General features: G+C 45.0%; 6 protein-coding genes across 6 annotated transcripts; 4 read left to right on the forward strand and 2 right to left on the reverse strand.

The window, feature by feature from the left end:
- Positions 1-15,745: 15,745 nt before the first annotated feature.
- On the reverse strand, positions 15,746-16,683 carry PtA15_8A631 (uncharacterized protein; the record flags this gene model as incomplete). Its single annotated transcript, XM_053172081.1, has 3 exons — positions 15,746-15,842; positions 15,908-16,179; positions 16,297-16,683. 3 exons carry the CDS (start codon positions 16,681-16,683, stop codon positions 15,746-15,748), a joined length of 756 nt encoding a protein of 251 aa, XP_053023280.1.
- A 3,346-nt stretch (positions 16,684-20,029) lies between these two features.
- Positions 20,030-25,152, forward strand: PtA15_8A632 (uncharacterized protein; the record flags this gene model as incomplete). Its single annotated transcript, XM_053172082.1, has 7 exons — positions 20,030-20,367; positions 20,466-21,108; positions 21,206-21,499; positions 21,582-24,260; positions 24,365-24,544; positions 24,658-24,833; positions 24,939-25,152. The coding sequence occupies 7 exons, from the start codon at positions 20,030-20,032 to the stop codon at positions 25,150-25,152; spliced, it is 4,524 nt and encodes a 1,507-aa protein (XP_053023281.1).
- A 3,759-nt stretch (positions 25,153-28,911) lies between these two features.
- PtA15_8A633 (uncharacterized protein) lies at positions 28,912-29,647 on the reverse strand (the record flags this gene model as incomplete). The annotated part of the gene is made up of 2 exons (XM_053172083.1): positions 28,912-29,126; positions 29,644-29,647. 2 exons carry the CDS (start codon positions 29,645-29,647, stop codon positions 28,912-28,914), a joined length of 219 nt encoding a protein of 72 aa, XP_053023282.1.
- Positions 29,648-31,029: 1,382 nt separating this feature from the next.
- Positions 31,030-33,007, forward strand: PtA15_8A634 (uncharacterized protein; the record flags this gene model as incomplete). The annotated part of the gene is made up of 12 exons (XM_053172084.1): positions 31,030-31,080; positions 31,168-31,236; positions 31,313-31,427; positions 31,515-31,531; positions 31,595-31,747; positions 31,826-31,891; positions 31,980-32,213; positions 32,290-32,313; positions 32,383-32,459; positions 32,551-32,718; positions 32,791-32,867; positions 32,934-33,007. 12 exons carry the CDS (start codon positions 31,030-31,032, stop codon positions 33,005-33,007), a joined length of 1,125 nt encoding a protein of 374 aa, XP_053023283.1.
- A 7,706-nt stretch (positions 33,008-40,713) lies between these two features.
- Positions 40,714-42,764, forward strand: PtA15_8A635 (uncharacterized protein; the record flags this gene model as incomplete). The annotated part of the gene is made up of 5 exons (XM_053172085.1): positions 40,714-40,750; positions 40,841-41,341; positions 41,423-42,470; positions 42,550-42,602; positions 42,679-42,764. 5 exons carry the CDS (start codon positions 40,714-40,716, stop codon positions 42,762-42,764), a joined length of 1,725 nt encoding a protein of 574 aa, XP_053023284.1.
- Positions 42,765-43,478: 714 nt separating this feature from the next.
- PtA15_8A636 (uncharacterized protein) lies at positions 43,479-44,760 on the forward strand (the record flags this gene model as incomplete). Its single annotated transcript, XM_053172086.1, has 3 exons — positions 43,479-43,491; positions 43,555-43,597; positions 43,659-44,760. 3 exons carry the CDS (start codon positions 43,479-43,481, stop codon positions 44,758-44,760), a joined length of 1,158 nt encoding a protein of 385 aa, XP_053023285.1.
- Between the last annotated feature and the right edge of the window lie 16,188 nt (positions 44,761-60,948).

The following is a 60,948-nucleotide window of genomic DNA, read 5'->3' on the forward strand; positions in this document are numbered from 1 at the left end:
GAGCTGCTTTCCAATTTTTGCTGACTGACACATAGCTGGTGCAGGTGTAATTGTAATTTATTAAGATTCCAGCAAGCATCAGCATTTTAAAGTCTGTAGCCTTGGGAAGATTATGCTTCATCAAGCAGATATCTTTGGAGTCCCAAGTTTTCTCCCTTCAATGAGGATCTTGTGAGATGTTCTAACTTTTTGAAACAGCAGCTGTTTTTGTGAGAATACATGCCTAGGTGAACAGCACCAATCTCATAAATTGAGAAAGGTGCTGGGATCTAAATCAGCTGCGGAATTTGGTAAGCATTGCAAACCACTTCCGCAGTCTAAATCAGCACCGCAAGGTTGTGAAAACTGAAAAAATCCTGCTGATGCGCATAGGTACAACCATTGGGAGTAGCAAGATTAGGCTCAAGGAAACTCCTGGCCCAAGAACTCTATCCAAGAGAATAACAACCAGTACCAGAGGTAAGCAGTAGTTATAACTCAAGTATCAAAGGAAGATTGTAGCTAATGCTCAATCAAAAATCATCTCTTAGACCAAGTCAAAGTAGATCAGTCAGAACACACCAAGTCAACTCATCCTGTAGGAGACCAAATTGGTAAGAGTGTTCATGGACTGAGATGAAAGCTAGCGGAAAGCTGAAGTCAGAGCAACATTAAAATCTTCCAGATAATGTTGCAACACTCTTTTGCCGCATTTCTGACAAGCAATAAAACTGGATACAAAAGGCCAGAAAGGCTGTATCTAAGTAAGGAGTAATTACCATCCTATGAAGATGTAAAAGAGTGATGACTGACAAGTTACTTCATTCTAATCAGATCATTCAGATCCTGCAACTCCAGTTGCGCTAGACAGTTCTATTCTCTAGTTTCATTGTCTCTTATCTCATTAGATAGTGGCCAGCCATCTGCTCTTAGGTAAACAGATCTCCCCTGTCTGATGCATAGCATAAACTTGTATCTACAATTAGAGAAGAGTCTCGTAAAGAAATCAATCTTAGTTCTTTAAATTCCTTCAGTTTTCCCAATAACCCACCAGGGGAGAAAGGATGGCACTCCCCAGAGAGTGCCAGACCATAAATTCCTGCAGCAACCCTGGTGTGTATCAAGCATTTAAAAATGTGTGACAGATATGCAACTTAAGCTTGTGTCAATAGGAATGCTATGTTCACCTCAGGATGATCTCATATTTATCCTAACCTCATGGCAAAGCTCAAATCTTCACCTGAACCAATGATCATCTCCAGCTTGACTCAACTTGAGCCAATTTCAATGGTTGTTCCAGCTGAGGATCCTGAAAGCCATGTTTCTATCAGAAAAGGTAAATCTTGTTCAGCTTCACTGTGCACAGGAAAGCTCTAATAACAGAGCCACAAGGGGACCTCAAGATGTATGCATCTCCTGGTTATCATTTCAGGGTGGTAAAATCCAACTTCTCTATCAGATAGACCTGAAGTGGAAGGAGGTGGAAGACACCAGAATCATTTCTTAACTGCCTGGCATGTTGCAACAATTGTGTTCAGGCCAAAAATTGTTCAAATGAGATGTAATTAGCATCATTTTTTGAAATCACCTCACCACTGGAAACACATGATCCCCTGGGCTTCACAGTGTAACAGTCGCTCCTCACCAGACATGAGTAGTGGCTACCTTATCCAGGATTTTCCATTAAGTTATAAAGTGTGTGAAAAAGTGTGGTCTGGTGAATCACTCTTGTTACCAACCTTCCATCAACAGAGTTTTGATGCCAAGGTTGTACTGGACATTTGAGGGAGTGTGTCTCCTCAAATGGCCAACACAAAACTGCCACCAAGAGGAGTATTCACTCTGTTTGATGGCAGAGTTGTACCATCCATTGAAGGGTGTGTGTACTCCCTTCAATAGCTGCTACAACCCAGCCATTGAAGGAAGTGTGAATTTATCCTCATGGCTGGTACAGAGCGCTGGTCAATGGGAGGCAACATGCTTATGATGGCTGATTTGTACCTGTACCAGTCATTGAAGGGATTTTCAACTCCTCTTGATGGTGGGTACAAATCAGCCATGAATTTCACCCTCAAATTTGAGAAAACTTCAGGGTGGAAATGGTTGAACAGGATCTTGTGAAATTGCTGGCCTATTTCACAGTTGCACCTGTAGGATGCAGCTAGTGGGAAACTCCCTTCAATGGCTGGTTTTTACTGTCCATCAAAGTGATTGTGTCTCCTCAATGGCTGGTACAACCCAGCTGTCAGGAGGATTTCCCACCCCCTCAATCCCTTTGATGGCAGAGTTGTACCAGAAATCAAAGGGATATTGTACTCCTTTTCATGGCAGATACAGCCTATTGATCATAGGGGGTTTGAACTCCCCCCAATGCAGGCTGGTATAGCTCAGACATTGGATGCAGACTCCCTTCAATAGCTGTTTTGCACCGGACATTGGAGGGAGTTCAAAATTGGTTTGATGACTGTTACAACTTGGCCATCAAAGCCCTTCAATGGCTGAGTTGTAACAGACATTGACTCCCTTTGATGGTAATTGCAACCTGGCCATCAAAGGGAGTCTGCCTCCAATGGCCAAGTTGTACCTGCCATCAACTCCTATTGATGGCAGGTAAAACCTTTCCATGAATTTACTCACCCTGATGTTTGGGCAAACATCAGGGTGACAATGTTGAACAGGATCTTCATGTGAAATCAATGGCCTATGTCACAGGTAGACCTGTAGGATGAAACTAGCAGGCGACTCCCTTTGATGGCCGGATTTTAATGGCCATCAAAGGGAGGGTGTCTCCTCAATGGCCGGTACAACCCTGCCATCAAGAGGATTTCCCACTCCGCCACTAACTTTGATGGAAGAGTTGTACCAGCCATAAAAGGGAGTGTGCACTCCTTTTGATGGCTGCTGCAGCCCAGCCACTGATTGCATTGGAAATCAAAGGAAGTATGAAGTCCATTTGATGACTGTTAAAACTTGGCCATTGAAGCCCTTTGATGGCTGAGTTTTAACAGCTATCAAACAGGGTCTGTACTCCCTTTTATGGCCAGTGGAACCCAGCCATCAAAGGGAGTCTGCATCCAAATCAATGGCCAAGTTGTACCCAGTACCCACCATCAACTCCTCTTGATGACAGGTACAACCTGGCCATGAATGTAACACTGATGTTTGGCGGAACATCAGGGTGACAATGTTTTACAGGATCTTCATGTGATATTGCTGGACTATGTCACAGGTGGATATGTATGCAACTAGGGTGCAACTCCCTTCAATGGCTGGGTTGTACTGGTCATCAAAGGGAGTGTGTCTCCTCAATGGCCAGTACAAACCTGCCATCAAGAGTGTAGTGGTGTGGGGTGTGCAAACTCCACATTTGGAGTGTGGAGAGTTCAAGAGGCGGGCGGGATGGAGCAATGGATACTTAAGGATTCTAGCTACAACAGATTAAGAGTCCCCGATCTACCAACGGGCTAGCCTCTATCGATCGACTTCCAGCAGCATACGACCCGGTTTATGGTAAAAACCCGTTGAGACCAACCGGAATTATCGGGACCTCTACCTCCACCGACGAGAGCAAAACGTCCGAAATAGACAAAGGCATACAAGGCGCTTTTGAAGCTACCTCCATTACCTCCATCTCCAATCGAAGAGAAGGCAGATCCTTTAGACATCGAACGTCCTCCGTCTTTGTTTCTATCGGCTATATCATACATCTTCTCCAAAACAGTAACTCGGCACATCAACAAAGGGCTCTCGACTTCGACTTCGGCTCCGGCTCCCCTAAACCATTGCACCGTACCAACGGTGGGCCGCTACGCTACACTACGCTACAGGGCCACTTAGCGTTAGCGTAGCGGCAAAAAGCGCCCGCTCATTTTGAGTAGCGTTAGCGCGCTGTTAGCGCCGCTACGCTGCGCTACGTTTCAGCGGCGCTAACAGCGCGCCAATTGTATGTTAGTGTTAGCGCGCCGCTACAGTCACTACGCTACGCTACGCTGCGCTACAGCGCTTTTAGCGGAAAAAAGGCCTTTTTTTCAGCTAAAAGCACTGTGGCGCACCGTAGCGCGCGCTCTTTTGCGCCCTGCGTGTGTAGCGTTAGCGCAATTGCGCGCATCTGCGCTAACGCTACGCTAACAGCTAAATTAGCTGCGCACCCTTTGCGCGTAGCGTTAGCGTAGAAAGGCGCAATTCCGCTAACGCTACGCTAAAAGTTAGCGGAATTCCGCTACGCTACGCCACGCTAACGCTACGGTTAGCGTAGCTGGCCCACCGTTGACCGTACCAAGTCCATTTGGATTACCAATAACCGTCCTCATTCCTGTGGCTGAGTATTGACCGAATATAAACGCACCCCGAAATACGTCACCATCCTATTCACCCTCGGATACGTCGTCAACGGAAAGTCTGTCGAGAGTATCTGAATTTTCGTTAGATTCAGGATCCCCAATTGCTTCCATGTCACAATCAACATCCGAGGTATCTCCGAAAACAAAATTTCTGCAACAACCGGGAATTTACAAGCAAGACGTTGAACCCCTGGCCGCTGATGGGTCAAACTTTACCAAATGGAAGCGAAGCCTCAACCGCGTTCTGCTCCTCACGCTCAACATCCCAAATCTTTTTGACTATCCAGCCAATTACACCAAAGTCAAGAGTCAGGAAAACACCAGCATCTTATACCTTATTCAGATCACCATTCACGATGAACTTCAATCAATCATGGACCGCTTCGTTACCGGCACCAAAGCTTTTGATGCCCTTCAGACCAACTTTCAAGGAACGGTACGATTCCGGCAAATGGAGCTCATCGACAAACTGCTTGAGTTTCGAGTCACTGGTCCAAATACTGATCCGTCTCAGGTCCAAGGTTTTTTCAACATACTCTTCGACACATTTGCGGATCTCAAAAAGGTGGGGGCTCCTATATCCCCCTTGGTTGAGAGCCTCATTCTCCAGGCCGTTTACCCGGTACCTCCTTCAATGTCACGTTCGCAAATGTTCCAAAACATCTCACTACAACTCGGTTCGAAAGAGGGTATCACAGCGAGAGATGTTCAAACCATCATCACCTCGGCCTATGGCGAAAGCATTCGTTTTGATTCCAACAGTCAAATGAACGTATCTGTCTTCCGATCTTATCCTGCTCCGTCCGGCCCTAATGTTCCAATGTGGAACAATACCCCACAACCGCCCTGGAATCAGTCCCAACAACAATCAACAAGCCGTCCTGTCAATCGTGGCGGTACTGCGAGTCAAACCCAACAAAGTCCGCATCCAAACCAGCAACCCCGACACCCTAACGTGGGCACACCGGGCAATCCCACAGTCGATGACATCTTGGCTGCGCTCAATAACATTCGTAAAGGCAACCAAGGCCCAAGCGACCCCAACATCTACAATGGCAGGCCGTGTTCTTACTGCAAGGCAATGGGTCATTGGAGTTCTTCTTGTCCAACCCTCCGCAGCGATGCCAAGCTGCCGCCACCCAACACGGTCATTGGTCGCCCCGCTTCCGGTTACGCCCGTCAGGCCGCACCACCGAACGACCCACCCACCGGCATTGATCAGAATGCGGCAGTTCGATCAGCGGTGGGCGCGGATGCAAATGGTGCTGCCGGCGCAGGCACGGTTTTGGATTCTGGGGCGACCCACCACGTGAGCGGATCTTTCCATTTATTTTCGTCTCTTCGTCCTCTTCAACCAACCATCAAACTAAATCTGGCCTCTTCTTCTGGTTCGATGACGGCAACCCACAGTGGTCACCTGAAGATGGCCAATGGGGCTGGTACCCTAACCATCCCGAGAGTGCTGTTCAGTCCGGAGATGTTGGGCACGCTTATTAGCTTAGGACAACTTATCAACTCGGGATTTCGACCAGCATTCTTGCCGAATCATGACATTCTTTTAACTTCCTCGTTTGCTTCGATTACCGCACATTATCTCAACCGATCTTGGATCGTTAATGCCGACTCTTTCAAGTTTTTTCATCCTTCTGTCTATCAAGTTTCCACTTGATCCTTGTCCAAAATCATTTCGCCGTCATACAATTGGCACTGCCGATTAGGCCATGTATCCGATTCGGTGGTGAAAGATTTTCTCCGGCGTTTTGTTCCAACCTTTGACCTAAAATCTTGGCAACCCTTCATTTGTGAAACATGCAAGCAAACGAAAAGTGAATGTCGAAGACAATCTCTACCTGAAATCATCCCGCGAGAAAACCGCCTAGACCTTTTAGTCTCTGATGTCATGGGCCCGTTTGACCCAGACAACTCCGGTAACAGATTCCTCCTCACGGTGCGGGACCATGCGACCACATATTCATTTGTTTTTCCATCAAAGTCACGATCTGAAGTACCACACATAATAATTGCTCTTGTGAAGAAGATTGTACTTCATTTTGGCTCAGCTCCAAAGTTTATTCGCTGCGATAACGCCAAGGAATACACAGTCCAACCCTTGATAAATTACCTTGAATCCATCGGCAGCAATCTCATTTTTACCTCACCTTACACTCCGGAACAGAACAGCGAAGCCGAACGACTCAACAGGACCCTTGGCAACATTGCTTGGTCGACGCTCGCCCACTCTGAACTGCCGTCAAAATTATGGTCTTATGCATACAGATGTGCATGCTTTCTCATTAACCGGATATCAAACCAGCGCTGCAAAACAACTCCCCTCGAATTGTGGTCTGGATGACAACCCAATGCTACAACTTTCTACCCATTTGGTGCTCGTGCAACAATACACATCCCAAAGGAACGGCGTCGAAAATTGGACCAACGGGGATGGACAGGATACCTGGTGGGATATCAAGATGATGAGCGCGGGTGGTTTTTTTGGAATCCTCTTTTGCAAAAGGTGGTCAATTCAGAGTGTGCCACGTTCCTTGATTTCCAAGGCAAACCCTTATTTCCGGTTCCTGCCACACTTGCTAACAATCCTAATGTTCGTAGAGTCTTGACACTTGGACAAGAACGGACCAAAGAAATTTGTGATGATCAAGACAACCAGGTGGAACATCTACAAGCCATCTCCGACGCAGACATACCGACAACATTAAAAGCCGCACTTAAAGCTCCGAACTCCGCCGAATGGCGCAAGGCGTGCCTATCTGAGTGGGCTCAACTGGAAGAAATTGACACATTCAAGATAGAAGAAAAGGAAAAGAAACACTCAATTGGGACCCAATTCGTTTTTGACATCAAGCGGAATCCGGATGGTTTGATAAACAAACTGAAAGCGCGTTTTGTGGTGCGTGGGTTCAAACAGCAACTCGGAAGGGACGTGCGGTCAACATTTGCTCCGACGGCGTCGCTGTCCACTCTGCGTGTGCTACTCAATCTGGCGATCAGGAACAAATGGAACATTAACTCCTTCGACATCACCGGAGCTTTTGTTCACAGCCCTATTGACGAAACAATTTACGTTGACCCGCCAGTAGAGTTATTTCCAAACCTTGCGGGAAAAGTTCTTCGATTAAAAAAAGCGCTATACAGCACTCAACAAGCCAGCCGTTGCTGGTGGAAACACTTCAAAGGGTTGCTCCACGGTTGGGGTTTTGATTGTGATGAAGTGGAAGAATGTCTCTACAGGTACAAGAGAGGCGACTCGGTCATTATTGTGTGGATTCACGTCGACGATGGGATCGTCTTTGGGAATTTTCAGCAAGATATCAACTTATTCCGCGAGAAAATGGAAGGCAGTCTACGTGTGAAGTGGGATTCCAAGCCCAACAAACTAGTTGGCATTCGGCTAGAATATGAAGATGACTGTATTTTTCTAAGTCAACATTTACTCATCGACCAACTTGTCAATAAGTACCGGGACGAAGTTAATCCGAACTTGGTTCCCATGAACACTCTGTTACCTGGCAAGAATCTCACGACATCGTGGGGGGAACCGGTATCAGCTACATTGTTTCAGTCTCTCATAGGCTCGATCAACTGCCTCGCCCTCGGAACTAGGCCCGACATAAGCTTTGCGGTAAACTATCTGGCTCGGTTCAGTTCTAATCCGAACGAGTCCCATTGGAATTCTCTGTCTCATCTAGTACAACACATACATACGACTCGGTCCAAGCGTCTCTGTTTAAACCCACTAGGCAACGACTTGACCACGTGGGTAGATGCAAACTGGGGCGGAGAATTCCAACGTTCGACTTCAGGCTTCATAATCACTCTTTTTGGTAGCCCTGTGGCTTGGGGTTCACAGCGTCAAAAAGTGGTTGCGACATCAACTTGTGCGGCGGAATTTATATCACTAGGCTCATTGGTCGATTTTCTTCTGTTCCTCATTCCTATTATTAAATCACTCGACATAAATCCAACACTCAAAATCTTATGTGATAACCGTGCGGCGGTTCTGGTTTCTGACAATAATGCTTCCAAGGGACGTATGAAGAGCTTGGAACGTAATTTTTTCTTTGTCAATGATGCAGTCCGGGAACACAACATCCAACTCGAATGGGTATCAACATCGGAAAATTTGGCGGATTTCTTCACCAAAACACTCAGGGCGAATCTACATGCGACATCATTGGGCAAAATATTAGTATAACTACAACAATCTTAATTCCCTCATCTAGTTGTTATTTTTTCTTCTTCTCTTTCCTATATGTCATGTTTCTACTCTCTCTCAAAAAATCCCTCAACATTTCATGTTTTCCTCATTATTTTTTTCTTTCTTCTTCTCCTTATCAACTTTGTATTTAGAGGTGTGGAGTTTGAGGGGGGGTGTAGTGGTGTGGGGTGTGCAAACTCCACATTTGGAGTGTGGAGAGTTCAAGAGGCGGGCGGGATGGAGCAATGGATACTTAAGGATTCTAGCTACAACAAAGAGGATTCCCCAATCCCCTGACTGAGCAATATCACCCGCTCTCCAGTTCATCATGGCCAAGCAACAGCTGCAGGAAACCACTCACTGCCAGCATATTTGGCTGGGTTGAAGTCATCCCAGTTCAAATGGGATGCACTCAACCAATTTGAACTTGGTTAATCTCAACCAATGAAATATAAACCCAAGGGGGGTACCTTGGATTTATATTTTATCAGTTGAGATCACCCAAGTTGAAATTGGTTGAGTTATGGTGTTCAAAGTTGGTTTGCATAATTTGATGCATGCATAAATCATAAAATCATAAAAATATTTTGGTGAGGAAATTTTGTGTTACATAATCAGACAGGCATATCCCCTGCAAAAAAGATTTTATGATTTTATGATTTATGCATGCATAAAATTATGCAAACCAACTTTGAACACCATAAGTGCATCCCAGTTTAACTTGGATAACCTCTGCCCAGCCAATAATTATGCTGGCAGTGACTAGGAGACAAACAATATGGGTCAATATAGGGATAAGCCAGATAATTCACATCTGCATCCAAATAGCTCATTTGAATAAGGTGGCTGAATATGGTCCATGAGGAAGCCAAAACAAAATCTTCACAAATCACGCAAAAGGCCTGCAATGAGGACAGCATCAGACAGGTTTGGGTAAGTATCTGGCAGTCATCATGACTTATCTTCAAACCCAGATGCCTGAAGGATAGAATAAAATCCAAACTGATAATATCAGGAGTTACAGATGAGTTGCACTGAACTCCTCATACTATTGTACAATAGTTGCTAATAATTTCACCAACAAAGTTGAGCACAAGTTACCCACCCACATTGAACTGACTTCTGACCAATTCAAAGATAAAGTTATGGTCTGGAACTCTTTGGAGAGTGCCACACTTTCTCCCCTGGTGACCATTGAACTGATATCAGATCTCCCACTAGATTCTTTTTGTTGAATCCAATGTTTACACTGGTTATGATTTGTTTATGCGGGGATCAAAAAATGTAATCTATGTGGGCTTGGTTGTACAACAACATTGTGGTTGACCTGGGCAGGCTCACATCACCCAAGAGCTGGCCTAAGTCAGGCCACAAGATTATTGGGTGTGTTGGGCTGGGTCAGTGTTACTGTAGAGATTGCACCAACACCAGAAAAAGAAAGTAGTCACTTGATGGCAAGTGACATGATGCAGCTTGGTTTTCAGCTCCAACACTGGATGACTTCCCGTCATCATTTAGAGAGCTCTAGATGCCTCTCTAAATCCTAAATTAAGACACCTATCAAAAACTAAACCAGTGCACATGAAATTAATGAACTGTAGGACTAGGAAAACATTTCCCTTTTTGTCAAAAATTAAGGATTTGGGTGTGTAAATTGAGATCTGGGAGGCTCCCAGACTTGACGGGAAGTCCTCCACTGCTCCAACTCTGCTCCTCTCCACCAGCACATCTAGGGTTCACATGACAGGTGTCAGGGTCAAAGCAATCAATGTGACAAAACCAGATGATGCTCAGCTTTGGCCCTGGCCCAGCTGATGGCTTTTATCATGGCTCAGCTGATGCTCAGTTTTTGCCCTGGCCCAGCTGATACTCAGATTGGGCACAGGCCACCTGATGATCATCTTTGGCCCTGGAACAGCTGATGCTCAGCTTTGGCCCTAGCCTAGCTGATTTTCAGCTCTGGTCCTGTCCAAGCTGATTCCCATCTTTTTCCCTGGCCTGGCTCAGCTGATACTCAGCAAGCTGAGCATCAGCTGGCCAGCTGGCCCAGGACTGGTTCAAAGCTGAGCATCAGCTGGGACAGGGCTAGTACAAAGCTGAGAATCACCTGGGCAAGGACTGGTCAAAAGGCTTTATTCAAATTCTTAGAGTGAGCTGCACAAAAAACCTGAGTATGAGCTGTGAAAAAAAGCTGAGTATGAGCTGGGTACCAAAGCTGATTATCAGCTGGACAGAACTGAGGACCAGCTAGGCTCATCAAAAACTGAACAGAACCTCCTTGGTAAATTTTGGAAGTTGTGGGGATGGTTGTGAGATTGGGATAGATAGTGGATAGATATTGGATAGATGTTGGGTAGCTGGCTGGAGCTGGTGTAATGTCACTTGTCATCAACTGACTATTTTATTTTCCTGGTGCAAGTGCTTGGAACCCATATGGGAGTACTTGCAGGATTAAAACAAATTCTATGCCTGCAGGTGCGGGTTGTGGGTATTTTGGGCTGAAAAACAGGAAAGTACTTTTCATACACCTGTGGCTTATCTTGTTTGCACCGCAGTTGTACTTTTGGATTACAATTAATCCAATAGTACAACTGTGGTTCTTCAAGTCAAATTGACCTGCCGCATGTGCAGCCTGGGTCTCCTTCTACCCCCTTGTCTGAAATATACATATCATCAAGACTATGGCAGGGAACAGGAACAGCAAGAAGCACTGCAAGTCATCACTAGAGAATCTGCCCCGTCACCCGGGTTTGAGAGGTACCTGGGTACCGCACAGCTTTTTTCAGAAAAATTGGCACCCGGCACCGCCTGGCAGGTGCAGGCGGTGTACCGGCCGGTACTTTGCCTAGTTTGGCGCGTCAGATAAATCCCTATACTATGGAAACTAAGGCATATGTATTTATATATAATAATTGATCTACTTTAACTAGTTACACATGCTATTACCCATCAGGAAGGCTCATCATCATTGCCCAGTACATCTTGTACATGTGGTTGGCGCGCCTGGTAGCGCTGCCACGTTACAACTGCGCATGCGCGCCACAACTCTCATTGAGTCGCGGGACCCAATTGTAATTCATTGAGTCGCGGGAGTCGGACCCAATATTTTACACACTTGGCAAATTAAACCTAATTCATTGAGTCGCAGGACACAATTGGAGGAACTTAGAGCTTGCGGATCAACGTTTTGTTTGGAGTTATCGTGCGCTCGCACACAGCAAAAATCTGCAATCAAATAGGAATTTGGGTGGTAAAAAATCTCTTTGGTGTAGCAATACAAAAAAGCTCCGTAATAATAGCAGTACTACAATAATCCATAAGAGATGAGTAATATGATAGATAGAATGAAGAAGTGAGAGAAAAGTCCCTAGTCCTCCACTCCCTCCACTTGCATAACTCTGCTCCCAGCCAACGTTGCCCACGTCCTTCCTTTCCTGAACTCACCAAACTCCGCATGCATCACTTCCTAGCCTAGTACCTCTCCAACGCCTGTTCTCCCGCACCCTCTGACCCCATTCTCTACCTGGCCTGTCCGCCCCAACATCATCCGCATGCCACAGTTCACTTGGTGCTGGTCCGCACTATTCAGTCCCGCCAAAGTCCTACTTCAACAGTTCTGCTAAGTCCGCGCGTCCAGAGCATGACTCAAACCCCGGTTCCTCAGCTTCCCTGTTTGCCAACTTTCCACATGCTTTTGTTGCTGTACATTCAAGGTTTTCCCTCAGCCTACATATGGGAGGCATAAGCATTCATGCTTATCATCTGTTTGGATATGTAGACTGAGCATCTGCTCAGCCGCCCCACTGCATTTCTGCATGTGCTGCGGTGAGCAGACATTCTATGCCGCTTGCCTATATAAATCACCACAATGTCCTCTGGATGCTCCCCTGAAATCCTCTGGATGCTTTTCAATCAGAACCATCCGCTTTCCAGAAAGGCATCCTGTCTAGAGATGGCCAGTGGGTACCCGGCACCCATTGGCGGCTACCTGTCACTGCCCTTTGAGTACCTGTCCGCACACCAGAGGATATTTTGACGCACTCTCCAGAGAGTTCCATATTGTACCCTTTTTCCGCAACTGTGCTGGATGCCTTTGATGAAAGTAGTGCAAGAATTAATGAAAAATTCTGGAACTAATCCACAAAATATTTGAAACTGATCCTGGATTCAGGCGTAAACCATCCAGAAGTCATGCAGAATTTAACTGGAAAACAACTGGAATGCGGTTGAAACCACTAAGACACAATGGCCACAATCAGAGCATAATTCCAGTTGAAGTGTTTGGTAATTAAGATGAATGATTGGGTTTCAATTCATATTATTTATATGCACATGAAGGTGGTAATTTTTTTCACTTTTCTAATGTAACTGTCATGTGCGTGTGTGTAAGTTTGTTACAAATTGCAGGTTGGGCCTCCCGTGGATCAATAACATTTACATCCCTGTTAGAATGATGTGAAAGGCCCATCTGAATTGGCATATTTCCCTAAATAATGCCAATATCATCTAGAATTGAGCCAAAAATGCATGAAAGTATGGTGAAAATATGAGTCAAGTCAAGCTTGGAGGTGTGTGGTCACAGATTTCAGATAGACATCCTGGCTTCTTAACATATATAAGCTTGTGAGTTGTTTTTGTGTTTGTTTGTTTTCCAATGTCTCCATGCACATGCATGTGAGTTTTTTTCCACTTTGCCAATGTCACCTTTGTGTGCGCGCGTACATTAGTGACGTGACAGATCACTGGAGGCGCCTTTCACAGCTCCATTACAAGTAAAAACTGGTCAGAAAGCCATGAAAGCCCCCACAGGTCACATTTACGCTGTTTGGAACCCCTTTGACATAGAGAAATTGATCAACAGAAATTCACCATAAATGAGTAATAGTTGGGAATTGATTAACTATGATTTCATGACAGATTGTAATTAAGTTATACTTAGAAAATTAAGTGGTTCTATACAACATTGCACAAGGTCCTGTGATAATTCCGCATCACTTCTGACACACTTCCCATTGACTTCTGAAGAATTTATAAATCATTTCCTAATCCACATCAGACTCACATCAGACCCAGAACAACATAAAATTAGACTCTGGCACTCCCTGAAGAGTGTGTCAAAGTCTCCTCTGGTGGCAGGTGCTGTGTACGGGTCCGGGTATGCAATTTGGGCCGGAAAATCACCGGGTACCCGGGTACCAAACAGGTACCCGCCATTGTCAGCAGTGGATGGCTGGCCATTAAGTGGAGTACACACCCCGCTTGATGACCGGAAATCAAGCGGAGTACACACCCCACTTGATGAACGGACATCAAGCGGGATACACATCTCACTTGATGGCTGGTGCACTCCATGAACAGCCATCAAGTGGGATGCGCACTTGATGAACATTGACCGGTCACCAAGTACACACCCCGCTCGATGAACGGTCATTGAGTGGAGTACACACCCTCAATTACTGCCATTGTTGAGCGGAGTACACACCTCCACATCCCACACAATGACCGGACATTGAGTGGGGTGATCACAATGGCCAGCCACTGAGCAGGGTTTGTACTCTGCTCAATGACCGGGCTACACCCCCACTTGATGGCCGGTCATTGGGTTGAGTGCGCATCCCACTCGATGGCCGGTCATTGAGTGGGATGTGCACCCCGCTCAACGTGCGGTCATCAAGAGGGGTGTGTACTGCGCTTGATGACCGGCCATCAAGAGGGGTGTGTACATATCCCACTCAATTGGTCACCAGTGCGGTAACCGCCTGAAGTACCGCTGGTACAGGTTGGCGGGCGCCGTGTCTGGGTCCGGGTGTCCAAAATTGTAGAAATTCACAGCAAGTACCCGCACCCGTCGCGGGTACCCGGACCCGTTTGGCCATCTCTAATCCTGTCACCAGGGGAGATATGTTCCCACTCCCCAGGGAGTGCCAGAGCTGAATTTTATGTGAGTTTTGATTGGATGTGGGCCTGATGTGGATTAGTAACTCATCCCTAAATGAATTGTAAAGTGGATGGAGAAGTGATTCAAAAAGTAAGTCAGAATTGATTTGAGACTCAACAAAATGTTGTGCAGAACTCTCTTGTTTTCTAGGTACAACTGTAGGAAAAAATATGATGAAATGATATTCCACCCAAATACAACTCATCAATTGCTCCTGCCTACTGATGTTGAAGGATAGCAAAGCAAAATTGACATTGTCAAATGTAATTCCTCTGAAAAAATGGGTTTCTTGTAATTCACATTATATGCCCTCATGTACAAAATTAAAGTAAAATTCAACTTGGTATTATTGGGTTTAGAATTTTGCAATGTGGTACTATGCATCAACAGAAAACTGTCCGGAAATCAACTCCTGAATGTCCGGGTGTTGATTTCATTTGTCCTCTTTTTGAAAAAATCTGTCCTCATTTTTCCTCATCTATCCGGTAATTGAATAATTCTGTCCTCTTTTTAACTTATTCATGTCCTCTGGTTGAAAATGAGTGGTCCGCTTGTTGAATAAAATTGTCCTCCTCTTAACTTGAAACTGTCCTAATTTAAAATCCTCTGGACATGGCTTCTTTGCGTCTCAAATCTCTTGTGCGCGGCACCTTTTTATGATGAAAAAAATTCTTTTGAGTCAAAGAAAAGGATAGGGTTAATTTCTTGCATACATTTTAGAGCCACAGGAAAAAAAAAAAAAGTGTGTATTTGTAAAATAAAAACGTGTGCTGATAGGGTAAAAAAATCTGTGCTGATAAGGTAAAAAGACTTTTAGTACTTAGGGAACCTGAAAAAAATTTTCTGGGTCTTTGATGATGTTGCCAGTGATTGGCTGCATATGCGTTATGCGTGCAACTACTGTAAAATTTTTGACAATGTAAGAAAGACTTGTGGCAAATCTCGGGTGTCATCTTCTGGCTGATTGCTTTGCGGATTGTCTTTGCTAAATCAGATCGTGATTTGATTTCTTTGTGTTTGACATTGATCTTGATGATGTTGAACGCTAGCTCAATTGGATTCAAAAAGGGAGAATACTTTGGTAGAAATTCGATTTCAATTTTTTTGTCTGATTCCTTGAGTAGATTGCGAACTCGTTCAAAGTCCTCCCCGCCATGAATCTTAGCGTTGTCCATCACGATGATTGATCCAGTAGAACAGTGGTCCTTGAGCCAAACCAGGAAGTTACATATGTCGAGTGAAGTCGTTCCAGTCTTTTTTTTCCCGTCTTTGTTAAGCAGTTCGTAGTATGGCATCCCCTCTTCGGACATTGCACCAATGAGATTGATCATACTCCCTCGCGCATTTGTCTTCAAAGCAGCCGCATTTCCTGGAATTTGAGGAATCAATCAGCATCAAATAAAAAAAAGTAGAAAAACAAACGTACCACTTAACGCATAACCATGCAAAGGACGAGTCTCAGAGTTGAAACCAGACTCATCAACAAAGATGAGCTTCTGTCCAACATTGGTCACACGGTTCAAGACGTAATCGTGTCGTTGTTGGAGGAATGCTGCCTCATTCCACTTTTGTGGAATGGGAGTGACAGTCTTCCAAGTCACTTTGATTGTTTTGAGAGTCTTCTGGATGGCTGCCGGTGTAACTTGGATATCAAATTCGCTTTTGACATGTTCAGCAAGTTTTTTGAGTGTGGTGCTTGGGGTATCCTCAAGCAACAACAGAATCGAGGTGATGACGTCAGTCGTTAGTTTTGATTTTGCCCCACGTCAGTTGGTTGATGCACTCAGTTTGTCATTGCGAGCGTCATCAACAATGCGTCGGACTTGTTGGTCTGATACGCCAAACGATTTAGCGACTTCAACTTGTGTCTTGTTATTCTCAAAGATTTCATTTTTGATTAGCTTCTTGACCTCGCCGCTGATTGGTTGGTGAGGTCGTCGCTGAGTACTTGATCGATCCTTAGCCTTTTTGTTTTTCGTAGTATTCTTGGCAAGGTTGTTCAAGGCCTTTGATGCCGATCGGTTGGAGACAATTTTCTTATGGATTTCTTGCATGGATTTTGCATGCGATTCAAACTCGTTTTGAAGCTGTTCAGCCTCTTCGTTGCGTCTTTCTGTCTCGTTGGAAATACCAGCAACATCCGAAATGGAAGGACCCGCGCCATCAGTTGGATTGTCGGCGGGATCACCTTCAAGAGTTGGATCAATCATGGTCGCACTTTTTTTGTTTAAATTTAAATGTAAAAAGCACAATCAGTGTTTGTTATCGATGGCAGTGGGAATTATCAATCAAAAGAAAAAGAGATGTGGGGTGTACTTACATACTTGAATAAGTTGAGACCGAGAGACCCAAGTGCAAGTGCGGCTCCGCAAGCGAGTTGTCCGTTGACCGATACACACGGAAAGGCTTGGGTCAACGGCTGACCCTGTCTAGTAAAAAAAAGTCTTGCGGTTTCAACCCCCGCTGTCCGGGGGTCTACCCCGCCCGTCCGGTCGTTGACTCAAACTGCCGCCCGGACATCTGCAAGTCAATGACCGGACAGTTTTCTGTTGATGCATAGTAATGTTGCAGTAAAACTAGCAAAACACATTTTCTTGGAAATGCAGGAATTAATTTGAATTTGGCTAAAAAAAATGGTGAAAAACTTTTTTAATATGGTGAAAGTCTGAGTTAAGTCAAGGTTGGACTGCGGTCCCACTCCAGTTTGGCCAGATATCCTCACCTCCTCACCAAAATGATCTGGTGAATTTTGCTTTTTTTTTTGCTTTTCAAAATTCACATGTGCACATGCAAGTGAAATTTTTTGCAGTTTGATAATATTCACCCTGATGTACGCGCGTGCATTGATGTGGAAATATCACAGGATGGGCCTTTCATGGCCACATGAAAAGTAAAAGCTTTGTGTTGAGACACCAGTTGTCCCCCTGATGTACACAAGTAGGACCCCAGCAAGCCCCTACTAGACACCCTTATGTAAATTGTTTCAAAATGATTTTTTTGGCAAAAATGACACTTACGCAAACCTGTGAAACTTGTTTCAAATTGACACTGCTGGGATTTTTTTCTTCTGGGACATACTGACGTACCCTGTTTCAATCTGGTCTTCCCTTCCAAGGGAAAAAATGACATACTTACGTGTTTTGTTTCAATTTGTTTTTTATGCTTAAAGGTGCAAACATAGTGTGAATACATATTAGTTCCTCCCTGTTCTCAGACTCTCCTGCTCCCATGTTACATTAAAAGGGTTGAGGAAGGTCTGAAAGGCTTCTAAAAGTTATTTTTTGTTGATTTTAATCAATACATCAGCAATGATAACCAGAACATCAATTTTGCACTTTTCTTATCCAAAACCCCCACAAATGGCTGCAGATGTTACTTACATAACTTGTTTCAATCCACTATGCCAAAATTTTCAAAATTGAACATACTGACTTAGTTGGTTTCAAACAGTTGGTTCTCTCCAAAAAATCAAAACTACAGCTGTTTCAAAATGGCAAATTCACGGGGTATCACGTAAGGGTGTCTAGTAGGGGCTTGCCGGGGTCCTACGCAAGTAAATGAGGGGGAAAATATCACAGGCTGGGCCTTTCACATCTCCATTAAAAGGAAACACTGGTCATGGAGCCAAGAAAGGCCTTTATTCTGGATGAGTTCTGGATGAACTCTAGATGAGTTCTGGATGATTTCTTGGCAAGTTATGGTTTATTTCAGGGTGATTTCCAACTGATTTCCACAGCTGACTTCCGGTCTTTTTCACACCTATCCAATTTTTATTTACCAAAGGCCTCCAGCACAGTTATGGAAAAAAGTTAAGGTAGGGCACTACCTGGGGAGTGGGAAAATATCTCCCCTGGTGTGTGGTTTATGTAAATAACTGTTGAGTATTGAGCCAAGGAACTGACAACTGGAGGGGAGAGAGCTCCTTATATAGGTATATCAAATGTGTGGGATTTTAGCTACAAGGGGCCCCCTGGTTGAGGTAGTATAGACAGCCTGAAGTACTTATCAGCTAAATCATAACAAGGGTATAAGGGCACACACACCTTACAATAAGGTGTAAGACACTTTTGCCCAAATATCCTTTAAAGTTTGGACACTCCAGCCAGAGTGTCCAATGGACAGAGTTTTTTGGTGACCATTCAACACTCTTTGGTTTTTGGTGTCCATTGGACACTCCAGCCAGAGTTTCTTGGTAGCTTACCGGAAGCAAAGCGGGAGGTGGGCCTAGTCCAAGGAGCGGTAGTAGTGCAGACGGCATGCAGCGCAAGCGCGCCATAGAGCAGGAGGCCTGAGGCTATACCAGCGCGCCGCGCAGCCTGAGTTCGCAGCAACCGGGGCACAAACCTAGTTGGCAGAGGACCAACCGGTACCGGCTGGACACTCCTGGCCAATCCGGTACTTTAGCGCAAACGCCGAACGCCGAACTCAATCCGCCGTCTCTTTGCAGAAAAATTTTTCGCCCCCACCCACCCACCCAGTTAGGGGTCCCGCCCACCCTCGGGCTCTGACCCCAGGGCTTGATACTCCTACGGAGCACGAGAGACTCACAGCTTTGAAGAACGTGAAGTCTCTACTCAATCCTCCCATTTTCCACCCCATCTGCTAGCTGCGGCGGCAACAGGCAGAATGGAACAAAAAGTGGAAAGGAGGGAGGAGAGTGCCAACCTTATCCCACACTTGGAAGGCTTGGGGAGCTACTGGTGTAGTTTCCGGGTCTTCCTAGGCAACTGGAACCTAGTAGAGGTTCTAGCAGCCGAAAAAGTAAAATACACGATTGGGCTGGGAAGAGAATGATAACCCCAGCCCACCACAAAGACAAACACGAGAGTGGATTGGAGATGGATTTTAAATGTTTTGGAGCCTCAAGACTTGTCCAACTGATCACGGATTGGAGGGCCATGCATCACGTGGATTCTTGTGAAAACATCTTAGTAATGCTCAGTGCACCTCACATCCGCTGGATGCCCCTGGGCCCCAGACATCCTCTGGACGCTTCTCAATCAGAAATTTCTGTGGCATGCAGGGCGCGCCGGCCCCTGGCCCCTGGAACAAGGAGATTGTGATAAGCTAGGGTTGGCTACAGGGCTGGGCCCCGAGAACAGGTCAGCGGGTATACATACCCGGCTCTCCGACCAGGAGTCAACGAACTTAGCACAAGTCCCTAATTGCCTGCCGGGAGGCGCGGCGGGAAGCGCCTCGCACGAAGTGCGACCCGTTGAGACAGAGACCCTGCGGGGCTGCCCCTTCGCGAGCTTAACAAAGCATCTCTGGAGGAGGGCCCCGGAGCGTCCTGCCTCGCGCAAACTGACTACTAACTTAACTAAGTCCCTCCCGATGAGGCCGGAGGCGTCCCTCTGGGAGGGACTTATACTTCAGGTGATTTTGGCATGAGATTTATGCCCACCGGGTTATGTACCCGACAGGTCGGAGCGCGGGATGAATCCTGGCTCAAAGCCACGGGAAGCACTCGGGTACCACCCGGGGCACGCCCCTAGCTGGATCATATGGTTCTCAAGTTACGAGTAGCATAGATCTATCCGGAACCGTCTTTCATCCATGGCTGCATCTACCACAATCTCCCAGCCCCCACCGGCAAACAACAATAGTAATCCAACTCGCCCAGCTGCCGCGCTTCCTCTACAAACGCCGGCAATTACCAGCAATTCTACTCACGCTACACCTACCACCACTAGCACCGTCACATCCTCACTCACAGCCCTATCTCAGCCTCAAAACTCGCCCAACTCTGCAAACTCCAACACTCAAAATAAGTATCGCCCTCTCAACGTCAGAGATGCCCTCAGCTACTTGGATCAAGTCAAGGTCCAGTTTCAAGACTTCCCTGGAGTCTATAACAAATTTCTAGATATCATGAAAGATTTTAAAACCCAGATGTAAGTATAGTTTGTTTGGGTTGATATTTTTTGAAAGTCTTGTCTTTGTCTCTATATCTTCAGCTCAGCTCGGGTCTAACAATCTCTTATTTCCTTAGGATTGATACTCCGGGTGTCATAGATGGCGTATCATCTCTCTTCCGAGGTCACCCTTCTCTGGTCCAAGGCTTTAATACTTTTCTACCGCCCGGATATAGAATTGATGTGTCTCAGGGTGATGGACCCAATCAAAGCGGAAATGTACCCGCGTATAGTCTGATCACTGTCACTCATCCCATGGGGATCCAGACTCAAAAGAGGGTCCCCTTACAGACAGGAGGCGAGGAGATCGGATCCCATGTGGTCCCCGAGTCGGCAACCAGGCTGCCTCCGGCACCAACAAGCGAACAACCACCCCAACCAACGCGCGAAAACGTGAATGTGATGAACTCCACCAATCTCTCGACTCATCCCGCCCCTCAGAAATGCCTCAATGAACCTCCACTACCCCCGGTCGTCGCTCTGAAGCCTAAATCGATCACACTTGACGTCATCGCAAATTTAAATAGGAATCCCAGTCCAGTTCCATCAAGCAATCTAAGTACCGACCAATCGAAGCCTACAGTTAAACCACTCGAGTTCAATCATGCTATCACCTACGTCAACAAGATCAAGAATAGATACGCGAGTGATCCTAAAACTTATCAAACGTTTCTTGACATTCTTCAAACTTACCAAAGAGATGCTCGACCAATACAAGAGGTAGGACTGGCCAACTCACCTATCTCCTATAGTTTGATATCTTGCACCGTCTATTTTGACCGTTAGGAACGTGGTACTAACAAATTTTTACCTCTAGGTATATGAGCAAGTCAACCAACTTTTCAGTGGGGCGCCCGACCTTTTGACCGAATTTATGCAATTCCTGCCCGATCCTTCTGGCAATGCTGGGCAACTTGCAGCCACAGACTCGACAAATGCTACTTTTCTGAACTCCGGGGCGCCATATATTGATGAATCTCGTCCCACACACTCCACCTCTGCTCAAAACATGCCTTCCACTTCCAAACGTCATCACAAGGATACGTCACACAATCTTTCTTTAGATAGTAAATATTCAATGGCTTCTCGTTCGGGCCTAGCCGTTATGAACGTTTGTTGATTTCATTTTTTCAGCTGCGTCAATTCCTTAAGTGTGTATAGATTGATCGGGTAACATTTATTTCCTTGAACAGCACGAAGACCAAAGTTATACCCATTCACAACACTCGAGCAAGAAAAGGAGACATCCAGCCGGAGGCACTGTACCCAATTACTCCGGACCTTCAAATGAATACCATGCGCTTGGTGGCTCTAGAACGCACAGTTCGCTTCAAGGATTCGGCGTCAATCAAGTTGGTGAAATGAATGGCGAATTTAATCATACGGACACCTTTAACCACACCAGCCCCGGTCGAGGGGTCAAGCGGAAACATCGCGCAGTCAACAAAGATTCAACTACTTCAGGGGCCCCAGTCTCGGGTCTTCCTCCGCCCGGATTCGCCCCTCACGGCTCTGCAACTATTGGAGAAGCATACAGTGCAGCAAATGCCACGAACCAGCTTTTGGATCGAACCAAACGAAAGTCCCGCAGCAACCCACCAAATGCTAACACATCAGACCTCAACCCCAGGCACGGCTTAGATATTCCCCCTAGACAAAGCACAGCGAAAGAAGAATTACTATTTTTCTACCATCTCAAGAGTTATTTTGAAAACCAAACAACATACATCGAGTTTCTCAAAATTATCAACCTATTCACTCAAGATTTAATCGATCTCGAGACACTCGTACTTCGAATCGAACCGTTTCTAATCAATTGTCCCGAACTGTTCTCAAGATTCAAAGATATCGTCGGCTGGAAAGATGACCTCACCATGCGCAAGACCCACAGCCCGCCAAATGGACATCTTCTAAAAAAAAAGACACGCCATCATCATGATCAAATGAACCCACCGACGCTTTCCGGCTCTGAAGATTCACCAGAATGCGGACCAAGCTATCGAATTGTTCCTGATTCTGAATTGTCATCAAATTGTTCTGGGAGAGACGCGTTATGTCGAGATGTATTGAACGACAAGCTAGTATGCGGTGCACCCGCGACAAATGAGGATGAGCAAATTTTCCTGCCGCGACAAACAAACGCTTTCGAGAGGGCACTTTATCAGGCTGAAGATGAGCGACATGAATATGATTACCACATCGAGGCCAACGTGAGAACTATCGCTCTACTGGAACCCATTAATCTTCGAATCCAGCAAATGGATCCCGAGACACGTGCTGAATATCGGCTCAAACCGGGGCTTGGTGGCCAAAGTAAAAGCGTCTACCAGCGGATTATCAAAAAGATTTATGGTAAACAGCAAGGACAGGAAGTCATTCAGGCGCTTCACGAAAATCCCGCCCTAGCGGTTCCGATCGTCTTGGCTCGACTAAAGCAAAAGGACGAAGAATGGAAAAAAGCGTTGAGAGATTGGAATAGAGTATGGAGAGAAGTTGATGGTAAAAATTATTGGAAGGCGTTAGACCACCAGGGGATAAGTTTCAAAGCAGTCGACAAGAAAATCATCGGAAATAGGAACTTGGTCAATGAAATTGAACTGATCAAACGCGAGCAACAGCAGAAACAGAAGTTACTATTAAACCCATCAATGATCCGATTCCTACCGAAACATCAATTAGAGTTAGAGCTGAAAAACGTGGAAGTATTCTATGACGTTTTGAAAATCTTCATACACTTTCTTGACCATGTATCCAATTCGACTGGGCTAGATGATACTGACAAGGATCGGATCGAGGCGCAACTCAAGTTGATTGTGACATTATTTTTCAACATCCCGGAGGATGAATTCGACAAGCATCTCACTCCTCTACCACCCGAGAGGAAAGGTGCCGAAAATGACAGTAATCCGACCAGAAATCTCGACACGGATGGAAATGAGACGGCTTACTCCGAAGGTGACATGAGTGACGTCGCTGGCAGTGCTCCGAACAACCCGGGGGAGGATGAACGGCCCGAGGGGGCAGTCGGAAGACCGAGCCGAGGAGCTTCTGGTCGAAAGCGAGGACCACCAGCGAAGGAAGGAACGACGACTACCGCTGGGAACACGGATCTCAGGAAGAGGGCAATGAAGAACGCGAGTAACGGCGGAGTTATCTGTAACGAACGAGCATCTGCCCGGCGAATGGAGTCGAACAAAAAATCATTCGGTTCGCGAACTTCTCGTGCCACAAGTCCAACAGGAGAAGCTGCGGCTTCACGACATGAAATCAACAATGCCGGACAACCCTCGGAATCGTCTCATGCCGACCCAGCAGATTTCATCAAAACCTCATCCGCACGAGACCAAAAGCCCCCGCAGGCAGATCACACAAATGGCAGTGCCGCCGAAGATTCATCATCTGCAGTGTGTCAAGATGCTAATAGCCTGGGTGAACAGTCCCAATCTTCTGCGAGCAGGGCAATCCAAGCAAACGAAGTGCATGAAGATCTGAATGATAATCCAAGACTTCAAGAACTTCGACTCAGTTTCTTTGCGAATAACGGATTCTATTGCTTTTTCAGGCTCATGCACATTCTTTATACCAGATTTGAGACCTTGAAGCTCGCCAGTCTTGACATGGACATGTCCTCTCAACGCTTCTCACCTCCAAACACTGATCCCGTTGCTCCTAGTGCATCTGATCCAATCACCCCATCCTCTCACTCCCGTCGGCACTTCAGCTCTTACAAGCAAATGCTGGCTTCGATCGAAAACTTCAACTCAGGTGTAATCGACCAAGGTACATTCGAAGACGAATGTAGAAATTTGTTTGGCATCAAAGGCTACCTTCTTGTTACAGTCGATAAAGTTTGTCAAGCATTGGTAAAAGTAGTCAGTCTCCTTATTTTTCTTCTTTCCTCCTCTCCCGATTTGCCGGTATCCTCTCCTAATGCTCAAATGATCCTTTTTACCTTCTGTGACCTACTCAAAAAAAGCTTTCCCATCTCAGCCATCATCATGGATCGAAGAAAATCTTGGAATTGTTTCAGATTCAAAAGAAGATGTATGATTCGGACCGAGTGAATGTGACCGATTGTCAAAAGCTTAGCTATCGACGCTCAGTCGAATCGTTGACGGGTAACGGGCATGAATCGAAGGTTTACAGAATTGAATGGGTTCGTCTTGCCAACCTTTTAACACGGTTTCTTCTCATTACCCAACGTTCTGAGTGGCTATTGGGATTTTTAATGCATACAAATTGGACCGCAATCATTTTTTCTTCTTTTAGGTTTCCTCATCCAGGGCGATTCGGATACAGCTAATCGGGGGCGATGAAATCAGTCAAGAGGATTTCGATGCGATTGAAAAGGCTTGGTCTGATTACATCGCTAGCTTTCAAGACATGTCTCTCAGTAGAACCCTTGGTTTAGAAAATTTCAAATTAAATCCGCCGTTCTTGAATAGGTACGAATTGGCGCTCTATGTTATCCATCTCCTCTGATCATCATATAGCGGAGATGTTCCTTGGGATATTTTTCTGACCTTTCTACTCTGGTTTTTATCTTATAGGAATATCAAACTGGTTAAAAAATCGACCAAAGACGAGCCGGTGACAACAAAAGAGGAAAACGATTTTAAAGAGGAAAACTTTATCACCGAGACTGGTTTGGCGATCCGAATCTGTATGAGGTCGTACAGGATGTTTTTTCACCCCAACACCACCGAAATGTTAATGAGGAAAAAGAAGAAGCAAATTATTGATCAGTCGGCAACCAGTGGATAGCTTTGATTCGTGTGGTTATCCGCTAAATAATAATTGGAAGTTGTATAGGATCCATAGGCCGATCCATGTTCATTATATTTGGGGCACTCATTTTGTTGTATGTGTGTAGTCCAATACACACTAATGTGAAATATATATTCATAACCTTTATTTATTTGTTTATTTATCGATATTCCAACCTGCGCAGTCTGTTTCTTCTCTTGGAATTCTGAAAATAAACTGATGTAACCATAAGAACTAATGTTTTTTATTTGCTTCTTGAATTGTTCTTTTGTGGTACTCTTTATTTACTCGCCATTATCCTCGACCACTCCGTTTGCCTTTCAATATTTTTGGTTCATTTTCTTTACTTCTCGCTCTGTGTCTCTTGCTATTGTTTTTTTGTTTTTCATCTTTTGTATGTCCCGGTAAAAAATGAATCAAATAACGGTTGTTGTGTTGATTGGGAAGAATCCGACCACAGCCTTTTGGCAGTGCTGATTCTTGTAACATCTGATGAAGTTGGGGCGGACCCTAGCAGGACCCTGGAAACCGGTGCTTTTCTGCTCAACCCTGAACTTTCATACAATCTTTGTTACCAACCCCCCAACCCCATGAGAAAAAAAGTACATTTTCCGTGTGTACCCTCATGCCAAAAAAAGGCCATTCATACATATTTGGTGAGTACCCTTTTTGGTTTTGGCCAAAAAATTCATACATTTTGGTTATCCACCTCTATAGGGGGTTTCCAGGGTCCTACCCTAGCTTAACTAAGCCTCTCGAACGGAGGGTCCGGGGGACCCCGCCCGGAGGGCTCTCCGTAGGAATCTGGAGAGGCTTATGAATAATGTCTGCAGGCTGGCAGACAAAGGAGGGATTTTCAATCCTCAAAACACAAAAACACAATTTAAAATTCACCAAAATATGTACAAGAAAAACTGAATGGATAGTTTTCTTGCCAGTACTGATGGGCACCCTCCCCCCAGTTTTTGAGGCATAAACTCCAAAACTGATTGAAGGAATCCGTTTTGGAGGTCAAAGGAATCCTGGAGGATATTCCATTGCACTGAAGATCCAATTTTGGATTTTCTGATAATATGCACAATTGAATATCCTATCTGAAACAATTGAGTGGCTACAGGTGTAGGATCTACAGATATCTGCAGGCTTGTGAATCCAATATCCACAAGGCATGATGGTTGTCATTCCTTGGTTTACATTTATTTGTGTTTTTTTTTTTTTTTAAAAACATTAGTACATCAAAAATGATAAGGATTGAGGAGATGAGACCAGCATCATTTGAAAGCTGAGATTGAGGAGTGTAATTTGGCTCTGGGGCAGGTCCACAGGAGCTGAGGGGCAGGCTGGGTGATGCTAAGTATTTTTCCTCCAGCCATTCATGATTTCTTTCTCAGCCAAATTTTTGACTTTGCCCTGCGGGAGGGGCCGCTTTGCCACCAGCCACAGCAAGCCTCCCACCAGGGGGGACTTGTGTCAAGTTAGGGGCGGACCTGATCAGATGTCACATAGGATGTCAGGCAAAAAAATCAATAATACATATCCCTGCAAAACGCAAAGCTGGCACCATTTGTTGCGTCTGAAGTGTGGTAAAGAATCTGCTTTTTGTGAAGATTCTTGCCACAAAAAATGAGTTTTCACCAAGATTACACTTGAGTCTTGACTCACAGTGCTTATCACGCTTGGTTATGGATGTGGGATTCTGTTCATTTGATTGGTTTTGTCATGGCTCCCTTTATTAGGGGGCTTCACAATAAGCATTTTTGCTTCCCGCGGCACTAAATTTCTTTACTTGCGGGTGACATACTTGCTTAAAAATTTGGTGTGAAGTCCCGCGAGAAATCGCCCCGAGCATCCTCATAACAATACGAACTTAACACAAGTCCCTCCTTGCGCTTGCGGGGTGCGAGCACCCTCCCGCTTGCGGGAGGGACTTGTGCCTAATGTCCCAAATTTGGCTTGAGGCTGCCCAGCCATTTGTCCAAAATTCCCTTCAAACCCACCTATCACCGTATACCCTTCTGATTTCTTCACAGCCTCGAGTACCATTAGAATCAGCTTTCATTTCTACATAATATCATGTATTCAGCACAATACCTACCCCCATCCCCTCAAAGAGAAATTGATGTAAAAAAACCCACTTTAGAGCCTATCCGGCCTGGTGTAGACCGGATAGCACGTCCGGCCTAAACACATGAAAATAAGGTTGGACATCTCTACCGCAAGCTGCCTGCATGGGATGGCACTCTTTGAGAGACCAGTCATTTTTAAGTTAATACCAAACGAACCGGTGAGAGCATGTCCAACGGCGACCTTTGGATGATCCAATGAGGACCCTGGCAAGCGCGGCCAGAGGGTACTCATGAAAATGTATGAATGTTTAAAGCCACTTTGGCTCACAACCAAACATGATAAATGGATTCTGAAAAGATGGGCACATGTAGGCTTAAAGGGAGAATAATGTACTGCTAATTTCTCCTCAAAATGTGGTAAATGTTGGCAAGAAAAGCCAAAAATAGGGGGTATCAAATATGAGAAATCCACAATAAGAAATCAGTCAATTAGCCAAAAACAAAATCTGCCATCAGTGGATCCCACAATGGGGTAGAAGAAGGACCAGCATGTTTTAAAAATGGTGGGTTTTTTCAAACCAGTCAATTACATAATGGTGGATTTGGTCATATTTGATACCCCCTAATGTCTTTTAAAAATGTATGAATCCCACGATTTTTGAATTGATTTTCATGAGTACCCTCTGGCCGCGCTTGCCAGGGTCCTATCCAATGGCTTGTTCACATTGCTCAAGAAGAGCCCTTGCAAGAATGGCCGCTGAGCGGTCAGTGATGAATGGATTTACTTGAAAAAACTTGTACAAGATAGCTAAGATCAAGGCCTACAAACTGGCACATGAGGCATGGAAATTGAAGCCGAAAGAGGGGAGTAAAAAGAGATGTAATTTCAAAAAACACAATTTTCTCTGTAAAACCCCGTCAGCCTCAGGCCAAGCATGGGACTTTAGTCATAAGCCTCTCCTTCGGAGACGCTTCGCGCCTCCTCGGAGAGGCTTAGTTAAGCTCGATAACGATACTCGCGAGCGCTCGAACACCTTCCCGGGTTTCCTTATTGTGAAACCCCCTATTCTTTGGATAGGGTCTGGCCCTCACCAGTTGAAACTGCTCAGGACTTCCCGTGCAACCTGGGACCGAAGATGTTGGTTTCGCAAGTAACACATGGCTCTCGTGTCATGAACTCATGGCTACCCATAAAAACTGTTGTGAATGGTCCAAAATCCTTAGGGAGATGCTAAAGATTTGTTCATATCACTGAGAGTGAGCACATGAGGCGTATAATTCTTCCTGAATCCCAATCCCTTGATATCTAACGGCGTGAAAGCAAGTTGAATACGATTGTTCGTCCCGGCTGAAGGTAACCGAGAAGACTTTGAGTGTATTTTCCTTAATCTTACCCATCAACCCAGACAATCCAACCCAGCCATTTTGACCCACCGCGGCTCCCTGTTGTGAGTAGAGCTCGCAACATAATGGATGATTCTCACATGAAGATAGGAAATCATAATAAATAGTCTATGTACAACCATCTATGACATGTGTACTCGACGACTCGGTACCAAATTCAGGAAGTCTGGACCATACGCGCGGTATCAAGTAAAGCCGGTGAACTCAAGCTCCCTTGAGGCTTTGCCGGAGGGATCAAGTTAGAGTGCCATCTGACTTGATGTCGCATATGCTGAGCCGAACTTGGCTAAGTCCCGAAGGTGAAGGCATTCGCGCCTCCAAAGTCCCTCGCAGTGGGGGGGCCTTCAGCGTCGGGCACGTTAGTTTGATGCTGAGCCGACTGTCGATCTTCCTTTAGTTCTTCCACTCCTAAGGGAGCTTTCCCATCCGTTGTGTCCATCAGGTCTACCGGCCGTCGCCGTGAGGCTGATGTCTTGCGCTCAACATCTCCCAGCTCGCCAACTGGAATTTGTGACTTGATCAGTACCTCTGATTGAGAGCTATTTGCAAGACCTTCTTTCCAGCGGAGCGTCGTAACTTAATTGAGCTTCGTCTCCTGCTTCGAATGGTGCCCAAGCGACCTCACCTCCACACTACGGTGCATCATGCAACACTAGCTAGCATGTATCAGATTCGGAAGTGCAACTAGCCATACTATGAACTTCAATGTAAGCTTCACTCCTTTTATTTGCCAAGTGTAGCTGGTTTTGTATGCATTATCCTTCAACGTTTCCTTTTACTTTCAATAATGCAACGCGACACTTCCCTTGGAAAGAACATCCACGAAATTCTTTTCATGACCCTAAAATAAAATCGTTAGCTTTAGATTGTAAGTCAACATCTAAAACTCTCTCCATAGCGTCTTGTTGTTTCTACGATCTGGAAGACGATATCCCGACAAAGAAACTCCTGGATTTCTCTCGACAATGCCCAGGAATCATACGGCTCTTTAATATTTTCTCCCTGCTTTCTTGCTTACTCATCGTCGTCGTCCGAATGGATATCATGGAGGATGATTAGATACTTCTCCGAACAAGTATCAAGAAAACTTTTATGTGACTCCTCCTGACTTATTTCACCCAAAAAGCTGACCACGTTCTTCCCCGTCTGTCTATGATTAGCCATCGGCGGAATATGACATGTATATCTTGACTAATGTATCTTCATTTTTCCGTCTCCTCTGGGCAAGTCATCTTTCACCGGAGAAAAGTTTCGGCGTTGGAATGGTGCAATAGGCGAGTAATTTTTTCAGTAAGATTCAAAAAGAGGGGCTCAGGCTCAGAGAGGATGGAGTTCGGGTTGCAAACCCCGGTGAGGTTGACTTAGGGCACCGATTGACCGATACCTTGCGAGTACGTATCGCCTGCAGCCCCGCAATTAAGGATTTGCACGAGTAACAAGTGAAACTGAGGATCACTCACAATGATAAGGAATCCTATCGGAAGTTAACTGACACTATCAAGCCTGTCTTGATTGCGCAAACGAGATACTAATAATCACCCCTTCATGGTCATCAATTGCGAAATCATGAATTATGCAACACGGTGGAAAGTGTACCTACGCGTGCATGGCTACCCAGGGTCATTTGTGCGTTGTGCAGTGGATTGATGTGAAGCAAATTCTGGCTGCGTGTTAAGTAGTTTTACTGCGTTAAATTTGGGATTTCTTTTGTGTTTCAAAAGTCATGATCATACATGTCGTGCTTCTTACGGGGTGTGCCGAAGCGTCTTGTTTTAAATAGTCATCCATACTGAAATTGAAATCCGTTTCAACTGGCTCTGACGGCTGCTCGCCAGATGGCTCGGGAGCTGTAAAATGGCGCCATCGCTTCAACTTTTGTTGTCACCTCGTTGTAATTCGACGCGACGGGGTCGCAGATGTGGTGGTGCCGTGTCAGGCCTCCTCGTAGCAACTGCAATCACGCCATTGGGGAGTCTGAAGTATGAAAGCACTCGGAGCAATACATAGCTAGCTCTATACATGTCCCCTTCGCCCATCGCATCCTTTGGGAGCTCGGGCAGCCGAGTTCATGTTATATTAAACAGCTACTTTCTACGCGACTCCGACTCGAGCATTCCCGTCAGGTAATCATAGAGAACATGCAACATCTTGTTCCATGGACATGATTCATAAGACTGGTCCTGTGTTAGCTTTTGTGATACTATTGTACCTACTAGGTCCAACAATTGGCAGGCCACTTCTTAGTTTGCTACCTGATGCTTCTCTAAACCAAACAGCAAGTCTTAATGTTCAGCATTCTTTCACATCTTCTCCAGGTACCAACAATACAACTCAGAATGACTCAGCAACTCAAAATGACTGCCTCAAGAGAAGATTGTCACCGGAGCTTTGGATGGACTTAAAAATGAATGAATATTTAGAAAACTATCCACACGGTGAGATTATTTCACTCAAGGTACAGTGCATATTTCATTCATTCCCAGACCTACTTTGCACGAACTGATCCAGAAAACTGATTGAGTTGATGTATGCTTTTTCTCAGCAATACGCCAATCGAGTCGGGGCTAACAATTTTAACTTGGAGATCGGTAGTGTGTGTAGAGTCGACCAGGTTAGTGAATAAGCTGGTCATTTCATCCGGAATACTGACAAACAACTCCGACCTGGACATGCTCAACAACTTCCAGCTTTGCAATGGCGTCAGTGGCAAAGATTGGTATGCTCTCGTCGCTGCTCAGCGTTGGAGTACTCGAATGAATCAAGCGTTTGATGCCGTAGCTTTCGCCTCTACAATCGCAATGGGTAAATTCCATATATCTTCCAAGCCCTTTTTTTTAGCACTCACCAAAACTTTCGCCCTTACACCTTCCTTGTCCCTCTTGAAAACAGAAATAAGTCAAGCGATGGTAAGTCCACCTGATCAAATAGAAAAAAGTCGACAATCTCAATTTGCTTGTTTTTACTCCCAGACTTTCGACTTTGTCCCACCGCCAACGCATGCCTTACAATACGCTTCGACGACCATCTCAGCAATCTTTTGGGTGATATTGGCGATGCCCGGAGTCTGGTTTGGACCAATTGGGAAATATTATTATCGGGCAGTACTTAGCGTCTTCTACGCTGTGAGTCACCTTGGTTTTGTTGTGGATTTGATCTTTGAAGCTGAAGGGTCCGCCTGCTCATTATCTTATGGTCCGAAGACAACTGCAATTATTCGACCAATATTGAACCTCAAGTACCCGGTAGCTTCGCACGCCTTCACCCAAGTAGGTTGATTTTCCACACGTTGATATGCGCGAAAAAGTACTGAACTTCTTCTCCTTCTCCAAAAAATAAACCAAATTAATCTTGCAGTGGAGTGACGTTGGTTTAATATTGACCGATGTAAAGAAAAACGTTCAGGGCGCGTTGTTGAATATGACAACGGAAGTCAATACTGCAGGGATCAGCACGCTGACAGGACTCCGAGGATTGAATCCTGACGGAACGCTTTTCTCTCAAGCGATAGACGGAGCCGAGAACAACATGCAACAGCAATTCGACCAAGCCTATAAGCTCCAAACTTTGAGTCACCTGTGGAGTCTACAGGTAAGTACAGTCTTTGAGCTCATAAGATTTGTCGACTCATCCTGTTCTTACATCAAAAAATTTGGATTTATTTTAGAATGTTTTTATCACGCGAGGAAGTGTGAGCGAAAAATTATTAATCCAACTGAGTTCGTAGCTCCATCCTGAGATTTATCATTTTATCCCACAGGACCCATGTAATGGAAATGGTGAAAATGGATCATGGAGCGACCGTGGCTATTTATCTTATTGCACTCCGGAAGGAATGTAAGCGAGCCCCATTTATTCGGTAACCGTGGCCTTTATCAATGCCCTTGTTGCATGTGATTAAACTGGGCTTCATCCTACACCTTTTCAGAATGATGAACATAGTGCGGGCCAAAAGAAATAAAGTTACACGGAAGTTATTCGGAGGAGAAAAGGCATTAACAAAACACAACTTGTCAATCGAGCTCTTAACAACAACAGCTTGGGAATGTCAGAAGAAAGTAGGGCGCGCAGTGGATCCTACAGCCTGGCAAAATGCGTGCGTTTTACGAAAAAAGTCACCTCAAAGTAATACTCGTATTAATTTACTTCTCTTGATATCACGATCCAGCACGGAACCGGATATTGATCCACTATTCAGTCAACAGTGCATGTTTACGCTTCCGATATGTGATCTTACTAGAGAAGGTAAGCTCACCTACTAAATCCTGGCTTGAAAGGAGGGCAGTCTAACCCCCAGATCCGGTTACAAAGACATCAGGAAAGCGCGCGATGACGGAGCTGGCACAATACGAGCCTGCCGGGAGGTCGGAAATGTCCCTATCTGAATAGAAGTCAAGATAATTACCCGCCGTCATACCTGTTGAAGTGTAAAATTACAACATAATACTATTTCCCCTTGTCACATTAGTAGATCCAAAATTTATGGGCCAACAGACACATTCAGTACTTCGGATTTCCAGATCATCATCTTTTTCCCATCTGCACACATTTTATCCAAGCCCAAGCTGGTTCCCTTGTTGTCCAATTTATATGAATGTTGTACTTATGTAATATAAAGAGCTTGCATGTACTGCCTAAATTATTGCGTGAAACTCATTTCGCTTCATATTTTCTGGAAAATGTCTTTGAACAAGTCAAAATAACTACATTTCAATGAAATTCCAACTTGCCCCTTGTACATAGCACTCTTGCATGTACATGAGATGCAAGCTTACTCAGTCCCTGCCTGAGGCTTCGCTGGAGGGACTTATACCCTCTCGGGATTCTCTCATGACAATATTTTGAGTTTTGGTGGCACTCAACTTTGAGTGCCCAGAACTCCTTTGGTTTAGATTCTAGAATACCAGATAAATGCTATTTTCTATTTTCAAAGGGGAGCAACAGCAGTTTCTATGCTAAGAAATAGAAAATAGAAATAGAAATAGAAATAGAAATAGAAATAGAAATAGAAATAGAAATAGAAATAGAAATAGAAATAGAAATAGAAATAGAAATAGAAATAGAAATAGAAATAGAAATAGAAATAGAAATAGAAATAGAAATAGAAATAGAAATAGAAATAGAAATAGAAATAGAAATAGAAATAGAAATAGAAATAGAAATAGAAATAGAAATAGAAATAGAAATAGAAATAGAAATAGAAATAGAAATAGAAATAGAAATAGAAATAGAAATAGAAATAGAAATAGAAATAGAAATAGAAATAGAAATAGAAATAGAAATAGAAATAGAAATAGAAAATAGAAAATAGAAAGCAGAAAGTAGAAATAGAAAATAGAATTAAAAAATAGAAACAGAAAAGCGAAAATAGCCTGGTTTATAAATTGGAAGGAAGTCATACACTCAACTAATATGATTAGCTAGCTATTCAAAATTTTGATGCATGATAGACCTACATCCTGCCTTTTTCTGATAAAATGTAGGATCATCACCTCTTGATCTTCATGCTCATATAATTTTTAAAACTTTGAAAAAGGTGATTTCTCTGGTTTGAAGTAGATCACAAGCCCATGTGTGATTGTCAACTTGTCATGAGCTGTAGCGCGGGTTCTGCAGCGCAGGATTCCATGTACATAGATTACAAGTAAATTTCACAGGTGGCACTCTCAAGGTTTGAGAGCCTGGAGATCCCAGACTGCTCCTCATCCTGCAATCAACCATATAGGACCCAGAACCCCAGAACCCAGACTTCCTCTTCCTCTCCACAGAACAAACCTTAACACAACTCTGATACAAGTTGATATGAGTGATGAGTTTTCAGCTGAGGCTGGGGGAAGACATGGGAAAAACATGCCTGAGGAGGAAACCTCGAGGCCAGGAACAAAAAAAGGAAGCCAGAGAAGGGTATAAGCTGCTTAGCTGTGAAGGGGAAAAAGGCCCCTCACTACAAGAGACTCTCAGGTCTCAGGGAACAGGCGCAGGAACTGATGATTTTTATTCCTAGTCTTCTTTATATTTAAGCTATTACAAATGCGCGACAAGATGTGGGACAGAAGGTGGAGATGAATATTCATCTGGAGGAAAAGGAATGAGTGAAAGATGGGTGACAGGGGAGAGAAAAGAGACAGAGATGTGAAATTCAAACAATGAGTAGGTGCACTCAGGCCCCAATGAGGCTTGGTGGCCTTGATCAATACTCAGAAAGGGTGAGGCTTTGTTTAACACTTTTTTGGAAAAATGTATATCACACTACAAGAAAAACTCTAGAAACTGCCAGCAGTTGAGATGCAGCAACTCAAAGGAAGCTTAAGGCAATACTCAAGCCTTTCTCAAAGTGTATTTCAACCAAGCTTTAATGCACAGTGACTGTGCATGAAAGGGTTTGATATAATCATGTGGAGTTAAAATGGCAGTAACATTGGAGTATGCCACATGTCAACTGCTGGCAGATTCTAGAGTTTTTCTTTTAGTGTTACATGCACAAAAGAAACTGGGTCAACTTTAAGGGCCTGTACCATAGCTTTCTGGGGATTTGAACCTTGGATTCCGGGCCCCCAAATATTACGTTCTGCTGGGATTCCATTTTCCCCTCGGATTCCCTGCGTCCACAATCCGAGGTGTGCCAAAAGGCGTACCACGGAACCACGGATTTGTCAACGTGGAAGCCACTCCCTGGTCATCAAAGAGAGTGATTACTCCTCTCCAATTCCGTTCCATTCCGGTCATTGAGGGGATGATGTACTCCTCTCGATGTCCGGAACAAACTGGTCATCAAGGGGATAATGTACTCCTCTCAATGACTCGCTCCTCTCGATGGCCGGAATGAACCGGCCATTGAGGGGACTGATTACTTGTCTCGATGACCGGAACTCTCTATGTCCGCTCCGTTCCGTTCATTGAGGGGATGAAGTAATGCCTTCGATGACCGGAACAAGCCGGCCATCGAGGGGAGTGATTCCTCTTCTCGATGACCGGAACGAGCCGGCCATTGAGGGGAGTGATTACTCTTCTCGATGACCGGAACGAACCGGCCATTGAGGGGAGTGATTACTCTTCTCAATGGCCGGCTTGTTCCGGGCATCAAAAGCAATACATCTTCCCCTTGATGTCCGGAACGAACCGGCCATTGAGGGAGTGATTAGTTCTCCCAATGACCGCTCCGTTCCGGTCATCGAGGGGATGATGGACATCTCTCGATGACCGGAAAGAGCTGGCCATCAAGAGGAGTGATGACAGGTGATGACTCTTCTGGATGACCAGAACAAACCGGCCATCAAGAATCTGGTGGATGGTCTTATGTGTATATACATATGTATGTACATACAATGTATTTGATGGTCCAAGGACCAGGGAAGGGGGAGTGAGGGAGGGGAGTGCAGAATCTGAGGCAAAAAAATAGGGGGGAGCCGTTTTTCCAAACTGAGGAAAATGGTCTGTTTTCCCCGGATTATGAGGTTGACAAATAAGCGCTATGGTACTCCGGATTCTGGGCCGCTCAGATTTCACAGAAAGTTGTGAATCCCGGGCAAGATCCTTGGAATCCGCAGGCTATGGTACAGGCCCTAAGCATTTTTTGTGCGGGAAACTTGAGGGAAACTTGTGGTTTTACTCCAAGTTTGAACCTTCCTCAAAGGGTTTACTCAATCAAGCTTTAATGCACAGTGATTGTGAACATTGCACGGTCTCTTTGCCTAAAATGAAATTGGCAACCAATTCTGATTTTGTATTCAACCTGAATCTATTGATAGATTAAACAGTAGGATAAGTATAGTCTGGTCAGGAAAAAAAAATGAAGTTTTACACTACAGGAACTTGATTTCTCTGGAAAATCCTACCTGTTTTCCTCCTCAGGAGTCATTTGATCAAATATTTCTTAATTTCTTATTTTTTTCTTAATCCCCTTTCTTCATTGTGTAGTCACAGCAGCAAATTGTCCAACTTGTCAGAATACTGGCTCATCTTCTTCGTGTTGAGGTTACACAAATTTACTGGGGACTGGGGATGGTAGGGGAATGTGAGCGGACAGAGAGACAGATATTCTGACACACCCCCGCGCGAACAGTCGGGGAACAGGGGAATGAGCTAGAAGTTGAGAGGGTGGAGAGGTTAGAGTTCGCTGACTTCAGATTGATGATCATCGTTGTCATCGAAGGCAACATGGGAGGGGAGCTTGTCAAAAGAAGCAGCGAGATTGTCCGTAGATTCAATCGTTGAGGCGTTGGGTTCCACGACTTCGACAGAGAACATGGTTGGCGCCGGCGGTGCTAGCATTGCAAGGTGGGCTTCGGCTTCTAGCTTTGCTTTCAAATATTTCCGATAATCTGCAAGCTTGCCTGGATGGAGAGAAAAACAATCTTCTGCTCGATGAGGGGCTGAAGGAAGGTGACGACCTTGGGGACACTTTTGAGTGAGGAGCGCTGAGGCCTCGTCTGAGTCGGAGGGAACGTTAACTCGAGGTTTGGATTGCACAGGAGCGGAGTCGGCACTGATTTGGCTGTCGAGCATTTCGAGGACGGTCTCGTATGTCACTTCCATGGACGACGAGGTACCTGAAGCAATGATGGCATTACGGACATGAGCGAGCTCGTTGGGGATCTTCATCAAGATTATGTGACCAAGAGACTCCTCGTCGATCGACGCATCGAGAGATTCCAAGACTGCAATGCCGTCCCAGAATGCTGAGATGAACTGCTGAACGTTATCGACTCGTAAGGGAAGGTGCACCAGTCGATACCAGGCCTTAAACTTGTTCGCTTGCTTCTTCGAGGCACCGAACTCAAGGATGTTTGACCATAGCTTCTTAGGACAATTAGCTCCACCGTTCTTCTTTACGCGACCCGAGACTGAGAAGTGGACCCTAGTGATGATCGTCGCATGGGCTAGATCCAAACGTTTTGATTGATCGACTTCGAAGATCTTTCCATCGTCGCCACGGATCTTGGCGGGTTCTTTACCGATAACGAGCTGATAAAGTTCTTTAGCTTTAAGTACAGATGACATCTTAGAGACCCAGTCGACATAGTTGTCCTTGGTGAGCTCGGGAATATGAAACTTGTCGGTGCTGGCCATGTTTAGCGGAACGAGAATACGAAGGGGTCGAACAAGGAGGAGTCTTGACGAGACTGTAAATCTGTTGAGGTTACGCTTGTTGACTGAGAATATGGGAGGCAAGTAGTGGGGGTTTTTGAAAGAGGAGCTTGACTCAGGTTGGGCAAAAGTGGGTCTCTTGTTGTTGGGCTCTGACTCGATGATTTTATTTCATACTCGAGGAGCGGACATGTATACACAACTAGAGAGCCCCCTGCACAAGATCCAGAGGGGGCCTAACAGCATGTAACATACAAGACAAAATAAACTAACATCTGTAATAACAAGTCAGTGACAGGGACAGGACAGGAACTGGGATAGGGGACAGGGACAGGAACTGGAACTGGACAGAGGACAGGACAGGAACAGGGAACTTTACTGGAGACTGGGAAAGAATACTTTACTGGGGACTGGGGACTGGGGACTGGATAATTTACTGGGGACTGGGTACTGGGGACTGAATAATTTACTGGGGACTGGGTACTGGGGACTGAAGACAGAATACTTTACTGGGGACTGGGCACTGGAAAATTTACTGGGGACTGGGGATGGTAGGGGAATGTGAGCGGACAGAGAGACAGATATTCTGACACTTCGCTCACAGTCTTCCTTTTTCCATCACTGATTAGTGATGCCCTAACCCCCCCCCTTTTTTTTTAATCTATCATCTTCCATCACAATGTGTGATGTGGTATTTATTTCCATCAATTATTTATTGATGCTTTCCATCACAAGATTGTGATGTGTATTTTCTCTTTCCATTGTTAAGTTACAATGCCTTCCACATGTCAATGTTTCTTTAACATGTGTCTATCTCTCCTTCCATCTCATGTGAGATGTCTGTTTTGTTTGTTTTGTCACTTAGGCCCCCTTTGGATCTTGCAAGGGGGCTCTCTAGTTGTGACTACATATTTCCTCTGCTTGTATTTGAAATCAAATCATCAAGTCAGAGCACAAACTACTCAGACCCATCTTTGCTCCTTGGTCCAATCTCAAGACCCCTCAAGATTGAAACTCTCACCACATCAAACCCCTTTTCTCTGACTGAAAATCTCACACAACTCCCTTCTAGGGGATGAGTAAGTAAATCCACAAATTGCCATTGGCATCTTCAGCTTGAATGTTAGACAAACAGCTGATACATCAGTTATTTTAAGATTTAGCTGCATAATATGTATCAGCTTTTACAGTGGAACTTTATTTGAGTGCCAGAGAGTGTCTAAGTCCTCATTTGGCATTGATATAATCCGGGTGGCATATATTTTTAAGTATTTTTGCCTGAAATCCTATGTGGCATCTGATCAGGTCCGCCACAGCTTGATCAGATGTCACAAGAAACCAGGTTATATTTCCCAATTATATCACCGCCAAACAAGGCCTGAATCATGGGATCTTGAGATTCTCAGATTTTCAGTTTTTTTTTTGTCTATGAGCCGGCATCTGTACAATCAAGGGTGGAATGCTCCAAAAAAATCATCAAGTCATGCTTCTTGCGGGCTATCATTTGGTGTAGCATACCATGCAAAAAACCTATGAGGTGGGGGATGGTGGGTTAGGGTGGGGGTACCCAACTGATGTAAAAAAAATAGGCAAATGCTTACATGAGGTACATATTTACAATTTCTTTCCTTGCCACTCCAACTATGACCGCTTGAGAGTATACATCTTGGGCCCTCCACGGAGGGACATGGATTAGGCTTGCCACGGCCCCCGAGCCCCTGATAACCTGGTCAGTTTGATGAAGTACCGTCTATATACATACATTTGCAGGCCTATGAAGTCTAACTTAACTAAGTCCCTCTCTTTGTGGAGGGGGGACGCCGTCCCGCAGGGACCCTCCGAAGGAGGGTCCCTCTCCCCCGAGGAGGGAATTAGCTAAGTTAGCTATGAAGTCTGCTGGTGATATCTGCCAACATGTCTGGGGCAGCAGCCTGTGACATGCAGTCCCTGTCCACCATTCAGGGGCTCGATGGTCGATGTAGCCGCCAATCTTTCCACCAGTCGATCTCCTGGCCCGGGTCCGTCATCGCCTCCCCGCGGGTAAAGAATTCCGATAGTTGGAGGGTCAGCCGAGCATCAAAAGACTCCGTTAGACTCCGTTAGCATCAATAATCATCCCGCAAACGACTTTCACGACGGACGCACGTTCCTGACCTCAGCACTCATGCGCCATGTCGACTTCCTTTCTTTTGGCCGATTCCCTTTGGATACTCCTTTCTTATCCATCTTCAGGTTAAGAAATAAATACATATAAGTAACTTCCATCCAAGAGATGGCCGCACTTGCTCTTCCCCCCAGATTCGGCGCTTGAATACATATTTATGCTTCAGTCAATAATGCGATATTGATCTATGCTCTTAATGACTACCAGGGCCCTACCATTATTAACGATTTAAAAGGTAGCAAAATATTATCCCATATACGCTTCAAATCCCGCCCAATCCACTACAAACATTGATAGTAATTCTTTAATGATTTTATGAACGTCTAATCACTACCTGTCAAGAACCTTTTAACGAAAAAAATCACGTACCACTTCCTAGGAAGCACGATAAAACTTGATTGTACCCTGTCTAAAAGGAAGACACGAAGTCATCACTTTATTCCGTTTTTATTATTTTTTTCTGCTGAACTGTTGATGAGATAAAGGAGTTTTAAAGGAACCCAGCTCTACTGAAGAATCATTCCAACACTTTCATACTCATTCCTCATCCAATCGGTGTTAAACATTTCTTTTGCCGTGCAACTTTTCGCAGTATCCTTAAGAAAAGAATTCACAACCCACCAACGAGTCTTATCATCTGAAAAGATAAATATCATTTCCTATCACGTCGAAAGATATTTCGTTGGTCGGTTTGCTCCGCAACGTCAAGCCTTTTTGTCATTTTTCATCTTAGTTCTGTTGGTTTCTTGAACATACCCGTGTCCTGTGATTTTACTGCTCTTGGTACCTCCTCCTGCATTTTTCGTTATCATTTTCCTTTGAAGAAAGTTTTGGGATTCCATGAAAATGTCTGAAGGTCACTTGGAAAACGCCGGAGGTAAGTGAGAATTAGATGAAAGTCAGGGGATTTTTTATGGAGTGAATTGGACACGTTTTGATGCCATCTTCTATGCTCATCCTCAAGCAGATTTCCAACTTTCACCCGGAAGTTTGCTTGGATGGAATTCAGGTCATACAGAATCGCCGTTTTCAGAAACCATTCAAGCAACTATACGGATCCCTGAAGAGGAAGCCACAAGTCACGTCACTGCGCTTGATGGAGACCGATACCCTCAACAGTCAGCCGGGCTCAATTGGAGTTATCCGGGTGACCAGCACCAACATCTCACACGGGGACTAGGACGCGTCATAAACAATGTGTCCACGAACGAGCAAGGCCCGCAATTGAATTACAATCCTCTGGACTGGCCCAATAGCCATGATTTTCGAGGTGGAAAGAGCGGAGGTTCGACACTTGAGCGATTAGTGGATAATTCTTACGCGACACATGGGAATCGTTCTGTTGATGGGCTGATCAGCTTGGACCCAGAAGAATTCTCGGCGCAAAATATCCAGACCTATCCTTCGGCAGCTAATGGAATTCTTGGCTACCCGTGTGGCCTCCAAACGTACTGCCCCGATCTCAGTTGTAAGTTTATTCCACTAGATGGAGTTACTTTTCTGCCATTGGTATACCTCTTGACACTGATACAACTATCTGCCGCTCTAGTGCTTATATCAGATTACCAGGAGCAAGAACGCGAGCCAATGGTAATTGCCGGAAATGCTTATGGAGAAATTGAACAAGATCTCGCGCAAAATAGGCTCGGGTTGGCAGGACGTCCAGAAGCCGCTATCGACGGAAACAATGTGTCATCAGAATTTTGGCGTGATTATCAAAACTTCATGCGTCTCGTGGAACAAGCAAACCAGGACCTCTCCGCATCGATTACCTCCGGCCTTTCACAGTGCCATCTTACGTCATTCCAAGCCGGCTCCAGTCCCCACAATCCGCTTGCAAATGTTCCCATATCGGAGGCGGAAACTCCTTTCCCGCAGAGCCACACTTTCACGACTCCTGATTTGCTACCCACCTCGGTGCCACCACTCGTATATTCTGAAAATCTTCCACCAAACTCCGGTGCTAACAACCAATTTCTACGGGATACACGCAGCAGTCCCACGGGGGGATTCGATACCTTCAAGTTTCCGTCTGATTCGGATGCATCATCTCACCGAACACGCTCATTTTCGATTCCCGACGACTTTGGGCCATCTACACCGCACTATTTGGGGTACATGATGAGCCATCTGGACTTGAGAAATGACTCGTGCCAGTCTCCATTGAAACCGACGTCACCATCCTCATCAATTCTGGAAATGGATCATTCAACCTTGGACACTCCGAAAACTTTTTATTCTGCTTCTATTTCCCCGCCGTCAACAGCAGGTGGAAGCAGTCCTAAGAAGCGATCGTCGCTCTCAGCCCGAATCAGGTTGCCACCAACGATCAAGGAATTCAATTACAATTCTAGTACTTTGATAACGAAGAAAAGTAGGGGCCGAAAACCACTCACCCGGCCACATGCTATCAACTCGCCACCCGATGCTCAACTCGCGAACATCGTATCCAACCCTGCGCTAAATGTACAATTCTTCGGTCAGCATTGGAATGTGATATCAGATCCAGAATTACTAAGCTCGATGGAAACGGAAGCAACGAGCAACGTTGCGAAGGCTTTTGTTTGTGAAGTTGATGGATGTAGAAAGTGCTTCAGGTAAGACGGACAGTCCTCTCAGATCTACGCAAGATTTTTGCATCCTGATTTGAATCATTCTCCTTCTCGACGTTGACAGAAGGTGCGAGCATCTACGACGACATGTTAGAACGATCCATTCAGCTGAAAAACGTAGGTGTCATTAAGGTGTTTGTTAAAATTAAATATTCTTATGATTGATCGCTTTCGTTTTTTGTTCAAACGCTAGCATTCACGTGTCGTTGGCCTGGCTGCAACAAGCGGTTCAACAGGAACGATAATTTGAACCAACATTTCCAAACCCACACCCGATAAAGTGAAACAACAAAAAAATCAACGACGTGTTGGCGTGCCATTCGAGCCCTCTTCTAATCACCATTCAGTTTTTTTGTACTTTATCTACTAATTCCTACTATTATCTCTAAAGTATGTGCTTTTACGTGGACAATCTAAAAAAAAAAAGAAAAGAAAAAAAAAAGGTACCAAGGCAAATACAAGGATAGTACCAAATCTGTTAATGATGATCTCAGTTTCTTTGTTCATTTGTAGTTGTAATACCATGCAGACAATGTAAATGACTTGTGGTCAATTGCTGAATCCCCATTTTGAATCTAATTCCCAAAACAATTACATTCTTATTGATCAAATTGTGCACAGCTTGAAACCAAGCTCGAGTTTTACAAACTTCTGTATATCCTGAGGTTTTATTTGCGCATTTATGAATCGACATAGACAGAAGAGCAACTTGATTGTACTACATATTTAGGTAGAGAACTCGCGACTCGAGCCCAAATCGCCTGTTGGAGGCAGACTTGCTGTTAGTCTCTCGTGACATTCTCAGAGAAGCTAATCAATGCGCAGAGCTGAATAAAAGTGGTTAATAGCAATTCTGAACATCTCAACAGCCAGAAAAAATTCTTCCCTCAAAGGACGAAAACAAAATTTGAAGAGCTCTTCAGACAAAGGAAGATTGTAGCCAGGTTGGGAGGTCAATGACACAAGATGAAACCTTAGCAAGATTATACAGGAATGAAACTGAGGTGTAAGCTCCGCGCGTAGATTGAGAAGCGTACCCATCCAACCACCAAGCTCATCGTTCTCGCAGATCGAGCCCAAGATACTCCCAAGAAGCTCGATAGAGCCGGCGAGTAATTTGAAGTCGTATTTGATTGATTGAACCTCATGAATCGATGCGATTAACGGGCTTAGTACTCAGCTGCACCAACTTCAAACGCAAGCTCTACCCACATTCCGACAGCAACTCATAGACCTACTGGCATCGTTTGACGTGTTTGATTTGGAAGAAAGGGAGTTCAATCCGAAGCTTGGTCGTACCCTCGATACCTTAGAGATACTATCAAGAATCACTCCGACGTTTGACGAAATTAGTGCTTTCGTCCACTCAATCGCGCGGATCGCGTTTGACTCATCCATCGACCACACCGACGGTGATTACGGAGATCTCAAAAAATTCAGATCCCATCTTCTCGTCACCCTAGTAGACCAGTTGCTGCAAGACCCCGCTGGGGAATTGTTCTTCTTCTCTAAAGAGTTTCTGGAGCTGTGGAACGTCTCGATGAAGATTAATCGTAAACTCATGTTGAATGGTGAAGTCGACGAGCTAGCCGAGTACAAGGAGAGGATGATCACGGCGGTAGCTAATTCCTCCGAGCTCATCGATACAATCATTCATTCTTCCAAGCGATCTGATTTCCGCTTCCTTCAAGACCATTGTCAGCATCTCGTCAGTAATCTCGAAGAGTGTGTTAATTACGTCCGTCACCAGATCTACTCGCGCTCAGAACCAAGCCACGGCCCAACCCTGGACAAGCTCACCAGCTCCTCCCAACCGCTCTCTCTAAGATCACTCATTGCTCAACTTTTCGAATCCGCGTTACCGCTCTTCAAACTAGTCAAAATCTCCTTCAACAGACTACTAGACAAGAAGCCACCCTTCACGATCAACACTAGAATAACTTCGGGTGAACTCCAGACATTGCTTAACGAAATCAGAAATCTTGATTCGTGGCTTATGAAATTGATGAGGAATTTGACGTGGATGTACGAACGAAATGACATCAACTATCGGGAGGAAGATTTTGTTCGGATAGGCCAAATGATCTCGGTTGAATTTAATTCCTCCTTGTCTTCCTTGAGCTCCCTTCTAATCCCTACCCCCGGAACTCCTCTCGACTGTGGTTCATCCGAATCATCCTTTTCAGTAATCAAAGGCCAAGTCGCACCGGCTGTGGCAACTCTCACACATGCCATCGACAGGTTTGAATTAGCCGTTCAAAGATTATCCAACTGAGATCAAACCTCTTTCTTCCAAGCGCTCATTATGTAGTCGGCGGATTCGTAAACGGCGGGACCTCGACCCTTGGCCTCCACTGCCGAGCAATGTCCATGCCTCCACGCACCCCGATGATGCTGCTCTCATCCCTCGTCTGATCATTGATGTCCCATTCGGCTTACCCTCTAGCGCGTCACTAACATCTTGCACGTTGTCTCTAACTCCCAGTGCCTCACAAACTCGCTAGTTTTTTTTTACCCACAATGAGCTTGTTATTTACGCGATGCAACACTCCACCACCTTCCACCCAGCCGCTGGCTCGTCATGTTCTCACCTGTCGTGTGCAAAATGATCCAGGGTATTTTCCCGGCTCTCGGGTCTCCACGCTGGAAGAGCGTGCCCCTCGTCTCTTCCTCTGCCTTGAAGCAATTCCCTCAGAATGTGCATCATGCTGAAAGGCCAGACACCGTCGTAGAACAGGTGCGCAGTCAGTTGGAGGAGGAGGTAAGATTCTGTTCCATCATCTCCTAGTCGTTGTGGTCAGAGCAAGCCAATTGTGATGATTAACAAACTCTACATGTCAAGTCTGATAAGTCATTGACATTCGGTCTTACCTTGACCTTTATGTTGATGGTTTCCCTTCTGTCTTGCCATGAAGTTCTGACCTTCTTAACTTTTCGGTCCTCCGTCTATTTATTTGAGCATCTCCAGCAGAGCGGGGATGGGACCCGGGAGCTATAGCCGGCCGGGACCACCTTTCACACCACTGTCTCAGCTGTTTTACAGCATCTCCACAGATCACGCCGGGGGTGGATAGCCAGATTCGAACTTAACACAAGTCCCTCCTCGGGGGAGCGCAGCGACCTCCGAAGGAGGGACTAGAGGACTTCCCGTCAATCTGGGAACCCCTTCCAGACCCAGATCTGAGCCAAATTTTGCAGGGAAATTTAGGCTTTGAGACTCTGGGAGGCTCTCAGATTGCTCCCAGATTGCGACGGGAAGTCCTCCACTGGAGGACTTCCTGTCAATCTAGGAACTCAGATTTTACCAGATTTTGCGGGGAAATCTGGGCTTGATTGTCCCAAATCCTAGATCTGCCTAGATTTCCCTGCAAAATCTGGGAAAATCTGGGTTTCCAGATTGGCGGGAAGTCCTCCACTTGTGCCCCATGTCCCAGATTTGGCTTGAGGCTGCCCAGCCAATTGTCCAAATTTCCTTTTGAACCCATGTATCACCTGGTACACCTCCAATTTCCTTACACCTTCAATTTCCTCACAGCCTCTGGCACCTTTAGAATCAGAATTTGTATCTACATATTGTGATGTTTTGAAAATAACAGCTACCCCCATCCCTTGCAAAAAAATTGGATGTGAAAATTCACCCAAGAGCCTATATCCGGTCTGATGTTCCCCGATAGCCTGCCACTGAAAAAAAAAACTGTGTCAACTGTGAGCAGTTGACATGCGGTAACTCTGAGGAAGCTTGTGGTGTTACACCAGCCTTACTCAAGGTTTGACTCAACCCAAGCTTTAATGCACAGTCACTGTGCACCTTGCACAGTGACTGTGCCAACAAAGACACTTGTGCATTCAGGTGGAGTTACAATGGCAGCTTGGCTTAAGTATCCTGCATGTCAACTGCAAGCAGTTGACCAAGTTTTTTTTGCAGTGTGCCCCACCTGAACACATGAAAACAAGATTTGGAATCATATGTCCATAGTAAGTATTCCCATTTTTTGTATTGACAAGAGACCTGTCATCAGCAATGGGTAGTTACGTTACGTTACGTTATTCACGTAATTTGGGTAACGTAACTACCCTTGTTACCCGCAGCTGCCCGTTACGTTATTTGTAACGGGGTCTTTGCAGGCCTTGCGTGTAACGTAACGGGCTCTTTTTTTGAGGTTGTTACTGCGCGTTATCCACCAGATAACGTGTAACAGGTCAAAATTGGCCGTTATCGGGCGTTATCTGGCGCTCCGCAGGCGCCAGTAACGTAACTAACATCAATATTTATCTGTAACATTGCAGCGGTACCGTAACGCACTGCCGCTACGAATAATGGTAACGATAACGGCTGAAAAATCGTTACGTTACCGTTGCGTTACCATTATTGGCAACATAACTACCCACCGTTGCTGTCATTCTTAAGTCAATACTGAAAAAACCTGTGGGAGTGTGTCCGAGCTTGACCTTTGGATGATCCAATGGCTTCATCGCATTACTCAAGAAAATCCCTCACAGGAATGGCCACTGAGCGGCCAGTTTGCGACAAATTCAATTGAAAAAATATGTACAAGAAAGCTGAGAATCAGGGCTACAACATGGTATAGGTGGCTTCGAATTTTATGCTGAGAGAAATGAGTAAAAGAGATGTAAACACAAAAATCCGGATTTTCTATGTAAATATCTCTCAGCCTCAGGCCAAGTATGGGACATGAGTCCTAAGCCTCTCCTTTAGAGACGCTTCGGGCCTCCTTGGAGAGGCTTAGTTAAGCTTGTGCCAGATTGCCTTGCAAAACAGCACAACTACTGGTATCTCCAGGATGAATTTGGTCAAGTTACTCAACTTCATGGACAACAACAACGACTAGCACATGGTTGATCAGATTATCTCAGGCAAGCATGATCAACCCCAAAGGGGAGGAGACTGGTGGCTTGATAAGTCTCCCAGTCACATTGAGACTCCTTGTTTTTATCTCTCTCTCAGTTGTTGTTCTATTTGTTTGTTTTTGTTTTTTCTCCCACTTGCAATCAATCAACTTGATTGTTAAATAACATAAAATGCACTTTGATACTATGTCTCCAGAAGTGACAAGAGTACTACTAAGAGCTGGAGGGAAGCAAGCCATTATGTTTGGCAATCTCTTCTTTTCATGGAGTGTAGAAAGCACAAGAGATAGGATCCAGGTCAGATCTTTAGACATTCCGGGTCATGAATAGCCAAGTGACTTGAATTCATTCTCATTTTCCTTGTCATCAGCATCTCTGCCTTTGACACTAGTGGCCACGGAGGTTGGGAGAGAGCTCAGGGGTTGTTTTTCTTTCTTCAATCATACCGTGAGTTCGTCGCGAGTTTGTCCATAGTGTCTTGCAACTTTGGTGAGTGATGAAGAACCAGGCAACAGTGATCAAGGTTGAACGCAAAACCCATCTCAACTTTGAACATCTCTTTGGCGTCAACAGCCTGAGATCAAAAAATACAGATGCATTATAAATGATCAGATAAGTGAGGACCGTAAAAAACTCACAATCTTGTCACGGGTCTTGCCACTTCCGATTCACCAGTAGAGGTAACAGTTGCAGTGGACTTTTTTTTGGTCTTCTGTGTTATTTTTTTTGAAGGCTTGTTGGCTTTCTTTCTTTGGGTCTTCAACTTGTGGAGATGGTGTTCCCGGTGGAGGACTAGGAGCAAGATCTTCAAGAATTGGATTGATTGTGTTGTTGGTGCAGTGGTGAGAAGTGGCAAGCAGACAATGTGTGGTGTATAGCAGCCTGTGTTGCGGGTGGCGATGGGATGGGGAAAATAGCTGGCCGCTGTCTGGGATGGGATCAACTTGGATCAATCATGTTTAGGGGGTCTTCTCAAACTTAACTAAGGCCCCATTTGGCACTAATATAAATATAGGTGATATAATTTCCAATTAATTCAATAAAAAAAATACAAATTTCAACATAAAGCCTCCAAATTTTTTTTGTAGGCAACCTACAGTGCTTGTCTCTTCAACTGATAACTCAGATGCAACTGATTCAGCCATCTTCAGCACAATACTACCATTATATTGCTTTTGACCAATATGAAGCAATATAATGGTATTATGGTACTGAATATGGCTGGATAAGTTTATTCTAAGTTCAAAGTTGAAGAAACCAGTACTAGCAGGTTTCCCACAAAAGAAAATGGTGGCTTTATGTTGAATATTTTATTTTTTATTGAATTAATTGGTGATTATTTCACCTATATCTATATCAGTGCCAAACAGGGCCCCTGGCCCGCCTCCCCTGCTGGACCCCAGAAATGTTGAGCAACCTGCCAAACAAGTCCAAAACTCGCGCGATACAAGCTCTGCTGGAGATGCTCTTAGACACTCTCTGGGTGGTCCTTGATCACAGGCACAAGCTGGCCCAAATTTTGATCCAGGAAGAGGGGGCTGAATACTTCAAGGAGTTCTTGAATTCCATGGCAAACTTAATACAACTCCCTCCCGCCAGCAACAAAGGGTAGTTACGCTATGCGTAACACATAGATAACGGTAACGTAACAGAATTTTTGTCATTATCTACGCGTTACACGTAACGGCGGTGCAATTACGTTAGCGCGCCACATTAAGCCGTTTTTTTTATGCTTGTTGTGTTATCCGGGCGCGCAGAGCCCCTGAGAACGGGCAAAAAATGAGGCTAAAAAACCTTAAATGGTCCGTTATTGCGTTATCCGGGGGATAAAGCAATAACGGGCCTCAAAAATGAGGCCCGTTACGTTACGCGCTGTGGTGTTCTGATTTGGCGCGGATTTTTCCCTTCCTTTCCCCAGTTTCTCTTCCTCAGTTCTTTCTCCCTTTTCTTTTCCCTTCTCTCAGGCTCTACTGTGGTTGTTGTTCCCTTTTCTTGGTCCTAACACAGATCTTCTGTGGGTTTGTTTTTGCTCTTGTTGGCTTGGTTTCTCTTCTTTTCTTTTCTTTCTTTCTCTTTTTCTCTCAAGCGCGCGTTGGAAGGTTTTGGAGGGGTGGGTTGGTTGTTTGATTTGTTGTGTTGTCTGTTTTCTTTCTCTATCTCTCGTGGTGGTTGTGTGCGCGGTGGGCGCAGGTGCAGGATGACTCTTTCCAGAAGTGTCACGGATCCCGGAGTTTGAGTTCAGTCCGAACTCAGGCGATGGGACGGCACGGAATTCGTCTGAACCATAATTTTAGCTTCTCAGATCATTCTTAGTCACTGGAAATCTTATCCTTCCTTGTCGATCATCAGAAGTTTTCGGAGCAAGAGGCTCGCAACCGTCAAACCCCGCATCAAGAACAGCTGCGGTGATCACTCAAGGAGTTCTTCAGGCGCTTATTCTCAACAAAACCTCACCACCACCGCCGACGAGTATCATCACTCGTCGTCTCAGAATAAATCCCCCCCCCCATTCTCGCTAATTTTCCTACATCACCGGCCAATCCTTAGACCATCCGTGAAGGCAGCGCTGACGCGCAATTCTCCCTTCCCACTAACTGCCTACCGCCTAGCACGGTAGGAGTTCCATATTTGGTCCCCCGAGCCGGGATCGAACCAGCGACCTCAAGATTTACAGTCTCGTCTTTTACGGATTTCGAGACGGTTGGCGGTCTTAGGCTGTTTCTACTGGCGATTTTCATTTCTCGTTTCATTGTTTTTGTGTTACCAGCGGGGCACAAGGGTATAGAAGTAAGTCCCCTCCAGTTGTGCACCTCCTGGGTCTATCTACACACTGTCGAAGCATTACCTGCCACGCTGTGAGCCGCCCCGCGGGACCGTTTTCATCCATTTCCGTCAATTCCAGGGAATTCTAGCGACTCGAGATGGCCGACGCAGCAGCGGTACAGCCCGGCATCAGAAGGGTGAAGATCAAGCCGCAAGACCGATCCTTGAAGTTTACGGGCACGCGCATTGAGGCTTTCATCCGCGAATATGAATTGGCGGCCGACTTGGACGGCGCCTCCCAAGAGGACATGGTCCTGCAGGTCACCTCTTTCATGGGCAGCGAAGACCTCAAGGACGCGGTGTGGGACATGGGCGGATACACGAGCAAGTCGTGGACCGCGCTGAAGGAGCAGATGATCGAGCGTTGGGGTCAGGTCGACGTAGTTCGCTACACCGTGGCGGACCTTCAAGCCCTCAAAGACACTTGGATCGTCAAGGGCGGCGTCTCGACTCTGGAGGATTACCGTCTCTTTAAGTCAACGTTCGACGTGATTTTGTCGTATCTGATCCGGTATCAACATCTCTCCTCGGAGGATCTCGCAGTGGATTATTTCTTCTTCTCGTTTGCGGCCGTCTTCCAACAGCGTATCAAGTCGTATCTGATCAAAGAAAAGAAGATGGTCAAGACTCTAGACGGGCGATATTTGCTTCCGGCCTTGAAGGAACTTCGTGTCGCAGCGACCTCGGAGATGGAGGAAGAAGTGGCTTTAACCTCTGAGCAGGTCAGACCACAGGCCCCGCAGCCAGGAGCCTCGACGTTCAAGGAGTCCAACGACATCGTGAAGAAGATGGAGGCAGATCGTCGGCCAAAAGAAGCCACAACGCAGTCCAAGCAGCCAGCGACTGTGGACGAGATCTCTCGGATGCTCCAGTCTTTCGAGCAGCGCTTAAAGCAGGAGCTGTTGGCGACGCCGTCGGCCGCTGCACCCCCATCAGGATCACGGGGCCCTCTAGTTTGCTGGTACTGTCACCGTGAAGGGCACGGGACCGCCCGCTGCCTGGAGCTCAAGAAGGATAAGGAAGAGAAGCTTGTCGAGCAGAGGGGCAACGACTTCTTCCTGCCGAACGGAGCGTTGATCAACCGCGATCCGTCCCGACCAATTCGTCACATCGTAGCGTCGTACCTTCCCAAGACAAGCGTGGCCGCAACCGAGCTTAGGACTTCTTGTGGTTCTCTGGATCCTTGGGCGCCACCTTCCGTGTCGTCGCAGGCTTTTTCGGGGCTCTACCAGTCAGATCCAGCACGCAAGAGACATGAAGTGCCCAAGCCGTATAAGGCGCCATCGGTTCCCGCTTCGGCTGCTAAGAGGCCGGCGAGAAAAGTCCCAGCGCCGACGTCGGGCTCGGACACAGAAGATATGGAGGCAGAGCCAGAGTTATTCGAGCGTTCACCGGCGGGTTCGTCCCCGGACGCATCGGCTACGGAGCCAGCAGCCGCGGACCAAGCCGGCAAACCTGAGGCCGTGCAACCTAAGGTTCGTTTTGAGAGGGGAATTTCAAAAGATCACCCAGACGCGGTGAACAGAATACTCACGAGGATTTCTGATCTACCGGTCGAGGTGACGGTCGCGGAGCTGTGCTCGGTTTCCACAGGCATTGCGGACGGCATGAAGAAGTGGGTGTTGCGGAGGAGGGTGGAGGTAGGCGCCGGCGAGTTTAAAGTGGCGTCTGGGACTCTCGTGGAGGATTCAGGCCCGGAGGGTGAGAGAAGGCTTTACTCGTGCCCATTGGGGCATCTCCCGTGTGTTCTGGGCGACGACAGCGGAAACGCCGCGCCTTTGGTGGATTCCGGTTCACAGCTGAACCTGATCTCCGACGCTCAGGCTACTCGACTTAACCTCAGTCCAAGAGTGAATTTCAGCTCGGCCGTCTACGGGATTGGTAATCAGGCCTGTGAGCTGGTTGGCGTGGCTGAAGACGTCCTCATCAAGATCGGGAAGACTATCGTTGGGACGTGCCATTTTTGGATCACGCGGATGGATGGGCCAATCATCCTTGGTAGGCCTTTCCTCATGGACTTCGACGCGTCTCTCAATTTCAGTGGTCAGTTTGGCGAGAGGCTGCTCCTCCCAGACTCGAATGGACGGAGGATTGAAATCTCGTTGTGCTCTATCGACGCTGGCCTCTGGGAACGTGACTTTCCTGGTAATGGACGAAAGACGCTACTCAACCGCGGCGGCAAGGCCCGCGATGACCCGGTGGAGGGCCGACATTTTTTATGAAAAGGGCTGATCCTCAGAGCGGCGGATTTAATATTCAGACTTGCAGTCCGGCCACGGGATCAGCTCAACCTCCAGAGTCTCAACGTTTCTATTCCTCGTTTCCCTCTCATCATTTTTCGGTTTCATCTCTCGACAAAATCATCAAACCCGAAAAACATCAAGAAAACGCAAAACCGCAAAAACATTCCTCGTTTCATTTCAAGTTAGGGTCGTTTCAGGATTTTCATCAAGGTTGTCGGCAGGATTCCTTGGAGTTAGAGGCCAAGGCGAGTGAGGTGGAGTTTGGTACCCCGCGGAGGCATGGAGAACTAAAAGTAAGTTCCTCCCAAAGTTGCACCTCCGGGCTGGATGCCACCAAAATTTCGAAAAACCCTACTTCAGCCACTCTCGTGAGCCGCCCCTTTTCTCCGATCCTTTTCTCAGCTTCAGTTGGACCATCATCCCATCCAGAGCGTCTCCGCGATGAGAATAAACTAGCCCCTCAGCGCCGCAAGCCAGTCCCGAGTAAGAAGACGTTTCAGGATGTTCAGACGAAGCGAGAAGAGGCACCTGGCGAGTTTGAGGAGTTTCCCATGGGTTCACAGGCCCGGGCGATTGCGGAGGAGTCTGGTATTTCGCGGAGGTCGGGAGAACTAAAAGTAAGTTCCTCCCATAGTTGCACCTCCGGGTTTGGTACGCTCCCCTTGTCGAAAGCATTACATGCCACCGCTGTGAGCCGCACCCTACGTTCTGGTTTCTTGGCTTCTCTAGGTGGCACGGAAAGGTCGGACGCCCAGCTCCGCAACGAGGATAAACTACCCCCATTTAGTTTGGAATGTGAGGGAGGCAGGGTATTTTTTGGATTGTCGCGGAGGCTGGGAGAACTAAAAGTAAGTTCCTCCCAAAGTTGCACCTCCGAGGGCTCCACTACACGTCGTCAAAACCCTACTTCAGCCACACTTGTGAGCCAAGAACCCGCGTTTGGTTTTCCCTTTTCAGAGAAGGCGGCATTCGAGGATGTCTTGCGCATGAATGGAGAGAGGGCGGCTTTCTGGCTCTCGCGGCCAAGTACAAGCCTGTAGCTCGGAAGGTCAAGCCCGTCAATCAGCCAATGCCACAGGGGCTCAATCCGCCTTTACAGCGCTGTCAGCGCCGGTCTCTTATGTGACTCGGTGCTGATGGGATTTTTGGTTGCGGTCCGCGGCGGTAAAGTAGCGGAAGCAAGTTTAGGGTCACACTATAGCTAAAAGCCAGTGGAAGAAAGTCCAACTCAACGCCGAGAGGCGGAGGGACTGGCACCCTTTACGTAAGTAAGGGGACGCGGCGAAAATCAGCCAAGCGCCGTTGCGGTATAAGGAGTAATCTCACTTATCTTCTAGGTTACAGGTGTGATAATAACACCTGTACCTAGGGGAAGGATACACGAAGAGAAGATAAGGCTGTAAGGGAAGAAAAGGTTAGTAGATTATGTATAAACCCCACTCACTGTATTTTCAGTAAGGTACACGGGTTTGTATGGCAATAATCTTGGTGGGAGAATCTCTACAGGGGAGAGACCTCCCTTTTTATATTGCAGGGATCAGCTCCCTCCTTCGTGTCAAGGTCCTGAAGGATCCTTAACTCCAAGGAGGAGTGATCACGGAATTCAGAAGGGGATTTACACAAATGGGTATGTAATCTCCCTATTTGTACATAAATTGAGCTTAATCAGGATAAATACAGAGAGATAAGATTATCTCTCTCTGTATGTACAACTATGTAATCAGTGTGAAATAAGGTTAATTACATATTCAAAATAATGTGAAATATCTAATAAGTACATAATAATAGTACATATGAATAAAAGGTACATAATTAATGTAATGACAGGGAATTGAACTCTTGACTTCATGTACATGAGTCAATTAATAAAGCAGTCTTTAACCATTAGGTTATAAGACATGTACTATACATTGTAGACACATGGACTCAGTGTCTCAGTGTCTGACATTCGCCCCCACCAAAAAATTACTCTTCAAGAGGAATTTTTAGATCTCTTGGAAGCTCTGAATTGCCTAAGCAAGACTTGGCTGTTGCTGATATTCTCAGGTTCTAGCCATAGATCTTCATCTGGTTGGCTATTCTTGAACCTAACTAAAAACAACTTGCAATCTTTTCCCTGCTTCCTTACAGTCTTCTCTTTTAAAATTTTGAGGGGCAATTTTGAACTTTGGTCCACTTCAATTGGTGGAACAACTGGTACTGCAGAAGTTCTTACAGAGTTGTCATCAGGGTCAATGTACTTTTTACATAAGCTAATTGGAAAAGTAGGGTGTCTCTGATTAAATTCTTCAGACAAGATAACTTCTACAGCATTTCTTCCATGAAACCTATTAATAACAAAAGGGCCAATAAAAGCATCTTTTAACTTCCTTGGTCCTCCCAGGTTGTTAAAGTTTACAGTTGAGATAAGAACTCTGTCGCCTATTTCAAGGTTATGATCTTTATGGGTCTTATCCCAGCGTTCTTTGTTGTAGTCAGTTGCTTTTTTAACACATGTAGCTGCTTGTTCACCTGCCTGAAACATCATTTTTTGGAAACATTCAGAGCTAGGGTGTAAAGCAATGGTTTTAGAGAGCAAGAAATCCTTAGGCATATTTGGGATCCAACCTCTTTCGAGTTCAAAAGGAGTGATTCCTGTTGTGGAATGTTTGCTTGAATTATAAGCAAATTCTAGAGCAGGCAAGAGAGATACCCAGTCATGTGTATATCCATCACTGGTCTTGAAGTCTACTCCATAGGCACAATATCTCCTGATCATATCCTCTAAAGTTTGGATCATCCTTTCAGCCAAACCATCTGTTTGAGGGTGGTAAGCAGTTGAAAATGCCAATTTGGTTCCAAGGATTTCAAATAAATTTTGCCAGAAGTCTGACGTAAATTTCGGATCTCTGTCACTAATAATTACTCTAGGACAACCAACATCACTAACAATGTTGTTCCAGAAAATCAAAGCTATGTCCATAGCACTGCTATCCTTATAACATGGTAAGAATCTGGCTCTTTTGGAGAATCTGTCACAAACTACTAGGACAGCATTATAGCTTTCTGACCCTGCAGGGGGGAGTGCTGTAACAAAGTCCATGTTAATGACTTCCCATCTTCCTTTAGGTTCTTCAATAGTTTGTAAAAGACCAAGTTTCTTACCTGTAGACCTATTTGCTTTCTGGCATCTGTCACAGGAGTCACAGTACTTAGATACTTGGTTTCGCCATTCAGGCCACCAGGCTAAACCTTGTACTCTGTTGATGGTTCTTTCCTTGGAAAAGTGTCCAGCAGTAATGCTGTCATGACATTCATTCAAAATAATATTCTTATGATCATCTGATATGAGTACTACTGAAGAATTATGTTCTCTTCTGTGGTACAATAACCCATCTAAGAGTACAAATCTTTCTTCTAAAAAATGCTTTTTCCAAACTCCTTCAAGTTTCTCTACAAGACCTTGATCTGAATGTTTAGATTTAAGCAGCTGGAGAAGAATAACTGTGTTTTTGTTGGACTCATAGCTCTTCTCAATTAAATTCCAAAATGAACTGGCCAAACCTGAGACAGAGACTGCCATTATTGGTTGAGTGTCATCAATAATCTCTTCTTCAAAAGCAGGATTATTTTCGTCATTAGGTAGAGCCCAATTAGCAAGACACTCAGACATTCTCATGGGAAAAGGCAGGATAGATGTAACTGGAACAGCTGTTTCTTCATCTTCTGCGTCATAAGCTGGATTATCTGAATTGTTTGGAAGAGCCCATCTAGAAAGTCCATCAGCATTTTTATGGATAATACCATCTCTGTGAATTATAGTCATAGACCCACGCCATTCTTGGATGGAAATTTGCCATCTTAGCATGTGTCTATTTGGTGTTTTCATATTGACTAAAGATCTTAGTGCAATACAATCTGTGATAACATCAAATTCACAACCATCTAAATAATAATAAAGCTTATCAAGGGCCCAGACTAAACAAAGACACTCTAGTTGAGAAGCTCCATACTTTTTCTCTGAGTCTTTGAGTTGTCTGGAAATAAAGCAAATGGCCCCTTCAATAGGTTTATCATCAATTATTTGGATTTGGTGCAATGCTGCTCCTATTCCTTCCATGCACGCGTCGACGTACAATATGAAGCGTAACTTAGGATCTGGATGGAAGAGCAAAGGAGCATTTGTTAAAGCAAATTTAATTGCTTCATAAGCGGCTACGCGTTCTGCAGTCATTTCGAAAACTACACTAGGGCTACACAGTTTATACAGGCTGGAAGCCATAGCTCCAAAATTTTTAATGTGTAACCTGTAATATCCTGCAAAACCTAAAAACATTTGCATTTCTTTTAAGTTTTGTGGTATAGGTTTCAAAAGAACTGCAGCTACTCTGTGCTTGTCAATTCCTAGAGAAAGTCCACTAACAATGTGTCCCAAGGCTTTTAACTCAGAAAAACCAAATTGACACTTGGAAAGTGAAATTTTCATATTCATTTTAGTGACTTTGTTTAGGACTATTTTTAATCTGCACAAATGCTCATCCCAATTATCAGAGAAGACAATAATATCATCTATGTAGATAATGAGCCAAAGCTGATTCAATTCATTGGCAAATTCACTATCCATCATTCTCTGAAAATGTGATGGTGCATTTTTAATACCAAAAGGCATGCGCAAATATTCAAATACACCTAGATGGCAGACTATTCTCAAAAATTGTCTGCTGTCTGGGTGAATAACATTTTGGTGAAATCCTTTAAGTACATCCATGCAAGTGATGTATTTAGAATTATGCAGTTTACTTAAGGATTCCATAATTTTAGGCATAGGGTACCTGTCAGGATTAGTATAGGTGTTAAGTGCTCTGAAGTCTCCTACTAGTCTTGACTTGTTGTTATGCCAGGCAATAATAACTGGTGTAGTTATATCAACTAATTCATTTGCTCCCACTTTTCTGATTACTTTGAGCTTAAGTAGAGCCTGTATATGTTCTTCTAAAGCTTCTCTGCTTCTAGGACTAGCAGGATATGGTGCTTTACAAAGTACTGGGGGATAAGGTCTATCAATACTTAAAGTAATCTTAACCTCATGGCCTTTAATTGCGCCAAATGGTTCTTCTATCGTGGCAAAAGCTGATTTATTGTCAAAAAGTAATTGAAATAATTGTTTTCTCTGAATTTCAGAGAGATTTACATTTATTTTAGAACTCACAATTACTTCTTGAGTGAAAGCTTCTTGTGATGATTGAGTCATAGCTACTACATTGTTTTTATCTTTCACAAATTGATGTTTAAAGTTATCTGTACCAATTTTGAAATAGCTGCCTGAGTCATTCATAATAGAAATTTTAAAGTGACTTAAGTAGTCATTTCCTATTATGAAGTAATTGACAACTGCATTTTCAATAACAATAAAATCAGTAGGGAAAACATAGTTGCCAAACTTAAGATGCACTTTAACTATTCCCAATGTGTTAAGCTTGTCTGAGCAACTGTGGAATTTGTCATAAGATTTTGATATGACAAATTTTTCCCAATCAGGGCAGAATTTAGATAAATAATTCTGTCCTACAACTGACTTGAAAGCTCCAGAGTCTAACAGGACTTTACATGTTTTTCCACGACATGTCATGGAAACAATCTTATTGCTACCACTGATAGGTGTGATGAAATAATCCAAAGTGTTAGGAATTACACAGAGGACATTTGGATCAGCCTTCTGGTTTCCAGAATCACTTTCTGAATCTGCTTCAGGTTTTTCTGTGTCATCCTCATCACCTATAGCAGCTACCTTCTTGGAATTTTTAGGGCAATTCCTTGAAGTATGCCCTGTCTTATCACAAGAATAACATTTGACTTCAGTATTGGACTTAGTTGAATTATCCTTATTTTTGTCTGATCCATTAGGATTAGAGTAAGTTTTGCCATTCTGCATATAACCAGGTTTTCTCTTGCCTATGTTAGTATATTCTGCAATATCTTCTAAAGCATTAATAAGAGAAGTTAAAGTCTGATTGTCTTTCATTGCATTTTGAGCAGCAAAACTAACATCTCCTTCCATCTGGGTCAAAAGCTTAAACATAAGACTTTCATGATTTGTTTGAGGTTCACAAGCCATGATCCTTTTATACTGTCTTGTGACCCAAGTTGCTGCTGGTGTAGTACCAGGAACAAATTTGTCTTTCTGGTGAATAATAAGAAGTCTGCGTCTCCATGCTGGAGTCCCATACTTCTGATTTATGGCATCTTTCCAGAAGGACCAAGGTTTATCTCCCACCATAGATCTAACACTGGAAAACCATGCATGGGCTACACCAGTGAACATGTTTTTCAATTTAGAAGTAATAACAATGTCCTCAATTCTAGAGTCTTGTTGAATTGTATCAATCCATTCAATAAAGTCTACGTGATTATATTCTCCTTCTCCAGAGAAGGTAGGCCAGGCTTCCATTTTAGACAAGCCTTGTAGTATAACTTTACTGGACTCTTGAGAAATATCTTGTCTAGTTGTTATTTGGGGCTGGTGAGGAGTAGTCATAGGAATTTCAAACAATTCATTTAGTCTACCAGGGTCCATTTCTGTTTTGGTCTGGTTAACATTGAAAAAATTCTCCTTTCCTTGTTGTTTGGGTACTACTTGTGGAATTTGGCCAGGAGAAAAGGTGCTTGTGTTATTTGGATTAACATTTACATTACTTGATGGAGCACTGGACTTAGTAACCAAAGTAGTGCTCAGAGTTTTCAACTCTTCCAATTTATCAAGTAAAGTAGAAAAGCGCTCCTCATTCTTCTTCTCCATTGAAAAAATTCTCTCATTAATGTCTTTAATAGGTTGTTCTCCTATTTCTACAAGGAAATCAAGTTTGTCATTGACTTCTTTAAGGAGCTCATGCTCAAACTTAAGTTCAGAGATTTTTTCATGGCAAGAACAAATTTGCTCTGGATTTTTATGACTGTTGGAAGTTCCTACAGCAGGTGGCAATTCAACAGAATGACATTTCTCAACATTTTTCCCTTTATCCCTGCTGGACTGAGCAGTCAGGTTTGAAGGAGGAAAAAAGTCAAGAGAATTATTGTGAGAATTTTTTAAAAGAGTTTGTTCACTCAAGGGTTTCAACTTATTGACAAACTCATTCAAATTGTTTTTATTGTCTTCCAACTTATCATAGACAAGTGCAAAGAGATTATCAAACGCTTTTTTAGAGAGGTCTTCTCTCTTATTAAGTTTGACCAAAGTATCTCGAATGTTTTTGATATCAGTAATAGAGACAGTTTGTTTGATTACCATGTCAAGCTTAGAAGAGAGATCTTTACAAGTTTTATTTGTATCTACAACAAGCGGGGATTGTTTGTACAAATATTCTACTTGAGGTACCGCTCTAACAATTTGTTGCAAAGTAGCGATAGAGTTATCGGAAGAAAAAATGAGAGAGCGAAACTTCTGCTCATACAAGTCGGATTGTCTATTCAATAAGTTACCCAAGCTAATAGTTACATCGCTGTTAACCTGTTTTGATAACAAAGAGCAGTTAGAATCAACTACCTTTTCGATACTTGTAAACAAGTTCTTAAGGATTGGGATGAGCTCACCTGAGGTTAATCCTCGAGCATCTGCTCGTCCTCGGGGTGTTGATGATGATTGTCGTATCCGGCGTTCTGATTGCGCAGAGATTCCAGCGCTTGATATTGCGCTTGGGTCGTACGGTTGAGGCGGATCATCTCGTAATGTATGGACATTTGATGAGAGATCCGCCGGTGCTCTCTGGCGTTGGTCGAGTTGTAAGGTTGATGATTCCTCGATTGCGCTGGAGGAGGGATCCAGGGGTCGGATCGGCTCTGTCTGGAGTTTCTCCGGCCTCTCCCCCTGCGATTTCCTCCCGACGGAGGGTTGCGGCGGTTCTGATCTGAACTCTCGGCAGCTCTTGGGGGAGGAGGTTGAGGAACCGTCGCCTGTGGATACTGGGGCGGAGGCGGGAGGGAATTTATGTTCTGAGTCAAGTTGGCCGTATGCTGAGGAAGCGGCCAAGCTGTCGACGGAGGAGTGTCCGTTACCATTGGTTGGTGGCTGGACAGCGGAGGGAAATGGAGCAAGGACTTCTCTTGCATCTGAGGGGTCATCGGCTCTAACGACTGTGCTAGAGGAGTCGGGCTCAACTCTTCCATAGGTTGGGGACCTGGGGTCGGAGTCGGTTCTTCGCCCCTCTTCCTCATATACATTCAGTGCTTCGGGCCGGATTGGTAATCCTCCCACTCCGCTTCGATGTCCCAATTCCCGTACAGTATTCGGAATTGTTCCGGACTGATGATATGAACGATCGTCGAGTTGAGACTCTTCGCTGCCTCGAGGCACAGGATCATCATGTCGTCGTCCTTCGTCTCCTCTGCTAGATTCCGGCCGTCCAGTTGACTTTTCAGTCCCTGGAGCATCGGGTGGATTCTGGGGTTGAGATTTTTTAGCATGTCGGCCCCTAGGGGCCCCGGTAAGATCTTGGGCCTCGAGAAGAGCTGGGCGGTTGCTCCTAGTACGCGAGCGAGACGAGTTGTTAGAACTC

This window comes from Puccinia triticina, chromosome 8A, assembly GCF_026914185.1.
Source record: "Puccinia triticina chromosome 8A, complete sequence".
NCBI classification, from domain to species: domain Eukaryota; kingdom Fungi; phylum Basidiomycota; class Pucciniomycetes; order Pucciniales; family Pucciniaceae; genus Puccinia; species Puccinia triticina.